General features: G+C 41.2%; 1 protein-coding gene across 1 annotated transcript; it reads left to right on the top strand.

Annotated features, from left to right (window-relative positions):
- Nucleotides 1-19,201: 19,201 nt before the first annotated feature.
- LOC149284758 (ADAMTS-like protein 4) lies at nt 19,202-55,032 on the top strand. The gene is made up of 14 exons (XM_089496365.1): nt 19,202-19,429; nt 20,754-20,856; nt 42,330-42,466; nt 48,586-48,790; nt 48,987-49,159; nt 50,239-50,347; nt 50,485-50,736; nt 51,044-51,173; nt 51,681-51,885; nt 52,018-52,191; nt 52,477-52,650; nt 52,919-53,098; nt 53,935-54,079; nt 54,899-55,032. Exons 1-14 carry the CDS (start codon nt 19,202-19,204, stop codon nt 55,030-55,032), a joined length of 2,349 nt encoding a protein of 782 aa, XP_089352491.1.
- Nucleotides 55,033-72,089: the final 17,057 nt, after the last annotated feature.

Genomic DNA, 72,089 nt, shown 5'->3' with positions numbered 1-72,089 from the left:
ATTACCACCTAAAAATGACACACGTGTGTAAAAAAAAAAGTTTACATAGGCCGTGTGGACGGCTTTTTTTACTACCACGGCAGGCGCTTCCTCTCTGATGGAACGAGAGACGTGCAAATGTTTACTAACAAGTCGTGTCAGTGTAAACTCTGAACTTGGAACCGGTCCATGGAGGAACCTGTGCCAAATAATATCTGGCCTCCTGGAATAGCCGTGAAGGTCAAGGGAAGTCCCCGTACGATATTAGGAGTGAGCAAACTGCACAGATATGGGGCTGGGGTGCATATTTCAGAAGGGGTGAGGCACATTAACAGCTGGTTTTAGTATCTGCCAAAGGGAGTTCACTTCAAAAGCCAGCGAGACCCTTTGAAATAACTTTGGCTTCTCTGATAGGACCCAAGGTTACTTATATTTGCTGGTGGAATCTCCAGAAGAAGAGAATCTCCAGAAGTTGAGATTCACCGCATTCTCTGTAGCTGTCCAACAGCCGATAGACTACAGGTGCGTGTTGATGATGTCAGCAGCTTTCCCAGCCAATCAACAGAGGCTGGATGCTAATGGAGCGACCTTCTCTACTGTGTTGAGGAACTCTCGTTTCAGCTTGACTATGTTGAGCCAGACTGTAAATAAAAAATCACAGATGTGTTCTCATTGAAAAAAGAAATGGTAATATATATTATTCACTTTTCAATGACAAGAAGTAGAGTAGGAAGCATTAATGTCTAAGGCTGTTGGGTGGACTAGTAAATCTTCCTCCTGGCTTCTTACTTCTTCTCCTAATATGCAAACCTTTTAATGTTCCATGTTTGTGTACATATGTATTTAGAAGTGTGGTGGTTACAATCTTTATCCTGCCCGGAAGCTGGGAGATTTTAAATATATAGACAGGGTTACTATTTATCTGTTTCTTCCGGGGAGGAAATTATGGGGTAGGTGGCAGGTGAAGAGTTATATTAATTGATGGCAGGCGGTCTATTGAGTTTTGGCTGTTTTAATCTGAAGGTATGTATAGTGGGTATCATTGTGAATATGTGTTTGCAGGGAGTCATGAAACTGTCCTAATCCGCCCGCATGGCTCATCCATTCTCAATTCCTCGATTGTTTTAACATCATCTGGGGTTATGGCCAGGTTATGATCTCATCTGCTTACTGCTATCCAATCTGCAAGGATACTGATCTCATATTGAAGGTGAAATACCACAAAAAAAAAAAATCTGTCATTGTTTTGGATAATATGATCATAAGGTGGCTAAAGGTAATCAGCCATGTGTGGAATCTCATAGGAACCAACCTGTTGTACTAGAGGTAGGGTGTCTAGATTTTATATGTGTAATAGACAGAAGACGAAATGGAGATTAGACAGATTTATTGGGCTCTTGCATGGTCGTCCGTTCCTGAAACCTTCTACCATGGCCAATTGAAGCTTTGTCGCATGTCTGTGTTCTGGATGTCCTTGTGTTGGGTGCCTATCCACCAAGTGCTTCGACGGTTGAGGAACGCTAAGCACACCACACTATGCTAGCTTAGAATGTCATACTGCAGAAACATTCCATTAAAACATGTGCTTCTTGTTCTTAGCACCCTACATACAGTGCCCACTAGCCATGGAATATTTCCGTAAGCTGTATTGGACGTCCCTGCCTAACTTGGCTCTCTTGATTTCCTTGTTCCTTTTCTCTTGGTCGATTTTGAAAGTTATTATTTGGCAGGAAAGTTGGCACCATAAGATCTTTGACCTCATTTTCTCCATGCCCGCCAATTAAATCTTCGCCCCGTTTAATCTTTTAAAACTCTTGATCACCGTATTCTGATGTTATTGTTGAGTGTGAAAGCCTCCATAGTGGTCACCGGCCAAAATCACTGTGCTCATGGTTAGTAATTTATGTCCATTGGCATATGGTAGCAAGTGTTCTCCAGCCAGGGAATTCCAGAATATGATATCACGCATTAGTTCCCAGCCATCTTTTCTATGGGTCATCTTTTTTGGCTATTTATTTCAGTATTTTATATTAAAGGGAATTTATCACCTTATTCAGCTGAGTAATAACATGTTACGTGACATATTCGTGGAATGCTGTTAAACGTTACTTTTATTGTAGTAAGAATATTCTTTGTTTATATTTTGCCATTTGTTGCGTAGAGCAAGGCTGGATTTACTTTAGATGTTCCTTGGCACTTCCAACTTCCTAAAATACTGTAAATAAAAATATTGGCAATCATTTTAGAACTTTGAAGTTGTGTACTAGATACGTAGGTAGAGCAAAAACAGAAATAGCTGGTATCTGGTATAGATGGGTGACGAGTGCATGGAGGTGCGATGACACCAAGAACGAAGGTCTCCTAGAAAGTGGTACTCAAAGCTATTGGTCAGTCTCTTTACTGGGTTATTTGAAAGTGTTCTTGTCAAGAACAAAGAACTAACCCATTCTTTTCCACACTTTTGGATCTACCTTAAGAGGTCAGAATAAAGGCACAATTAATAGTCTGTCTAAGTGGGGCAGTGGAGCAGCATATGAGGTCTACAACTCTCTTATTTACTTATGAAGCCATGAAATAAATCTTACATGAGCCATAGCATTATAAATTCTAATTATCTCCAATTTACAGCAATTTACAGCTAGTTTATCTCTTATCTCCTACTTTCCACTTCTCATCCTTTATCTCAAAACACAACCCATCTTGTGCCATCTCATGCCTTCACCTGTCTCCCCAGAACCTTCTGCTTCTGTCTTCAAGACTTCTCTAAAGCTTGTGCCAACAATTAGGGTGATCTTCAGAGCTTCGAGCTCTCCTAGAAACCTCAGCTGTCCAAGATTTACCTTCTAGACCCCTGTGAGATGTTGACATGCTGTGGGCACTGTTCCCCTTTGCTTATGACCTATGTCTCTCTCATGACCTTGTTCTTTTTATAATAACCCCTATGACCTTGTTCATTCTAGAATACTTTTCAAGTGTCCCTTTTTGGAAAGACATTCCCTTTTTGAGTCCATCATTCCTGTCCTTACTCTGTATCAGTGGCTATCCCCTCTAGCGATAATATTATGTCTGTTAAACAACAAGTAATGAGTTTATTAGCATTGTTCCCAAAGCAAACAAATCATATTGAATATTGAAGTTTCTTTTTCTTTATAGAGGAAACATCTTCCCAGTGGCTTATGTCTTCATTAACATGATTAACTCTCATAATTATGTTAAACCTTTTGTATACCTCACCTGTTTTGAGGACCAAAACATGTGAGATGTGAATATATAAGTGATAAGACTGACATCATGGAATGTTTGTAACAGTAGAGACCAGGAGCTATAACGTAACCAGTGTATAGGGTTCATCACCCCACAAGGCTAGCTGGATCTCTTTAGCAACTGCTAGCACATCATTACAAATTGCAATGTTGCCTCCATAGACTCTGCTAATTTCGGCCGAGCTCAAGCTTTTCATTTTTCCCTGGCCTTGATGTCTTTTAAACTCATTATATTAAACTTATTCTTCGACTTTGCATACATTGTTTCTTTGGATGTTTTTAAATGTAAAACCTAATATTTTTAAACATTATGTATCAACATAGTACTTTGTTACAATACAACTTATAATGTAGAACTGAGCCTTTTATAATTCATTGGTGGGGGGGTTAGGTTGTTTTAAAAGGTTTGGATGGAATGTTTTATGATCGATTTTAAATATTTTAGAAAATTATTAGCACAATTAGTTAAATGATGCAAAATGGTTCGCTTTAAAAATCAGGAGCCATATGCCTATCCCACACATGTTTAAATTACTGTATTAAGTGCATTCAGATATTTTAGCGAAACTTGCCAATTTTCTCAATTCGGATAAATGTCCAAAAACGAGGAAGGAGCCCAACGAAACAAAGGAAAAAGAAGCAGAGAGTTTTGAGGCCTCATTTACAGGGAACCAGATGAAGAAAGAAGAGGTAAAAGAAGAAAGGGAACTGCAGGAAAGGAGACAAGGACTTGGAAACGTTCAGCAGAGAGAAAGTGAATGAGAGTGTATGTGAGAGAATGAGGGGCAGTGTTAGGGAGTGATGAATGTGAGTGACAAAGAATTTTGTTTCTGAATGCAATAGCCCTTCAAGATTCATGCGGCCTGAAAGGGCAGAAAACATAATTTGTTGCACGAAAACGAATGTGCCAAAATCGAAACAAAAAATGTGTCCATTTTTCTTGCATTTTCTACAAGTTAAGTATTGACCTCTTCCACTTCTTCTGGAAGGCTTTTTCACTTATGAACCACCCTCTCAGTTGCCAATTTCTGAAGCCAGAGGTTTGACTTTGTACATTATAAATAATACATTTTAGGGTAAAAACTGCAATAGGTTGGGCAAAACAAACACAGTGATTCCTAGTGCCAGAAAAACATCCACAATTCACGGGCACGCTGCCTAGAACCATATTGTTGACACCCAGATATTAAAGCCATTAAATCAGTTACATCCTGCAAATAAAAGCCCCTGTCCTTGCTTGACTTCACTAGAATAATCTGGTGACCTTACCTGCACCCGCAAATATTCCTTAAAACAGTCGTGTGTTTTCTTTATAGTAAGCAGAATGAATCACTATGTTGGATCAAGTCCCTATAACTCAAGGAGAACTGACGTGTCTTGAGATTTTACTACCGAGGACAGATCAAGGTGCCAGAAACGTGCTTTAATTGTGTTCTTGACACATGGACTATCCTTCTGACCTCAGACTCATTGTGTTAGTATGTCAAATGTATTGATATTGTGTTGCTGGTTTTAATTAAAGCATTACGCTGTATATGCTTTCTGCTCTCAGGATTTGTGTGATCCTCCCCATTAAATGATCTCTATCATACAGGTCCAGTGATAAAAGTTTAATAACTCCTTTTATGCCCACTCCCTTTTTAGTTACTCCAGTCTCCCTCGGCCTGGAGGGACTGCTGTTAGGGATAGGGTTTCAAGCCACACTTTACTGAGATAAAATCAGTTTTTGGGGTAGGAATGCAATTATACTTCTTCCTGAGCATTCTATCAGAACACAAAAAGAAGCATGCAGTTTAATAAGATCCTATAGTTCTACAGAGCTTGCAATCTGTTATACTGTGTGTGTGTGTGGGGGGGCAGTTTATCCAAGGTGCCGTTTCACATTAAATGGGGGGCTTGTATGCTCACAGGGTTAATGTGGCTTTCTATGCCTGGGGGCATTCATCGCAGAGGTACGGAGGGAATACCCGGATTAGGTATCTTTGTCAGCGATTGTGTATGAATGCATTCCATGTGTGTGAGCTGTTACAGTGCGTCGCTGGGGGACTGGGATGGGTTAGAAACAGGACATATGGGGGCAATTATGTTCAGCCCCTTCTGTAGTGTTACTTTGGTTTATGTCCCCCCAAAAAAGACATATGTAATAGATTAACTGTATATGAACACGGCATCAAAAGCAAGGATCCTAAAAGGTAACTTTTTGCCTACTTTTTTTGATACAGAAACAATGAGTCCTTCAGCCATGTATTAAAAGCCTCTCTCATTTTTAAAGTGCACCTGTCATTAACTTTGTAGCAGGGACAACTTTTGACCTATACATTGTGTTACCCAATGGGCTAGGAACTGTATGGGTAAAAGTTAAATTCCTCCATTCGCCATTAAGCATCACCAAACATTAACGGGTAAAAGATAAATCTGCAGAGTTGGCTCGAGATTATAACCAGGTTGGGCTGCTCAATGCGACCGATCACCATGCAGGGAAGCCTCCCATTAAAATCAATGGGGGGCGCATGTAAATCTTTGATCTTTTTTTTGTGAAGTTCCATCCTGATACCCAGAAGTTATTGCAGATTTCACGCGCTGCTCATACCGGTCTTTTTATACAGAAATGGTTTATTTTCACTCTGGTAAGGTCAACAACTCCTTGAAGACCCCGTGGAAGGAGGTACGTATGAAGTCAGTTGGGGTGGAGTATAAGAGAGTTTATTTCTGATGACATGGAACCCAATAAACCTTCTCTACTGGCAGAGGGAGCTACATACCAATGCCTGCCAAGTCCATAATAACTGGATGCTGTAACCGAGGACGGCCATTAACACGTCTCACGATCCAGTGGTTAAGGGGAACCGCTACGGCCTCAAGCAGCCAACTCGGTCTTTGCTCTCGCAGCTGTAAGCCGTCCGGCTTGCCAGATGCGTTTGGAATTTATAGCCACGTTATGGAACGCGTACTCCATGCCAACAGGGCAGTAATAATGGAGTCTAAAGTCTCCTCCGTTCCAAAATATACAGACCTTGGTATCGGCCGACACCAATTTTATCACCCCTTTTTTTTTTAAAGGGGAGGTGGGCATCGTTATTATTTGTCACCCGGTCCTCCCCGACTTGCTGTGAGCTTCCATTTATGGCCCAGTAACACGTCTGTAAATGGGAAGAATATTAAAATAAAGAGAATAATATTAAATTATTTACATTTCTAAGGACATGAAATCAGGAAAAATGTATCGTCCTATTAATATCAACGTTTGTTTTATTGGCTGCGGGTGTGATTTATTTATTTAAGTTGACGATAAATCATCCATGAAATGAGGTCATCGTGGAGAACGGTCACTTCAAGAGCTTCTCTAACCCGGGGATAATATGGTTGGTCTCTACATGCTTTAGGATACTTGACACATCACGACAGCCCTTAAAACGTATTTTTATGTCTTAGCTTGAGTTTGGTCAATCCCGTCTACTAATCACCATCCGACCTATTAGCACCATCTCTCTAAACATTAACCCATCAAGAGACAATTCCAAGCTTTTCTCTGTTGATAACTTTGGCATGTTCCAAATTTGCTGCCTTTGTTTTGAGGAACGTGACATTTACAGACCGGCAAACCCAGGTTCATCGCAGAAATTAAGAATGTTTTTTTGGACTTGCTGCTTCTCCAGTTTGGAGTTGAGGAGAACAACATTTGGTTCGAAAGTGTCCTGCAAGAAAATTATTTCTTGTCTGTTTCATCTTCAATCTTTTGGACGAGATTTAGAAGGTTATTTTTAAGCAAAAGGTTATTTTGACCTCAAGTCCGTTTGGCTCGTTGATTTACACCAGATTCATTTACTCTTCAGTTTCAATTTGTGGTCCAGTTCAAGGGCCTCCACAAACAGACCTGTGAAGTAGTAATTAAGTTTGTCTGTTTTTTATATTAATAAACCAATCTTTCTTTTCTCACTTTCACACCAGCATTCGATAGCCCGGTTTCCTGAGGGCCCGCGTTGCGATGACAGCTTATGTCATTTTGCATTGTTGCTAAAATGTTACCCACCCTTCTTTGCAGAGAGAGCGCAGCCCTAGATCTGCTCGGTCTCTGCACGGCATTGCAGCTCTTACAATTATCCGCAAGGTGGTTTGAGCGATAAAAAACCAAACCGCCTTCAGATATATGACTGCCAGTTCCTATTTTTATAGCGTGTCACTTGAACAATGCACGAAGAATTAATTTCTTCCTTATTTTTCATTGTGAACACAAATTGTTCTCATCAAGGTCACTAAAAGGACATGTTGGGGCCTAAACTAAGGTCTCCTCCTAAAGCTCTTTATCATAACCCTTCCCACCAGACTTCTACACTTCTTGGGTTCTCCATGTATCGTAGACTGAAAGTCCCATCACTCTCCCAAGGCTGCTGGTTACAGTGAACAGGACTTGGGAGTTTTAGTGGTACCCACAACTCCATCCCTTCCAGGTATCCCTGTTTAGAAGCCACTTTAAGATACCTCCGGCCACAGCTCAGCCTGAGTAACTTCCAAGTTTGCATATGCAGGTTGCCTCCTTATTTTCTTTTCTGGTTATCTTTAACATTGATGTTCTAAATTCCATAAGGATCAAGACCTCAATGCTTTCCCCTTGGTGATGAGTTAATGGAGAATTGACGGGAGAAGATTCCGCTCCTTCAGAAGAGCGTTAAGAACATTGCAGACCTCTTCTTTTTATTACTAACCCATGCTAGGATTATTTCTGTAACCTATCACTTCATTCATATTTTTCTCTGGCCCTGATTAATACTACACATAAGTCATGTGATACAAAGTAAAGGTTCTAAAAGTCCTTAAAAAAAAAAATATATATATGTCTAAGCAGAACAACCTCTAAGACCCCTATGAGGCACACCTTTATTTAAAAGTCTGATGCCGTAAGAAAATTGATGAGCTTGGATCAAACAGAGGCCGTGGGCTAATTATCCCATGCCTATACTGCGCCAGTTCTGAATAGAGAGCTCATTGTAGGACGTTTAAATCCCAGGCAGGGAGTGGATTTCTGTTTAATATTTACAGGTTATTAGTGAGCGTTCAGAGCTCTGGGCACTGACCGTGTTAACAAAGGCTTTTTTTATTTCAGAAATGGCCAAATCCCTTTCCTTTCCCAGTATTTGCTTAGTTACAGAGAGTTTACTTAGCCCGCGTAGGGCTATTTGCTAGGGAACCAATACATTGTCCCACTTCCAAAATACACCCTTCCATAGCCTTCAGATGTTTAAATGACCCTAGATTTTGATCCAAGTTAGTCCTGGCATCTCCAACGACAAACCTTGGCTCCCCAACATTAATTATTTCTTACTCATAAATGCAGTATTTATCGTAAATCAAAGCTCTGCTTATTTCATCCAGAGATTTTACCCATCAAAGTGAGTAAAATGTGGATTCGCAATCCAATTTCTGTGATTAAAGGGCAATTTTCACCTTCTCTGTTTATTTATTTTTTAGAACCCCTATGTGGCTATGAGTTTTATTTTTGTGTGGCATGTTCTACAGTTGTAGGGAATATTATCCATCCCACGCTTTATGACTCGAAGGACTGTTCGCTCCATAGACGGTAAACAGATATTGCTTATAGATAAGAAAGGTTTCGAGACAAAATAGAATCTAATCTAATTATTAATCTGGTGCTGTCAAGCTGAAGACCCATACTTTGGCTTTGGGTCAAAACTTGGATTGCCAACTAGTCACAATTTTACCAATAGGCTGGTAAAACCAAATGTTGTTAAAAACAAAGCTATTTCAGTGGAATTTATGGAATACGTTTTCTAGGAAAAATGGCAGCTGTATCTGTACTGGCTCTCCTTTGGCGCCAAGTGACACCAGATTCTCACAACCAGGGTTGATCCACCCAGAAGTCCACCTGAACCTGATGGCTTCCTTGAGAGCATAGTTGGTCTGGACGTTTTTTTGAACTAAGCCACGCCAGATAGTTATTTTAATGGAGAAGTTCCACCAAAATCCTGTTTTACCAAGGAGGATACCAAGAGTTGAAGGGTTGTCCCTTAATTAGTAAAATATTTAAATGTTCCCAAGTCATTATACATCTCTATTGTATTCTCAGTTAAGGAAATAAGATATAGACAGCACAGTAGTATCCGTGCCGTACATTGTGCGTACATAGCAAGAAGCCCCACATCTCCAACACCCTACTCACCAAGAATGTTTGCTTAGAACTAAATACTGTTATGATCTACCTACTTAAATGTATTTGAAAACCAAGAAGTCCATAGAACACCGGGTCCCTGGACTGAGGAGGCATAACAGTGCACTTTCAGATCTTGTTGATACAATACACACGCATTCTTCATTGCCACCAAATGTCTTTTGATATAAGATAACCCTCTCCTTTATTTAAGTAAACCTTGCAATTAATCATCATATTGAAAAGTAGGTGGAAAGGTGTCCTCCAAGATCAGAAGACTTGTTCATACCACGTGTGTGTTTAGTAAACAGAGAAATGTTTCTTGGAAGGTGAACTTTGAACTTCCCTTTTTTATGTCTGTTTCTTACAGAGCTGCAAACCAAGAATACTACGTGTCTACCAGCAAGTCGCACAAGAAATAACTAACTTGCAACAAAAAGGATTTTCTCTTACACAAACCATAAGTCCTACGTTGGAGAAGGTGAGATATATATCCGGCTTGTACAATTATATTACGTTAAATTCCGTAGCGCTATTACAATCAGGAGTTGTAAACAATTATTAAAACAAGACCAACCGTATTAAATACTTTATTATTGGTTTAGAGTTAGAATACATTAATATATGACACACCGTTAGAAGACATTATGAAGGCAGGTATCCCACCTGAAGAAGTTCAAGATGATGCAGCGTTTGCTTGATTCTGGTCAGGAAGTAGCTGTCCTTGGGTACCAACCAAAAAATTATAGTCTTGGTTGGTCCAATGCCCTGACTTCTAGTTTGTGCTGTGGTGAGCCTAGGGTTAGTGCCACTTGAGTTGAGTTTTTCTTCAATGCTACCTCTGTAACTGAAACACACGCGCACACTAACAAACTCTCATGCACTCACTCTAACACCATACATTTAAACATACAGTCACAGGTTATCTCCCTTTCTTGCACCGCTAACCCTAGACTGACAAACACATAACACCATGCAATAACACGCAAACACACTCTACTATCATACACTTGCATTCACTCACTCTAACACCATACAGTTACACATACATATACATACTCTCTCTCAACAGCTCTCCCTACCACTCCCTCTTACCTTACACGGAGCCCTATCTTCATTGCAGCTCACTACCATCCTACTACCGCAAGGTCACGTAAGGCTCATTACAAGACCCCGCAGGGCGCCTTGGTTACTGGTGCAGCTGGGTGCCGTGTAAATCCCTGAGTTTTTGCATGTTTTCAGGCAGCTGAATATTAGACATTTCTATGTGTTCTAGCTCTATTAGCTAAGCACAACCTAGAAAACACATCGTGTTGTGGTAAACATTAGAATGGCTCAGTCCACATCACCCAGCTGGACTCTGACTAAAGAAAGTCTATGGAGGGACAGACTTCATTTAAATTGCCATAGAGAATCTATCTATAGAGAAAAACTATTTATTATAACAGAATAATGAGGAGAAATAAATGCAGATCCCAAGAACTATAAGATCGATGAAGGCACGCAGTAGTTTGAGTTGAGTTAATGCTTTTGAGATTCTTAATTGAATAATTTGTTTCAATTTCTTGTTAGTGGTTTTTTTCCCCCCAAACGGTAAAGTGTTTTTACACAACGCCAGCTGTGTTTATCTGCTGTCATGAGTGCGTATGTGTGTGTATTTGTGCTTCGGAAATAATAGCGGATGTGCAGTGAAAATATTCATCTGTGGACTCCCTAAATCCTCAGTGACCAGTATAAACATGTAAAGGGACAGGGGTTTTATTTAGATTTGTACAGAGGGGTCCCCTGGTCGCTGACCTTTAACCTCTGTCAGACTTATGGGCATTAACAGAATACCAGCTTCTGGAAATCTCATTCAAGACCATTGCCGGTGACATATTTTACACCACCCATGTAATCCGAGCTGCCCGTAAAGTGAATAATGACTTCAAGCCACAAGGCTTACACAAGAGCTGTCACTTAGTATAGCCGCATGTTTATTCATCTTAACCTTTTAAACACCGTGGTTAAACGGCGTTGTGTAATACAAAGTTTTAAAATACCATCAGTTCCCCCTTACAGATTGTTAAAATTGTCTACTAAACCTCCTGACGAGAAGGAACTATGGATCCTTTGGCTTGTAGTTGTGTTGCCCTTATTCCATTTTTCTTCCAAGTTATACATATTTTGGTCGTTTTTCTATTTTACGTGATAAGTTTAACCTGGATCAGTATAGAAACGCAGGTGTTAATTTTTGTTTCCTAATTGTCCTTCTGGTCTCAAGAAAATGTATATTGGTCAATGGCCCTCGTTTGGTCAGGATTTGTCCATGGACAAATACCAATGGCCCTCCACCCATTGGACCTTCGTTTTCTTTAAAGTATAGGAGGGTTAGCACTCATAGACTGGGGTTGAAATGATTAATTTGCTTGCTGTGGCCCTCGAGAGCACCACTGCTATTGCCATGGGTTGCAAGCAGCAACGTACAGGGCCGTGTGGATGATCCTGGCTGTCCAAAGACTTTCAGAAATGCGTTAAACAGTCAATGTGCAAGAATGTGTGGTCAGGGCAGGGCGAAGGCGTCTCGGAAGGTGTCCATGCCAATTTCTTTTTCTATTGTTTAATACCCTAAGCACATTTTAGCTTTGTGGACCTTGATGACTGAAATCCCACATCCCCAAATTAGCCCATTTTTAATGATATCAAGCTAGTGGAAGTAATGCTGTGTGGCAGAATCAAGCAGATAGAGATATTGATTCTAAAATTACTATATATATATATATATATATATTTTTTTTTTATTTTTTTTATTTTTTATTTTTATTTTTTTTTTCCTATTTCCTTGTCGTTTTGCATCAGAACATGAATTTTGTGTAGCAATAATCTGTGATTCAGCCTCTGACTAACGCCCTTGTTTTTGTTATTTCCAAGAAGCCCTTATTTAGTATCCTTTATGTGTTGAAATTTCCTTTGCTACTTCTACTTTCTGGATCCTTAGACACGCAAGCTGGTCACGACTGTGGTGGGTCTCCGTGAGATGTTAAACTTAGTCTTTCATATGCCGTACATTAAAATAAAAAAAGAGGATTGTGGGGGGACGTGTAGCCCACCCGGATGCCACATTTCTAGCTTTTATCTCTATGCTTGCTTTGAATAATCTTTTACCTATACATTTCATAGCACAATGTATAGGTAAAAACTTACCTACAAAGTGACACCTTGCCGTATTTCAATGATAGGTGCACTTTAAATCTCACCAAATACAAAGTATCCTTCCTGCTTCATTGCCTGGAATTCAATGGGATCCTATGAGGGCCACGGGGCCAATGAAGGAGTTCCTATCAGGCCAGGGTGGTCGTGCCCCCTTGTTTGCCTGGGTCCAATTCACGGGTCCTGGTTGTACCACCCTGATGGTAGCCCTGATAATAATACCACCTTCTACAAACCTCGTACACAAATTCTCTTGCCCTTTTGATCTTTAGATGCCCTGGAATTCGTGACTCAATACATTTTATGCCAGAGCAGAGTTTGTGATCGTTATGCCCTTGGAATCTGCTATTATTTTATCTATATTAGGAATATGGAACGTTCAGAAGGATCTTGCCAAACGCTGGGCTATGCTATTAACACGATATTAAAGGCAGGAGCAGCCTTACAAGGTTATGGGCACATCCTTCTTACAATATTTTTGTGTAATTTATGGTTAAATCACTCACTTTTTAATCCTCTAGTTTTATGGAAGTTCTATTTTCAGTTTTTTAACGTTCGCTTTGCAAAATAGTGCAAGTATATTATATCAATGTAAATAATGTGTGTCTTTAGATGAAATGGCCTTAAAGGCACCGTGCAATCTGTAATATAAGTTACAATTAAACATTACATCAAATCACAGCAGCTTTACAAAAGTGTGTGTTTGTATGTATGTGTGTGTGTATGTGTGTGATTGTATGTATGCGTGTATGTAGAGTCTTAGTCTGTACAGTGGGTGAGCTTTCAGGAAATCTCTTCTTCTTGGATGATGGGGATTGTAGTGAAGCACGAGTGCTATGGTGACCCCTGACTTGGTGTGTGATCAGACAGTAACCGATTTTTTATGAAAACATCAATGTTCTAATGATTTTTTTAAATTTTGTTTTAACAGGATGTCCAGTTTCTGGTCCGTCCTCCTCAGTCTTGTGGCTGCTCAACTCTGCAGTGGCATTGAAAAGGTGAGTAGGTTACATTGTAATGTGAAGCACCTTAACTCTGTCGTTACCTTCTGCAGAATCCCCCATGCAATTGGGACACCACATACAGTTAAAGGGGCCACTCAGCTATTGTATGCATTAACGTGCTGACGTTGGCTGATGGCTTTGAGTGTCCCTTTAATTGTATTATTAAACCTCTGGTAACTGTGTCATCCCGAGAAAATACATCCTTCCAATGATCTAATTTACATCCACATAGGGGAAGTGTCATTGTATCAAATTCCCTGCTGTTCAGGAAAGAAGAGCTTATTGAATTCATTATGTGCTTTTACACAATGGAGGGAATTTGATTCTATTGCCACAGTGAACGAAGCGGTAGGATAATGACAGTTTTTATCTCTTGCGCCTTCCTGCTGAGCTAGGAGGTGGGCTCTGACTATGTCCATTTAATCCGCTTTCTCTACAATATATGGTCCGTTGACCCCATTAGGTCATTATTCTCTTGACTTCATTGATGACCTTCCCTTTTAGTATTCTGGTACAATAACATTACCAAAACCAGCCAAGCGGGACCTGATTCTACAATAACCATGGCCAAAAAACAGAGATTTAACCCCTTCACAAAAAAACTTTTTTCTAACGCACTAATATATTCTGCTCTTCTCAATGACTTGGGTCTTGTTATGCTTGAAGCAGCCATTCATTGTCAGGAAAGCGCCACCATTGAAATCAATGCGAGAACATTGTGTCCGTGTGCACGGGGGTCTCCTTAGACCCCTCCGAACGGTCGCCCAGCCAGCACTGGTGCGGACCGGTGGAGAGTCTGTCACGTGAGTGCAGGTCGCAGGAGACGTGTTCATCCAAATGTTGAGTGTGTTAAGCTCAGTACTCGTATCCTTTCTGCTGGTTCCAGAACATCTCTCTCTATTCACATCTATTCCATTCCACTATATAACCTTATCCTTTTCTGTAAGCATTTCTTCCTCGTTATCCGTCTTTCTAACGAGCTCTCCTCTTTGTCTTCCGTCCACTGTGCGGTTACTGTCTGAGCGCATCGTCCGACCTTTCCTTGGTACGATGGAATTGAATGACTGTGACCGATCAGTGGTCACGCTGGTGGAGATGTGGAATGTCGCAGCTAAAAAAAATAAGATTTTATGTGCGTGTTTGTATGTATATCTTATAAAGATCAATCAATAAAGACTAAACATACAATAAAGAATTTTCAAGGAATTATTACAGGCTCTGCGAACCCAAACTGGTCCCAGTATAAAGCACGGCCCAAATGCAGGCAGTGTATATACTATTAGTATGCTACTATCGAAGGCTATACCATTAAATTATAGTATTAGACGTGCCTAGTTTGTCTACAAAGCAAGGAAAAAATAACGGTGTACAATCAGATACGAGGGATTCCCGTTGTGCCCTTGTTAGAAGCCTGATGACAGCACATGCCATTGTTTTTGGGGTGGGGGTATGGAGCTATTTCTGTCTTGGCAGCTCTCCCTCAGCCTTCCGCTAGCTTTTGTCAAACACAACCCCTTTTTAAGAGGAGACTGATCCCAATCCAGATAGAACACGGAACATTAAAGTGTTTCTCGTGTGCGGTCGTACTTATCTTTCTGTTGTTTAAAATGATCCTTTGATAAACAAAACTAAGCCGTGATGAATGTTGCCGATATGCTGAGACAGCTTTGTAGATGTATCCCAGTTTTTACTCCTATCTCGGGGTGGATGGGAAATGGGTAATTATAATTACCCTCTATCTTGCTCTCTTGTTTGTTACTCGTTCAGAGCATGACTTGGGATGGATATACATGATTCCTTTTAGACATTTATCGGAAATGATTAGACTCCTCAAAATTGTCACGCTTTGGCAATTTGAAAGCAAATGCATTATCCGATATAGAATATTCACAATCCTCTTGTATTAACTGTATTTTGTTACATTCTGAAATGCGCTGAACATTTATGAAACCCATTTCGTATTTCACCTAATTTTATCCGCTGTTTGTGTTTTCTAGTTACCTCAAAGGACTCCTCGGCAGGCCTTGGATGAGGGAGCAGCTGGGAATAAAATCCCTGGAACATGGAGTACTTGGGGACCTTGGTCCTCCTGCTCTCAGACCTGTGGTTCAGGTGTTATAGAAAGGAGTCGTAGCTGTTTATCTCCGTATCAGCAAGTTCCTTGGGTGGCAGGGGCGCAACCAGCTCCTCCAATAGTTCAAACCTATCCGCAGCCTCCGTATCCAGATGAAAGAGCCAATTCTTACTCCTTTGTGGGAGCAAGGCCATCATACCCTCTTCATTCCGATGGGGAAGTTGCAGCACCTTTTACTGATCCTTACATTCCAAGAAACCCATCCTCATCTCGATATAATCCATTTAACCGTCATACCCGGCAAGAGACTGTACCTAGTGAATCACAACCAATATTTCAAAGGCGAGACCAGCTGCCCTATCAAAGATCAACTTCAAACCGCGGGCGATCAGCTGGACGCCAACCACAGTCACAATGGCAGCCAGCACCAATTGATGCCCCCCACAGGCAGGAGGAAATACAAGTTTCCGATCCTGTCTCTTCCCAGAGGAACCTCCACCAAGATGTCCGTTCATCATCAAGAAGTAACATCTCCAGACATGACGATTCTTCTCGTTCATGGCCATTCTTCCCAGATTCCATTCCACTCCTGAAACCGGATAGTTGGGAAGATCGGAACCCTGATCCAATTTCACCAGTACTGTCTCCAACTAAAGAATCTCGCTTCTCAAGAAGGTACAAATCTTTGTATCATTGATGCCAACACTTTGGCAGAATTTGTGCAAAGATTTTTAAAAGATGAATAAAGGGGGGTGTTCATAGGTCTTCTTGATAAGTAGTGTTATCAGACAGTTTACAAAAACAGGTTTAGACTGGTAGACAACGTACAATGTTTTTCTCGCACCTGTTAGTCCTAGATTTTAACCCACTTGTGTTGCGACAGGGGCACCTATAACATCTGGACTCATCAAAGGTCCTCAAGGACTAGTTTGAGAATCAGTGTGGTAGGGATTTAAAACTCCAATTAGATTCTTTTGACAAACAGAATTGAGAAAGTGCTCAAAAATACAAATTTACAATTTGATTATTACTTTGATGCTCAACAAAGTTATTCATCTGTTATTCAGTATAAACAGCTTTCTAGTGATCTATTCACCAAGTGGTCTCTACCAATGACATAGGGTCCTCAATTGAGACTTGAGGAAAGGAGATTTCAGCATCGGCATAGGAAAGGGTTCTTCACAGTAAGAACAATAAGAATATGGAATTCTCTGTGTAAGGATGTTATATTATCTAACTCTGTGGATATCTTTAAGAAAAGTCTGGATGCTTTCCTGGTTAAGCATAACATAAAGGACAGTAGTAATAGAAAGTTGATCCAGGGAGTAATCTGAAGTGGTTATGTATAAAAGGTTGAACTTGATGGCCTGAAGTATTTTTTCAACCTACTAAACTGTACTATTTTATAAAAAACATACTTTCCTCCAAAGATCTTTCACTACAATGTACACATCATAGGGGGCTGGGGGGCTGATGGATTTTAATTTCTCTTTCCATCCTTTATAAAATCATAGAAATAGAAAGCCGAGGCGTGACGCAACCCTTGATACCTCAACCTACCAAGTACCAAATGCCCTCAAGCTCCCTGTGGTCTAGGAGTAGAAGCACTGAAATGTTTTTAGCGCTAAAACTGCTACAGTCCAGATCCACCAAAAAAGTGCCTGGAAAATGTTTTCAGGCAAAAGCTAAATTTTATATCTTGATTTTTTTTTTTTACACTAGCCATGGCCCCCATATTGTAAATCTGCCTTAAAATGAATAAGCCATTATATCATTTTTTGGAATAAACCCTTTTTGTCCAATTCTAATATCGCCTGGCATAATTTACAAGAAAATGTTAGTTTTTGTGGCTTTTTTTCTAATACAGCAGATGTGATTTTTTTTTGGACTGTGTAGCCAAGACAATCAAGTATTTGGATACTAAAATTGTTTATTTAAACAAAAAAAAAAAAGAAAAGTGCTGGAAATGTATACTCCAACAGACTTTTTATATTCTGTACAGAGGGAAGTCAGTTTAAACCAATTAAGTGTTTTAATGGGCTTGCTGCTTTCTCAATGCCATGTATGGACAGCTTTTTTTAGGGAATCTGTTCAATCTTCTGTTGTGTAACTTGTGCCAAGAGTTACAGTGGAAGAGGAAGGGGATTTTGTTCTTTTTAACTCTGATGATAATGCATTTGGTTTGTACTGCAGTGTTATGAAACCATTTAAGTTAGAGATTACTTTTAGAAAAATAAGCATTCTGTATAAAACTTGTTGAATTATTGTTTATTTCAAGAAATGTTTAACTTGTTCATGAGCTTAGACATCCTTTCGGGTCTTTAAATTACTTTTTTTTGTTGCTCCCTGTAGATCTCATGTTCGAAACTCAATAAAACCAGGCAAGTACGGTTACGGCAGAGTGCCTTTTGCTCTGCCCCTCCATAGAGACAAAGAAGAATCACAGCGTTTTAAGAGACATCACGGTTCCTTGGCTGATAAGACCACTCGAGCACCTTCAAAAGCAAAAAGAAGGGATGTACAGCCAACAATGGCTTCACCAACTGAAGGCATGCAATCTCTTAGTGTAGAGCTTCAAGATCCAGATTTGGAATGGCTGGCAAGTCTCTCAAAACATAGAAAGTTATCTGAAGTAAAGCCAAAAGACTTTGTCCAAGCTGAACATCCTCTTAGGCCTGACAATATACGTAATGCTTCTAGAATAAGAAGGCTTGCTGAGTTCCAAGAAAGAGAACTTCAAGGTGATTCTTCCGAACATGAGTCTTACATGGATGAGTATATGGATTTTATGGCAGGAGATCACGAGCAAAGACTTGGTAGCAAAAAGACAGACTTAAACCTTAGTCCCAGTCTTTTTTCTTTGATCCATCCCAGAGAACCTTTGCAAAATGGTCACGCCAGTGACCTTAACCCAACATCGGAAGAGGAAGATGATGAAGCCCAGCCATACAATGATTTTCGGAAGAAAGCAAAGGGTCATACATCTAACACTAGGCTCTTGGGTCCAACTGAGGAGTCCTCCTTTGGCCAACAATACATGCAAGATGAGAAGATACCTTCCACGTGGACATCAGCTATGAATCATTCTGAAAAGACTAGATCCGTTAGGGCAACGCCAGAAAGCTACATGATGTCTAGCAGTCGGCTCTACACAGGAAAAAAACCAGAAGCCAGAATGATAAACAAAGGGAAGGGATTCGGCACGGCAAAGCCTACTCAAAAGAGACTTGGAAGCCACAGAGGAGATACATCTGGGAAAACATCAGCCAGTAATTACCAAACTGACACTGAGATGAAAAATCAGAATAGACATTACCCAGACAAAACAATTCCTAAAGAACACGTGGCACGATCCCATACCAGGAGAACCAGACCGTTAGTAGATCCTGAAGTAATCAGTAGTCATATCCCAGAAGATGAAAAGGATCAGCATGGTAAACAACATCTCTCCCAGGCGGACTCATCTAAACTACCTAGGTCCCGTAGCCAAAGACAGAGCTTATACAGGCAACAAACAGATAGCAACAGAATGTTCCAAAATCTTTTCAAAGACAATCCGTCCATCCATACACAACAGAATGCGGATCCTTGGTCGCCTCTTGGAAGTAATCCGGCTGCGCCTTATGAAAGGGAACGGGAGACAAGACCAGGCTTACATCACAGCTCTGATCTTCCTCAGTTCAATTTATATCATCCAGGGAGTGAGGAATTCCACTGTGAAGGAGAGCAAAAGCAGTACAAAGCATGTGGGCAAGAGGTATGTCAACAATGTACACCCCATGGAAACGGTTGATTGCTGTAGGGTTAAAAAAGCTTCACACCTAGTTATCCTGCCCCAGTGGTGGTTTTAAGTGCAACAACTCATCAGCATACACAATCACTTTCTTAATGAAATGTTAAAACGTATGGAATTCCCATTTTAAAAAGAAACGTAGACGTGACATGTTTCGGCTTTTTGATTTACGGGATGAAAAAACAATGAGGTGGAAATGCCATATGGTGCACCTTGGTTTTCAATGGCTTATATGTTAAACCCTTGGGTTTACAGAGGCACCGCTACTAATTATACGTTATTGTTCAGAAAAAAATGTTTGTTTTTGAATATAGCCACATATCCACCAATGGGTTTGACTGACGGATAAAGAAGAAAACATTAAACAAGAATAGTCCTTGTTTTGGCAGCTCAGGCTTACAGCATTGTTTAAACAAGTTTAATTATATTTCACTTTTGGCATGTTTGTCTTTCTTTTATACTGTGCCACGATTTAACGGGGAGAGAGTCTACCTCCTGTCACTTTTAAGCAGTTTACATAAGTCTTGGCTGTTTTTAGATTCACGCGGAGGCTCAAGTAGGCTCAAGGCATCCGCTGAGATGAAATAAGATCGCTGCATTAGTTCATCCACCACGCCATAGCCTTTTATTGCCTATTTTACCTTTTTTTTTAATGTTAAAATATTTTCACAGTCTGGAGAACATCGAGAGATCAACGGGGCAGGTAAATTAAAGGAGACCCATCAGTGTCTATATTTTACATCAATGCTTTTAAGAGCAGACATTTTAATAAAATGTTTGAACTTCAGCTTTCTCTTTTGTTTAGAGCATATCTCCCATCACGTATCAGTTCTTTTCATTCAGATTGGCTGTCTGTTATTACCCCCCCAATTCTTAATTATCCATTCTCCATTCTCCATCGGAAAGTAAGGTGGATGATATCAGTTGCTGTTTACAGCACCTTATACCTTTTCTATTAAATCACTGCTTGTTGTTGATTGGTTCGAGCAGCCTTCAGACTGGAAGTTCCAGACAGGAAGTTGATTAGGTAATGCTGGCTCTGCCACAGGCTGCCGCTCATCTCATCCTCCCTGAGGTTAATGTTTAAACATCTATAAAACATTTACTTTTTAGCAAATGGAAAACAAAAGCTTTAAGTAGCTGCGACATTGACAGTTCCTCTTTAAGCCGCTCTATAGTATAGCTGCGTTAATTAGATTAATAAATGTGTTTATGGTCATCAATAGACAGATCTGTTTATAGTATACCACATATTCATCTGCCTCGTCTGCTGTCCTTGTGTCCCCAGCCATGCCCAGCCAGCCAGCCTGATGCCAGATCCGTGCAATGCGCAACCTTCAACAACCAGGAGTTTATGGGTCGGCTCTACCAATGGGAGGCATTCACCGAAGGTAAGGAGGCAGAGTCTCTTATAACACGGGTCTACGCTTTGATGGAAATGGGAAATGTGTGTATTTGTGTCCTAACTGATGGAAAAAGGTGGTAAATTAGTGATCAGTTTGGAATTCGGAGCGATTCTTATCTCTATGTCCCAAGCCTTAGATTCTTAGATTGACCCCCAAAGAAAACAGTCAAAAAACACAAGGGTTTGAGGTGGTTTCTAAACGGCCACCTATCAGTGCTTTGAATATTTAATAATAATTCGGTGGCAGATATGTTCTTGAAGGACTAGGGGAGGACACCTGTTAAAATGACTTTCCTTCAAAGAAGACTATTGGCATGTTCAGCATACATGCCAGAAACCCAGCTGTGAAATATATCTAATCACCTCCTTGTGTCTCCAAATACACGTTCTCCTCTTTCCTCCCCTGATGCCCCTTTTTCCCAGGAGCTCAGAATGTTTGCTTGGTATGAGGGTATCACAGGGTTCTACAGCCCTAAAAGCCCCAATAATGCATAGAAACAGCAGGAGATCATACATTAAAAAGGTGTAAATAAAATATAATCTTCCTTTTAATGACTTACTTACAAAAGAAAGGTATCAAAAGGTCTTTTGAGGTAAAGCCCTGGCCCCTAGCTGCCCCCCTAAAACAAGTGTCCCTTTTTGGCCATATAAAACTCGTGCACTAATCGTAAAAATGCTTGGTGCCTTATCTGTGTGATGCACATGGATTGCGTTTAAAGTAACACCAGAGGAAGGATGCCGGATAGATCCCCCGGACAAGTCAAGCTATTCTAGGTGAATGTGTCCAGGATCTGGATACAGTTACCCAGCTGGTGGCAGTTTCCATATTCTGCCGTGGCAGTTTCCATATTCTGCCGTGCCCAAAGCCTTTTACTAATTTCCTTTATTGCTCCCTGTGGTACGGCTCCTGAATCTAAGACGAGACCAACAACTGATTAAAGTTTGAGTCTTTACAGCAGGAGAAATGGGCCGACTAGACGGGCCAGATGAGTCTGATCTGCAGGCACAGTCTATGTCTCCATGTAACAGAAAACTGGAATGGCACATGTGGCCGGCATGGTGTGCAGTGATACATACAGAGCAGAATTTAATAGTCATCAGGACGGAGCGAGTTCACAGCTTAGGGCTTCTCCCGAGGGGTCACTGGAAGCCCCTTCGTCCGCCTCTTGGTCTGTTTGTTTTGCCGGGTTAGGCAGATGTCACCTTTTGTTGCGATGCTCGTTCTCATGGCCGGTGGTCTGAGTAATAATGGGCAAATGATATCATTGTCACGGTCCATGCGTTAATTGTGTAAATGTTATTGCAGCAATTGTTACTGTCTCAGTTTTCAGGCTCGTGCAAAGCATTGTGGGAAACACAGAGACTCCACTTACACATGGATGTTATCAGTGTCCCTTTGTCCTTGTGGACTCTTCAAACCCTGAGGAATTAACCCTTCCATGGAAGTAAAACACAGAAACATAAAACTTGAGGGCCCATCTAGTCTGCCAGTAAAAACCAGAGGGCTGCCATCACTGTCAGTCATGTGATATTCTGGGTGACCTTCCCTGCACAAACACCACACTGAGCTGATGCCTTATGGCAATGTTAATGAAGTCCGTTCCTCCATAGACTTTCTTAAGTCAGAGTGTCCTGCTGGATGATTAAGACTGAGCCGTTCTATTCTTTCCCACAGGCAGTATAATAAGGAGTCGAGGTGTTTGTCTAGTAGATTGGGGCTCAGATAACAAGAAGTCATAGAAATGGCTGATATGCAGCTGCCTGAAAACATTATATTAGGGGCAAAAACTACACCTTGTACATTTTCTACCAACATTTTTAATCCTATACTAGTGATAAAACATGGCGAGAGTTCCCCTTTAAATAGACACTTGGAGCGCTCGGATTTCTTGTTACTTTTAATTCTTGGTTTGAAACCTAATATCTCTCCTACTTTATTTTTGTAACATTGAATTATTTACAGAGAACAGGAATATTTTAGTCTGCAAACGTTCCTGCAGCTTGGCTTCGATGTGGCGGGCCGTTGCCAGCGTACATATCAGCCTGGCGCTTTGATGTAGCTTTGTGTGACCTTTATCTGCTGTTACCGCCGAGTGATCTGTCTCTATTGGCCACAACAGATATCTATGTTCCCGGGATTAGTCTGGGCTTCAGGTGATGTTGCCGAATTTGTGTTTTTAACCAGTATATTCATGAATTCCACGTATCCACGCTCTGATTACATGTCTTTTATTAGAGTATTATTATTTAAGATGTCGGAGTTGCCTTCTTCATATGTAAACGAGGGAAGAAGAGACCTCGGAGGTCTCCAAAGCGTATGTGACTCAATCTGTTAACGTCAAAGGCTTTATAAATGAAACCGTGCAATAAACAATATTCTGCTAAAAGTGTTACTCGGTTACATAAACAGCTATAAGTAGGTCATATTGTCATGTAAGAAAGTCCAGGTAAAGCCATCACACCTGGCCAAGCAGAGCTGGGTGCGAGGAGATGCGAGTTGAAGTCCATACATATTTGAGCAGAAGTACCGTTGCAATTGTGGGTTGGAGGGCAAGTCTCTGACCACAACATTATATTGCCGTGTTGGACTTTGTACCAAGGACAATGAATGCTTTGTATTGTCTCTGTAGAACTTCTGACATCATGATCAAACACATCATCGTTACAAGGTTTTAATAGATCACTAATGTGTACAACACGGATCCATCAGCCCTCTGTTCATGGGAACAATATTCTCTTGTTGGCCAGTTTTAACCTAAATAAGATACTAAAAAAGATTTTGTAAATGTATCGGATAGGATAGTACTTTGTAGCAGTCTGATATGAGACATTGGACCAGTGTCTGATTCCTCTCTGCTGAATATCTCACATTATGGCTTTGTTTCTGCCGAGGGCTTACCATAAGTGAGTGGGGTTTAAATAAATAAAGGACCATGTTGAGCAGTTAATAGGAAAAGTATTTTGGTTTCTATGGTGGTTGCCCTACATTTAAAAAAACGACTATAAGTTATGGAAGACTGTCTTTTCTTCTGGCCATTCAGGTCCATGATTAAGAAATTAAACATGGGGTCACGTTTATGGGTAATGTTCTGTAAAACATAGTATTTTGGCCTACAAAAATTACAAAAATAACCAAACATTAATAATGTATGATTTAGAAAAAGAAAAAGAAAATATTCCCCAAAACTGTGAACTAGACTAGACCATCACAGCTGGTGCAGAAGAGCCAACTGGACCCTTTGTCGCATAGAAAGTAAAGAGTATTAAACAGAATAGTAGCGGTGCCCTAAAGGCTCAGACCCGTGTTTCGAGACTCATCCCCGCCTCTCGGCACTTAAAAAGCCTGTGTCACATTCCACGCCAGAACACAAGTGTGATAAAACGGATCCCTGCTGCTCCTAATATTTACAAAATAATTTGAGTTTGATTGAACATTCTCAAGGGAAAGTGCACAGCCCCATTAAGGTCCCGGAGTGATCCGACATTAATAAGGGGGGGCTATAAATTGCGAATGAAAAGACTTTTCAACATGAACAGCGAGACACTGGGATAAGGTTATATAACGAGTTGGTAGAACAGCAAGAATATCGGCACAAACCTTGTTTGTTTAACTCCTCTTGACTTATGGAGCTATCAGCTTATATTGTTTTTAAGTTGGTAATAAAGTACGGGTCACTGAAGGACATAATAACCTGGACCTGGAACCAGAACTTTTTGAATTATTTAGGGCTGTACAACTTCAGTACTTGTCGGGCGCGAACAGGCCACAATTTAAAAAAAATAAAAATTAAACAACTTGTTTTCAAGCAGGGATACACAGAGTTCTTGGTCTGTCTTTGGCCCTTGAGGACCAGAGTTGTTCAGCCCTGGTTTAAAGCTTTTTCCAGGCATGTACTTGGCCTCTTTTCCAGACTGGTTGCTTGTTTTGTATCTTTCTTTTGCATCTTTTGGGGTTAATTCAATAACTGGCAGGGGGAGCTGTGTTTTGCTGCACAGCCTGCCTTCCCCTTGAAACGCGAGGCTAGCCCTGCCCCTGCGGAGCACTTTTCCCTCCCCTGCTTATAGACACCTTTGAGTACTTATAATAATAATAATTGGAACCTTTGAGTACTTATAATAATGCCTGGGTTTGACCACATGGTCACTTGAAAATCAAATTCAAGGCAATAAACATACTCCACTAATTTATTGTCTTATAGGCTACAGCCTACCAATCAAATATGGCCTCCAGCCTGCCCAAGAGCTATAAAGGTTTTCCTGTAAAAGGTAACGTTGCCTGCATAAGAATGCATAGACTCCAGTTTCCATGAGATTTGTGGAGTCTTAACCCCTACAAACCCTTCATCATTGTGTGATGACAAAACATGGAGCATGTCCTGAGCCTCAGCCTGTTGGGTAATAACATGAGAAATGCTCTTCTTGTCCCATCAAGGGGAGGGTTAGCTCGGAGATTGTATGGAGCAAGTTCAATGTATAGTCAGCTCCCATTTTGAAGGAACAGGTGCTATACCAGATAGAGTTACAATCCACAAAGAACCCTTCTGTCCCACTATTGAACTTGGAACATGAAACACAGGACGTGAGGTCAATGTTCCAGCAGGTACCCTGCAAAGAAAAAGCACTTCCATGTATCACCGATTTAACTAGCAGGCAAACAGAAAAGCAGGCTATTCATACAGGACTTGTTAAGGGGAAATTACAATGAAGCATTTTTTTAAAATGTGACCTATTGATGGCTTTTTATGTAACTGTGTAAAACATTTAGAAGAAAATGTATTTAGTTTACGAACCCACTGCCTGCTGCTTCTATACACATTATGGAACCCTGAGATACCCTCATACCCAACAAACATTCTGAGCTCCCAGAGAAAAGGGGCTCCAGGGTTTGACAGAGGGTTTTGGGACCCAGAGAGGGTCTGGCTAAACAAAAACAGGGACACTTAGGAGATAAGATGTTGATTCCCATACTGTTAGAGAATGGTCCCCTCTTCCAATGTACAAAGCTTCATTTTTCTTGGAGAAAGATCTGTTTTAAGTCTTATAAACAGACAGGATCTGCTGTGTTCCATCGCCCAAAGCCTCTGTGTTTTTGCAGCGCTGAGTACTCTGATACAGAGTCAAACTAAACGTCCTTGAAGGTGCGATCTTACTGTGAATGTAAACATCCATCTTTTCCTGGCACACGAACTGCGGTAAAAATTCTCTCCTTTTATGTTAACCTCACCCAGTTTGCCCCCCTCCCATTTCTAAACTAACTGGCACAGGCTGCGTCGATTCTGGACACCTGCTGAAGGGCACCTCTTAATCCACCAAGTGGAAGGAAATAAAGCAAGAGAGACCTAAAAGGAGGGAGATATTTGTAGAGTTCCTTGAAAATGTCAAATATCTTCATTCAGCACAGAGCAGCCGTGTTTTATCATTCATGTTGGGGTCTTTGGTGACTTCATACAAATCCTCTATTTAATTGCCTCTTGGGATCTGTTTATTTCTTTTGCATCTGTCGCTGTCATGCTATGGAATTAATTAGCCTCTTGTGTGTTCTTTCTGTTTTTGAAATGTCCTAAAAAAATGTTTAAATGTCCCCTTCGATACATAGCGGTCTTCCGAGTTCTAATGACGCCAGATCTCATCTCAATATAACAAAAAAGACATGTGAGTTCACCTAGACATGTAATAAACCTGCTGGCTTTCATTAAGCAAGAAATGCCATTCAGCCAAACCTTTCATGACTGGTTCCTATTGGGGTCAGATGCTAAACTAGACTGGTATTAGTGGACATCCCAGTGTTTATAGATTTACCCTGTGAAGTTAATGGCTCAATGGGTGGGAAGTAAGTACTTGTATAATATTTATGAGAAGATACATTGGTGCCATTGCCATATCAACCTGCTATAGACTAAGAACTCAGCTGAGAGAAAGGAGACATTAAGCCTACCCAACAAGTCTATTTGGTTAGTGACCATAGAGATTGTGACTCTTTTTGGCATTGAGCGCAAATCTTTTTGGCTACGAACCTTAGGGAATGTGAATCATTTTGGTTGGGGACGGTAAATCTTTTTGGTTAGGGGTCTACCACCTCTCTTAGATACCTACTAAGGGCGTTAAAATTCTAACTGCTTCTTTGAACATAAAACTCAATGTATATGCCGCTGGAAAACATGTACCTCGTGAGACAGTTTAATTTTTAACTCCTGACTTCTGTGTGGCTTGTAGTTTACAATCCACATGACATGTCATGCTCCACAAGGAGCCTAGAGGAGAAGTTGCAAAGCAATACATGCCAAACACTTAGAACATACATCTTGAATGGTTAGAAGTACTGTATAGTGTGAGATTTGATGGACAATGTGTCGGAAAAAGAAGGAGAAATAGAAGCATATCTCGTGATTAGAAGAGATCCTGGATTTCTCATCTGCAATTGTGTAGTCAAAGAGACCAAAGGTTTCCTCCAAGCTGCAATCACCCACTATGGACAACTTTCCCAGTAGCGAGACACAGTCAACTTAGGCCATAAAATGTAGCTAAGCACAAAACTAGAAGTTCTCTTAATAACTGTTAAAAGTCTCAAAAGTGATCATTCCCCTTTTATATTTACATAACTGCAGAATTTGTAATGGATTCTTCCATTTCCTCGGAATAGAATTGTATTTTCCGGAGGTCAGTGTAACATTCTAACCTTCGATTTTATGTTATGGGAATTTGTTTTTTGGATATAAGCCTCGAGTGCATAATTTTGCTTTTAAATCCGATTTTATTATTATTTTAAACAGGAATTTTTTGCAAAACATTACACATAAAATATTTATTTTGCATTAAAACAGCTATTAAAACAACATCATCTTAGCTAATAGACAATCTGGCTGGTGTTCTATCGCCATTATTTCATTGAGACTTTTGCAAACCCAAAGAAGGAAGCACAAAGTTTTTTTTCACAAAACCTTTTTGTGGTTATTTGAAGCTAAAATTTATCTTCAAAATGTGGGATTTGACATTTTTTTAAGGGGGGGGGGGAGAACAATATCATGATTAACTTTTTGGCACATGAGGTGACCAATGCGTTGCATTGAAGTTAAGGTATGGAGGTTCTCCAAGCCAAAAAAATGAGGATCACACTGAAATATCCTATATTGTGAAAAAGATGGGTAAATTCAAAGCAGGATATGGCTGAAAATTGGGAAGTTTTACAGTTTACTTTAACGGAGAGAGTTTTGCAGATAAAAGGTTTCAGCACCAATTCATGGCCAGCTGATGTTTATAGATATAAACCCTCAGGATTAATGTTGTTCATTTTTCAAGGGAGTGTTATTCGCTCGTCCATGCTCTTAGGGCGTGTGGGAGAATGGCTTCAAACTGTAAATTTATAATCAAACTAGCAATGCTTTAAGATAAATCACTCTTAACTATACATACGGTATCTTTATAGCGTGATTGTGGCAACTCCGTGTGTTGCATTGGTTAATAGTAGAACAGAGGCTGATCCATCACTGTAGATAATAGTGAGGGTTCTATGATGTGATATTTCTGTCTTTAATAATATTAATCTTTTTGTTGTACATCTTAGAAATTGATCATGGAGATGAATGGATCATAGATTGTAAGATCAAATCCATGGTGTAGGGATATGAAACTTCTCTCCATAAAGACCAATCTTTGGAGCCCAAAGATCTGTTCTCCTCGGAAGTGGTGGTTGTGACCTGGAGCAGAAATCTTTTTAAACCCATCCTTTCTTTCATAATTTTTGCCTTATGTTGTGTGTAAGTTTGCGTCTGTCCAGGCCGTGCCACAGGCCAGCTCATCAATCTCTAGATATACCCAACGTGTCCATCACTTAATGTGTTAGGTGTCGCCAAGGTCCCATTCATGGGGCGCTTACACATGGGGAGAAGATGGCCAGAAGGGTGGAGGAGTGTTTAAACTAGGTAAAGGGGGGGAGGGAAACTACAATATAGAAGGGGAAGATGGTGTAGATAGAAAGCTGGGGCTTATAAATGTACCTGGGGGTGGAGCGGAGGGAGGGGTTAGAATAGTCAATAAGGATAGGCTTCATAGGGAAAAAAACCATACACCTCTAAATTGTATGCTTACTAATGCCAGAAGTCTGACCAATAAAACTGACGAACTGGAGTTAATAATGTCTGAAGAAAACTATGACATAGTGGGTATAACAGAGACATGGTTGGATGATAGCTATGACTGGGCGGTTAACATACAGGGTTATAGTCTATTCAGGAAGGATCGAAAAAAACGAAAAGGGGGAGGAGTTTGACTTTATGTAAAGTCCAGCCTAAAGGCCACACTGCGGGAGAATATATGTGAGGGAAATGATAATGTGGAGTCATTATGGGTAGAAATATATGGAAAGAAAAATAATAAAATACTGATCGGGGTTTGCTATAAGCCACCAAATATAATGGAAGCAGCAGAAGATCAATTATTAAAGCAAATAAACAAGGCAGCAAATCACAATGAGGTGGTTATTATGGGGGACTTTAACTATCCCGACATAAACTGGGAAACAGAGACCTGTGAATCTCATAAAGGAAACCGGTTTCTGACTATAAGTAAGGATAATTATCTGTCCCAAATGGTAGAGGACCCGACCAGAGGGGGCGCCCTACTGGACTTAATATTGACCAACAGACCTGACAGAGTAACTAATGTGCAGGTCAGGGGGCATCTAGGAAATAGTGATCACAATATGATACATTATAACGTGTCCTTCAATATGGGAACTCTTAGAGGAGCCACAAGAACCATGAACTTTAGGAAGGCAAAGTTTGATCAACTAAGAGAAGCCCTTAACACTGTAAATTGGGAAAATGTCCTCAAAAACAAGAGTACAGACACTCAATGGGAGATTTTTAAGGATATCTTAAATTCTCAATGTGAAAGGTACATACCGTATGGGAATAAAAGAGTCAGGAACAAGAGAAAACCAATGTGGATAAATAAAAATGTAAAGGGGGTAATAAATGGCAAAAAAAAGGCATTTAAGCTACTAAAACAGGAAGGCAGTGAGGAAGCACTAAAAAGCTATCGGGGAAAAAATAAAATATGTAAAAATCAGATAAAAGCAGCAAAAGTGGAGACAGAAAGACTCATTGCCAAAGAGAGTAAGACAAACCCCAAAATGTTCTTTAACTATATAAATAGTAAAAAGGTTAAAAATGAAAGCGTTGGCCCCTTAAAACGGGGATCAGGAAAAAGCTAATCTATTAAATATATTCTTCTCTGCTGTATTCACAGAGGAAAATGAAATGCCATGTAATATACAGCAGGATGAGATAACTGCCCCAGTACATGTCGCCTGTCTAACCCAGGAAGAAGTGCAGTGCCGCCTAAAAAAAATCTAAATAGACAAATCACCAGGTCCAGATGGCATTCACCCCCGCGTTCTAAGGGAGTTAAGTAATGTAATAGACAGACCCCTATTTCTAATATTCAAGGACTCTATAGTGACAGGGTCTGTTCCCCAGGACTGGCGCATAGCAAATGTTGTGCCAATATTCAAAAAGGGGACAAAAAGTGACCCGGGGAATTATAGGCCTGTTAGTTTAACTTCTGTTGTGTGTAAACTGTTTGAGGGTTTCCTAAGAGATGCTATTTTGGAGTATCTCAATGAAAATAAGTGTATGACTCCATATCAGCATGGGTTTACAAGGGATCGGTCCTGTCAAACTAACCTGATCAGCTTTTATGAGGAGGTGAGCTCAAGACTGGATCGGGGTGAATCGCTGGATGTCGTATATCTTGATTTTTCCAAAGCATTTGATACGGTGCCACATAAAATGCTGGTACATAAAATGAGAATGCTTGGGCTGGGGGAGAATGTGTGTATGTGGGTAAGTAACTGGCTCAGTGATAGGAAACAGAGGGTGGTTATTAATGGTACATACTCTGAGTGGGTGACTGTTGCTAGTGGGGTACCACAGGGGTCAGTTTTGGGTCCTATTCTTTTTAATATATTTATTAATGACCTTGTAGAGGGATTGTATAGTAAAGTATCAATCTTTGCAGACGATACTAAGCTCTGTAACGTGGTTAACACAATAGAGGACAGCGCACGATTACAAATGGATCTGCATAGATTGGAGGCTTGGGCTGGGATGTGGCAGATGAGGTTCAACACAGATAAGGTTATGCACATGGGGAAGAAAAATCCAGGCTGGGAATATGTATTAAATGGGAAAACACTGGGGACGACTGACATGGAAAAGGACTTAGGAGTTTTAGTTAACAGTAAATTTACCTGTAGCGACCAGTGTCAGGCAGCTGCTGCTAAGGCAAATAAAATCATGGGGTGCATCAAAAGGGGCATAGATGCCCACGACAAGGAAATAATTCTACCACTGTACAAGTCACTAGTCAGACCACACATGGAATACTGTGTACAGTACTGGGCACCAGTGTACAAGAAAGATATAGTGGAGCTGGAGAGGGTTCAAAGACGGGCAACCAGAGTAATAAGGGGAATGGGAGGACTACAGTACCCAGAAAGATTATCAGAATTAGGGTTATTTAGTTTGGAAAAAAGACGGCTTAGGGGGGACTTAATAACTATGTATAAATATATAAGGGGGCAGTACAGAGATCACTCCCAGGACCTATTTATACCCAGGACTGTATCTATAACAAGGGGACATCCTCTACGGTTGGAGGAAAGAAGGTTTCTACACCAGCACAGACGGGGGTTCTTTACAGTAAGAGCGGTGAGATTATGGAACTCTCTGCCAGAGGAAGTGGTGATGGCAAACTCAATAAAAGAGTTCAAAAGGAGCCTGGACGTGTTTCTTGAAAGCAATAATATTACAAGTTATGGATATTAGATTAATAGGGACAGAACGTTGATCCAGGGATTTATTCTGATTGCCATATTTGGAGTCGGGAAGGAATTTTCCCCCTGGTATGGGGCAATTGGCATCTGCTTCATAAGGGTTTTTTTGCCTTCCTCTGGATCAACACAGTAGGGACACAATATGTATATAGGTTGAACTTGATGGACTTTGGTCTTTTTTCAACCTTATGAACTATGTTACTATGTTACTATGTTACTATGGTGTTCATGGAAGGTCAATGGTTTTCATCATCAGTTCTACTGTAAAAAAAAATAAAATGAAATAGAAAAATGACCTGACCCTGTTCTAGAACTTTGTCATATTAGCGTTTTCAAACTGAGTTGGATATACCTAACTTTGGTTTGAAACATCTGGCTACATTTTTGAGAGGTGGAACAAAAAACCTGACTAGCTTTACACCTTCAGAGACTGAAAGTATTTCTTATCCCACTTGGCTTTCCGAATGCTTCTTCTTTCAGTCACAGCCACCTTATATTAAACATTTTTGTTTTGTTTTTGTCTTAAGAAAAAGTAGTATATATTCAACATAATGTTTTGATCTATACCTATCAGATACCAATAACTTGAGGGGTACTACCCATGCCACAAATATCCTAGCATTTGGACATTCTAGTCGAAGATGCTTGTCAAGTATATGGTCTGAGTCAGGTGGTACCGGGTTCCGCGTGACTTGCACCGCTTTCTACCACAGGCTCCTGACCTCTGCTGGAGGTGTCTGGCGGGACCTGGTACTTTCCTACACATCTGGTGGGAGTGCACTCTCGTCAAGCCTTACTGGGCCATAATTGAGCGGGTTGTGCGGGAGATTGGGGACCCGGATTATATTTTAACGCCAGAGGCTGCTATACTACACCACACTGATCTCTCCCTAGCCCAATATAAGAACTCCGTAACGTTTCACATTTTGAGTGCTGCAAAGGCGGTCATCCCTCGCTTCTGGAGGCAACAATGCGTTCCTCCCATTCAGGCATGGCTTAATAGGATGCAATACATCTCCTATATGGAGGAATTGGTTTGGGCTTCTAGGGGCAGGTCTCCTCAGTTTGAGCGCAGATGGTTTTGGTGGAAACGATTGGTCACTTCTCCCGAGTTTTCTCGTATCTTGGGCCTCTCTACATGAGTGAAGGGGCCTCTCGTGCCAGGTGTGGATTGGGACTCCTTGTCTCGCCTTGATTGTTAGCCCCACTCACACCATTCATTGATCTTCCATCACGCATCAATATATTTGGAGCATTGTAATTGGCGGTTTGTTGGTATGCGTCTTATTTTATTTTATTTTGTTTCTTTTATTATATTTGTTTGTTTCGTTTGTTATCTTTTGTTTGGAGTATTATGCTCACTGGTCTTCTACTCCTAGATTGTATAATTTGTCATCCTGCCATATGATATGATATATTCCACTGCTGAGCTTCCATTACGGACGGATTGCATACACTAATCCTTTTACTGGGATTGGTGTTCTTTATGCTGTTTCGCCTTTACACTATGTGATTTGTGTACATTGTGTCTTATGTTCCTGTGGGCCTTGCCTTCTATGCTTGCGGCATACTGTCACCTGGATGCTCTGCTTGTCCTACTATTCATTTGACTGTTTTTGTGCATTTATTACTTGTGCTTACCTGTATGTGGAATTTGTTATCATCTGTACCATCAATAAACGGAGTTAGTTCAAAAGTATATGGTCTGAGTTGAATGAGTGGATTTATTTTTTACCGTGTCTCTATTTGTACTTGGCGTAGTATGTGTTCCATTCATTTTGGAATTAGCACTTTGACCCTGCCCGCTGCAGATATTTCTAAAGATATATGTTCTGGCTAATGTTAGCCCTTCTGATGATTCACAATGACATTTGTAGCTCACTTAAGCAAAGAGGCGTTGGCTTCTGATATTTGCATTTTTGGAAGGGCCCTGCCCGGCCAAGTGGATGACTACAGAGATGAGATCTTATTTGGGGAAGAGCTAAGCCTCTTATGAGGTTCTCTGATAACAAACATGGCACCAGCTCAGTATTTATTGAGACATACCACTTACCAATGTGATGTTGGTAAAACTATTATACGCAGCATTCTATTTATACTCAGACATTCCATGGAGTTTTAATCTGATTTTAAAATAATTTATCCACAAGAAAATGTGTCTTGATTTCCTATTAAGATGAATAATATATTTAATTGTATAAGTGTGTATGCGTGTGTATTTATGTACATAGAACTCAAAGTCTGTTTTATTTCTATATTTCTGGTAATATTTAGAATCCAACTCAGTAATATGTGAGTGGCAGACTGTGAAAGCTGCATTTTGGGAAACTGAAGTATTATAATTAAGAAATGTAAACTTTTTTAAAATTTTATCTTTATATTTTTGTTTCAAATATTGTACTCTGTATTTTAAAGCCTTTAAAAAAATAAAAAGTGCCAAAAGGACTCTTTGAACATAGATAGGTTTCGGAGAGAAAGAATGAAGTTAAAGTATTTTACTAATGAATGCGAACTGACATGTGAACCTTCCAAAAGTCAGATGGATTCCAGTTCTGGAACCAATAACCGTAACATTACCCCCCTTGTCGTGGAGGGTTACCATGCTTGTCCCATCTCCCAGCTGTTCTTAGCTGGTGAAGAAGGCTTCTGTTCTGAGATCTACAATATTTGATGCATGTCAGCGGGCTGAGGGACTGGGGGCTTGGCCAAAGTCAATGATTTGTGTGATCTCTACATATACTGTAAGTCAAGTCGGCAAATAGCGAGTTAAAGGTGCTGTTCCACTTAGACAAAACATAAATTGCATTGGATCTTTCACCGTATTCTTTCCTCTGCAGGTTTAATCGCATAAGAACCTGTTGGTACCTGACAATTAAATGTTCCCAGCAAAAAAAACCAAACACTTGGAATATTTTTTTTTCCGGGAAAGGGTTTGGTTATTCAACAGTACTAGGTGTCTAGTTACTAATTTCTAATGCTGCAATTTAGTTACAAAAAGTTGGTAGGGAAGCACTTTTTTTTATCTTTTTGGATTACTTTTTACGGTTTTAAAAAGCTACCCGTTATTAATCTGGATTACCCTTCCATTGATCTCCGACATGTGCCCTGTTTATGGGGCCCGCAGCCCATGGGGGGTATGGTTTTACCTTTTTGATTAATGTGGTTATACTATCTGTAGCCACATGACATCATAATATTCAATTTGTGGACAAATTGTTACGTCTGTTAATTTTAACCAATTTAAAACAAGTCTTTTCCTTACTCCAACATTCCTGAATCCGTCTTGCTGTTGAGGTTGTGGGTTGGGTGGTATAAGAGTTCTCCGAGCAGATTGTGAATAGTTTCCTGTACAGCCTCAATTAAGCCGTTAAATCAAGAGGCCCAGTGCCAGCGAGTGGTTAACATGCTTCCATGACACACTCGGCCCTTTGTTTTGAGCGAGTATAAGACATATTACAGCAGCGAACACTGCACGGGAATGAAGACCAGAATCAGCGAGGGGGGGGGAGACTTCTCACTGTTTATTTATTAAAAAATAATTTTTAAATAAAAGTTGTGTTTTTTTAAGTTATCAGACATTAAACGCTGGTGACGTAGGATTTCATGGCGCCCGTGCCAGGGCTGTGTCATCACCCTCTCATTTGCAGAAGCTCGTTGTCTGTCAGCAAAGCTTGTGTGGGGTAAACAATAGAAACCCCTGGGGCTGTTCCTGTTACCCCTCTGACTTTTTTTTATTATTATTTTATTATTATACCGACTTGAATCAACCAGTTCAACTTTCTTCTTATTTGGTGAAAACACAGGATCTCGGGGATTAACATTATCATTAAATGTTGGCAACTACTTATTTAGGGCAGGAAATAAAATGTCAAATAATGGGCATTTTTATTCATATTGTATTTGAACTTGACACATAGACGATTGGAGGAGCTTTACACCAATAAAAAAAGTGTTTAGCCAATAGCAAATGAAGCTCTGCTCTGTTTAAACCTTATAGGCTGTCTTGTGTTCTAAATTAGAATTTGCAGACTTCAAATCACAGCTTGGCAAAAAAAAATAACTGCCAACGGGGGAAGCACACAAAGGGTTAATGCCTTACTACAAATGAAAGCCCATAATAAACTCTTTGGTTGCCAAACGTAAGCAAGAGTGCCGCCCTGGCTTAGTCGGCGACACACGGGTTTAACTAGGCAAACTCAGATCTTAAAATGCGTCTCGGATTAATAGCCAGTTTTATTTGTTTCTTTCCCAGAAATGTATAATAAAACCAAAGTATGCACTTCTGCCCGAATCCTGCAGTCCCGTCGAGCTCTACCTCTGTCTCGAAAAGTAGGACAAAGCTAGGGTAGATTGGTAAAATTGGAACAGTTGGGAGGCATGCTCCATTAATGGATCGGTAGCACCTCATTAATGAGGCCTGGTGGAAGCTGAAACTTTAGTTTTTTTGTTCATTCGGAGGCTAGAGCTCTGTTAATGACTACATTTTGGGAGTTTTCTTTTTTTCTTGACCCGCTAGCCTCCGCCATATCCTGCTCCCATATGCCGTGTGTGTGTACAGGTGCGGTGGGTTAGAGGTCTACTCAGGGGAGCCGTGCCTTCACCGGCTTACAGCTACCACGGCCGTGGGTGAACAAGGATTCGGTGGAAAAACAAAATAGAATTGAGCTTTTGTTACCAATGCTTTGCTCCTTGGATTATACGAGACTCTAGTGCTCCAGCTCTGCAGGATAAACAAACAGACCTCAACAAAATCGCATAAGTGGTTAAGCAAACTGGGGGAAAGAACTCTTTGTGTACATATGTTGGGCCCAAGTCTGTCTGGTCTCCCTGGGACAAGGTCCGTCTGTCCTACTCAAAGTAAATCATACAATGCAATTCATTTGGGTCCTTGGATCCGTCCAGGCCACCAGAACTAGCAATCCGCATGAAAAAAAAATAAAGATTTTTCAAGCACAGTGGTAACCGGCTCTTTTTCCAAGATTTCTAGACTATGTATATTAAGTGAGTCTTGTATGTCTTCCATGTGAGGAGTCGTCTTGACTTCCTGTTCTGAGGATCTGCAAGATTATTCTCCACCATTATCTCCCTTACTGCTAAGTTGCTGAGTGTTTCTGGTTGGTTAAGGCAGGCTTTGTACATTTGGGTTAGAAAAAGGAAAGAATTTCTGGACAGGAAATTAATTCGGTAATGCTAGGTTTGACACCTTTTGCCCCCTTAGGTAAAATAACTTATTTTGACCAGGGATTTAAAAAAAATGTATTAATTGAAAAATAAAATAACAAATTGCAGGTATTAAAAAATATATATATATTCAGTTATACTATACGCTGTTACGGCAGCAGCTCTTCAATCCACGCAGAATGGAATTTGCAGCATCTTGCGGGGAATTCGGACTTGAATTTTAATTATTAGGATTATTTTGAAGATTCATTCTTTAAAACACAAATGTTTTGCTCCCCCGTCCCCACAACATCAGAGGGAAACACAGGAAGTTAAAATATTGTTTTGCCCATAGGGAATTCTTATGAGCATTCCTACAATTTATTGTGCTACCCAAAGACGTCATTCTTTAAGCTTTATACGCAAATGTTAAGACTTTGGTAATGAAGGAATATCTTTGTCTATTCTGTCTACCTCCATTGTTAACCCATTGTACAGTTTCCACTCTTTTAGGAAGATTTATGTGGGAATTTTTGGCCATTCATCCAGTATTTGTAAGGTCAGACAGTGATGTTGGACATGTCAACTGGAAAAACTTGAAATCTGAAAAAATAAATGAACTTATAAACAAATTAAATGTGTTTAAATAAAAAACATTTGCTGAACAGATATGGTACAGTATGACTCTTTTCACTATCTACTGAGCCAGACATTGACAGTGGTACAGCATAACTCATATCACTATATGAGCCAGACATTGACAGTGGTACAGCATAACTCTTATCACTATATAATGAGCCAGACATTGACAGTGATACAGCATAACTCATATCACTATATAATGAGCCAGACACTGACAGTGGTACAGTATAACTCATATAACTATATAATGAGCCAGACATTGACAGTGGGACAGCATAACTCATATCACTATATAATGAGCCAGACATTGACAGTGGGACAGCTTAACTCATATTACTATATACTGAGACCGAGATTGATGGTGGTACAGCATCACACTTTATAATGCACAGTGATATCAGAGTTGAGATACTCAGCTCTTCTACAAACTCCCTCTTTAGTGAATAGATATGTGATAGAAGGGTACCTCCTGGTTAGACCCTCTTAAAATTAGATTTGAATAACTTTGATGACATACTCATGCTGACTCAGAATACGTCAAGCCATCTTATGGTTACCAACATTATTTACCCCACAATTCTTTGCTGGTATTTAGTTGACCATATTACAAGAACTGATTGGCTGTTGCCATAGAAACAAAAAGGTTGCATGAAACATTCTGTTCTTCTGTGAAACGGTCATAGGAAGGAAAAAAGGACAGCGAGTGACTCCCCATGGTATAGAATTCATGTCCAGTATGTGTGGTTTTATTTAATGTCATATAAGATATCCGCATCAAACACATCTTATACATTAAGCAAAGAGGGCTTTCCCGGGAGCACTGAAAACCACTGCTGAGGGTCATCTTTTATGTAGCCCACATTTTCTTTACTGGTCCCTACTGGTTACATGATCAGACCTAGCTGTATTCACTTACTTTCAGCCGGAAACAATGAAACCAAAAAGTAGGTCCATATGAGCATCAAAGCTGACCCTTATCATACATTATCACCAGAGACGAGGAGAAGCTCAGAGTAACAGATACAACCATTTATCTCTGGGTACAAAGCAACTCGCCGTAATATACTCAGCGCCACAGTGATGTGCACACCCGTACTGACATGTCCTAACCACGTACAGATGCCGATACTCATATACAACATTATTAACTAGAAAACACAAGCTAAAGGCTGAATTTTAGACTCCGACACAGATCCAAGCACTCTTTGTTTAGAGAATTCTGCAATTCTTTGGGCTTTCAAACAAAGCGTTGATGGATTGTGCACTGATCTTGGGTGAGTCCTGAGAGCTGGAGGGTTCCTTCCAAATTCACCTTCCAAGCTTGTAACGAGTACCAGATATAACGTTCATGTTTTTTTGTCCACTCTGGACAAATCTGGGGCTTGTTGTGCTTCATAACATTTTACATTGCTGGACACTTGCTGTGTAAAAAAGGCACGTTATACTAAGGAATTATGTTTTTTACCTTTTTTTTCTCTAATTTCGCAAGTACATACAAATATTAACATTTTAGAAATGTATATAAAGGTTGAAGACTTTGAAGAGAACCTGCTCACCCATGACGCAACTTAAACTCTGTCTCAACTGAATGCCTCCTGGGACAAGTTGGTTAGAGTCCTGTTTTTGGGTCTGTCTTTCTTGACATTTAAAATCCAGCCCTCTCCTGTTTCCCATAAAGACTTTTCATTTCTTCAAGAGCTGTGTTTGCCCAAGATGATTAAGACGACCGACTCCTTAAAAGAAAACACATTTAAAAAAAAAAAGACTCTAAAGTTAATGAGCTTTTCCATAAAAGCACTATTGTCTCCCATAATGACCTCTTTTTGACATGGGCACCGGTGTTGCTCATTTATGTATTAATAATCTGAAAAAAGTGGTCAGGGGTTATTAATGAACGATCTGGCATGTGCAACAATTCCATGGATTCCGTTGAACCTTTTTATAATAGAATGCTTATATAATTAGTTTGAAAAATTATGTTTTGCTAAAAGAATGTGTTGGTTAAAAAGAAGAAAAAATATAACTTTATGGAAAATAGTTTTGTGTACAGTTTAATAAGCAAATAAGCACTTCTATGCACATATTTCACTAAGTAATCCTACTTAATTTGCATACAGGGTTGCATAGTGATATCAGAAAGGGACATTGTTTTCATGATAGGTTTAATTGCAATTTTGATTACACCATTAATCTTTCTATATTCAAGCATCTGCCCTAAATCCTTAAGTGTATCCCATGGGAGCAGCCATATTAACTTCATGTTCTCGGGGTCTGAATGTTTATTCCTCCCTATTAAGTTATTTCTCCCCAGTCGTTGATTGGTTCAGGCAGCCTTTCTATGGATGAGTTGATGATAGGAAATGGATTAGAAAATTCGAATTACTAAAATTAAAATAGCCCATTTTTAAACCAAATACATACTTTTCCAGACCCCTTTGATGAGGTTTTAAAGCGTTTTCCTTATACTCAACCCAGTCGACCTGCATTTTCTTAAATGTATCTCAAAGCCTCTTTGGCTCGTGTGTTCAAACCATATTAAACGCGTGGTCTGCAATACCACTTATTTAATAAATGTATGGTATTGTTTCCAGCACTTGCCAATCCACAGTAATTTCCTGTGACCCAAAGGGTCTGATATATTTACCATTCCAACCCCTTCTCAGAGCATGGTAAAATCATTTTGGTATTGCCTAAATGTATTGAACAAAGATATCTAAACATTAAAGCTAGAATAATGTATGCGACTAATGTAGGCTTTTAGGGTTCTAACAAAACTAATAAATGATTATAAATTGTATCAGGGATCAAGGGAGGGGGTTTCAGACTTTTTTGCCCTGCTGAGGGTGGACCTCGTTGTCCTTCCATTTGGAGAATGGTTGAGGAACGTGGCTTTGAATTTGAACCTCAACGTGGTACTCCATGCCACGTTAGACTTTTATGATACAGGAGGCTGATATTGATATGATTCTTAAAGAATAGACACCAGAAACTGAAAAACTTTTGGAATGTAAGATGATTAGGAACAAAGATAGTGTTGATGCTGGTAGGGTTTCCCACCCATGTGAGTGGCGTGAAATTAGCACATAAGTAAGTTTTTCTCTTTTTCCCTCTCTGGATCAGCTGTTTCTTCTCTTCACACTGAAGTCAGCCAGTTGTCAGGCCAGATATCAATACTGTAAAACATAGTATGACCTTGTTGGGATTTAAATCTGGCCCGAGTTATCAACTCCAACAGCCAGATGTCTTCCAGCTGCATTCATTCCTCAGCTCTCTGGGCAGAGATCGGAGACATTTCTGCTTTCTATCTGCTCTCTGAAGATTGCCCTGCTGGAAATTATCTACAGAAGCCAGGGAGGTCTCACGTTGCAAAGGGAACAGCTCTCATCTTAACAAATCCTCAAATATTTATTAACCTCGATATTCCATAAAACAAAAAATTGCAGCACACTAGAACCTCTGTGAGTTACCAGTCTAAAAAAAAATACCCTTATAAGCACTAATAGACCCCAAAAATAATTTTGCTAATAATAAGGAATACGTTTATTTGAGAAAGAACTTCATACCCATATTATGAAATGAATATATAAATAAATGTAACAAATGTGTAGGTTATTCTAGCGCTTATGTCTGGGGAACTGGGGAAAACTGGTGTTGCATCGGTCCCAGAAGATATCATCTCCTTAATAATGAGATAACTTATTCACAGATGGTGATGATCAGGTAACATCTTAAGGACTCAGAGGACCTTTCTACAGAAATAAAGACAAATCTTGATGCTTTTTTTGACTCTGTCTTCGGTTAATATTTTGGCCCTTCAATGCTACTAAAAGCATTCTATTTTTGATGTAACAAACTGATGTAAAAATATGATATTAAATGTCAGTAAAAAAGAGGAAAATATGTGCTGATATTCTAAGTTTTAAGCATAAGTGGAACTATATCATCGCAGTTATTGTCCAAATGTATGTGGACTAATTCTACGTAACCTAAAAGTTGTAAAGCGAAATTCCGATGATATAATGTACATATAGATGGAAACGATGGAACGACATTGATTATTTGTTCATGTATAAAGTTCTATTGTTCTGTACTGCTGAACTACGGGTGGATTGTAAAATGGAGCACAGCATATGGTCGTTTTGAAAAGCACTCTCGCTTTTCGGAGAGAGGGGTCACGAGCTATAATCCAAGCTGAGCAGATGTTAACCAAAGTTTAAGAGAAGTTTTTGTTTTTTACTTCCATCATGAGGAAATCCTGCTTCGAGTATCTTGTGAAACAAAACACATGCTTATTAAAACTGTAACCGTACACAGGCTGTCAATGGCCACTCATAAATTCAACAGTAACCATTATCTTCCAAGTATTAGGTCATCGGTCGACCTACTGATGCGATAAAAGGGGAATGGGAATGCGAAATCTGTTGGATAATCATATAAAACTTCCCTTTTTTATTTAATCCCATGAGATAGACCGTGTCCCTCATGGTCGTGGAATGTCAGAAATCACTACAAATTGTTCAATTTATAAACTTAGGATTTGTAGGATTGAGTTTACTCTCCTGGTTGATGCACATTAGGCAGCTGCTTTGGCAGGTACCGGGCTCCAAGTGTCCCCGGCATCTGTCAGCTGTGTTTTGAAAGGATAAGAAAAATATATATATCAAAACAAAAAGTTGTTGGTTGTCACTGTGGCAACCTGGAGTGGTTGAGGAAGGAACAGTTTGTCAAACGTGGTTCTGTGTTTATTTAAACAATTCTCGTAAAACTCCATTGCTTAGCGATTGTCATTTTTTTTTATTGTATTTGTTTCTTTTTGTGTGCAGTTAGCGGTGACCAGAGATGTGCATTGAACTGCCGGCCCATCGGCTATCGGTTTTACGTACGTCATACTGAGAAGGTCCAAGACGGAACCCCATGTGAACTTGGATCTAGTGACATCTGCGTTGGCGGCCAGTGCTTGGTGAGTGAGAATAAATTCTTGATCTTATGTGATACACCTGCTTTCATGCAAGTAATCATTTAAAACTACAAGAAAGCATGAAAATAAACCAATTTCCATGCATTTGATGGTGTGCTCAAGCATTGCCATCTGCCCAGTAGGCCAGTGTATGCCTACTATCTGTCCTTGGGAGCATTGGTTCCACCTTCTGTTATCCTTAGAGATTTCAGGTTATATTTTGTGACAATAAAATATGTCTAGCTGGTAGGGCCTGGGTTACATTTGATATTTTTCTCCCCATATAGAGAATTGTAGCAGTGTTTCCATGTGCATTTATTGGGTAGTGGGAAATCTAAATAACTTTGAGGGCATGGGACAGAAAAGAGGGAGAATGAGGCAATGGGTAAAGGAGTAAGAGAGGACAGAGGGACAGATGCTAGAGAAAGGAATGGACAAGACAATCGGTAGAGATAACAGAGAAGGAAACAGAGGGCAAGTTGGGGAGTTGACAGACCACCAGAGTCATAGTGAGTAAGGGAAATGGGGCAGGAGAAGGTAGAGACAGTAAGGCAAGTTCAAGACTTATTTTGGGTGCAAACTCATCATTCTGTTCAGTCTTGAAAATAAGGCTCAACTATGAAGTAGTAAATCGTCCATCTTGTTGATGTAACGCCCTATGTGTATAGCTAACTGCCCTTTTATATTGTACCCAAAGATACTTACTCCCCGTCTTTAATGTTGCATACACACTATGATGTGATCCCTCCCTCCTAAAAAACTAACAAAATAGAAAAACACATTAAGTCATGAGATTATAAAGTGGTTCAATGTACACAAATCTTCCTATTCTTGGTCAGCTGGGTGACTTGGTGCTACTGAGTTTCTTACAAGGACAGATAACCCATCGGAGACAAAATTTCCTTTATTTTGGTTGTTGCATTACTGGCTCCCTCGTGTTTCACCAGATTGTTTTAGGCAACCCAGCAATGGGTTAAGCGCGTTGGCCCTGGTGAAGAACTTCCACTTTCACAAACTGTGTTGTTACAAATGGAGGATACAAATGGACTGGCCATGTCATTTCTCAAGTACACAATCCATTCGGCGTTCAGTGCAGCTGCACGGTACAGAAGTTAAAGGAACTTTCTTTTGCAGCCCTTGGAAGGAGTGTTCAAATGGCGGCTGTCCATGTCATAGTCACAAGTTGTGAATTTCATTACTTTGGAGTCTGGCCTGGGGTCACAGTATGGGAAGGCGCTGGAAATCAAAGAAATCTTCGTTGCCATTATTTCGGCACCCATTACCTGAGAAATTAGGCTTCAGTCCAAACAGCTGATTAATATTGTGCTTTACCCTTTTAAAATAATTGCTTATTTTATTTCTGTTTTCATCCATTTCACATGCCAAATGGAATCACACAATAGACTTTCATTCCTGAGGATTTATAACCATAATCTTATTCCCTTGATCCCACTCAGAACACAGTGAGCTAAACTAGATTAAACTCCTATATGTAATGGTTTCAAGGCACACTGTCCACCCACAGAGAATTGTTTGCTGACTGTAATAATGTACTCTTTCTCTTAATATTTAACCTCAGCAAAAAAAAAAGAGGTTCAGGCTGCATTACCTGGTTGCCAATGTGGGAATTTAGCCATAGTACATAGGCATTGAGTGGTTTTGGCCATCTCTTTGATCATCACTGGCCTTGAGTGGTTTTGGTCATCTCTTTGGTCATCACTGGCCTTGAATGGTTTTGGTCATCTCTTTGGTCGTCACTGGCCTTGAGTGGTTTGTGTCATCTCTTTGGTCATCACTGGCCTTGAGTGGTTTTGGCCATCCCATTGGTCATCACTGGCCTTGAGTGGTTTGTGTCATCTCTTTGGTCATCACTGGCCTTGAGTGGTTTGTGTCATCTCTTTGGTCATCACTGGCATTGAGTGGTTTTGGCCATCTCTTTGATCATCACTGGCCTTGAGTGGTTTTGGTCCTCACTGGCCTTGAGTGGTTTTGGTCACCACTGGCCTTGAGTGGTTTTGGTCATCACTGGCCTTGAGCACTTTAAGGTAGAATCAGCATTGTGCTGGCAGGCCACCCTTCTCCATCCATAGACCCTAACGATGGGACGTCGGAGGTTAATTACCTATACCTCAGTGCATTAAAACTCAATTTTAAATATATAGATATTGAGTTAATTCCTGCATTATGTATAATGTTTGATATAACAGATGTCGTAGGAACTTTGAAGCGTTAAAGACGGATGTGGGAAACCGGCCGTTCTACAATAATAAAAAATGTAAATTAATACAGCCGAAGAAGGGGCACATGCTAAAACCTGCAGAGTTTCAGCAATTGAGGCTATTTTTAGAGATGCAACGTGGATATTCGCTGATTACTCTACCTGCTGGGTGTAAGGGATCTTTTTTTTGAAGCGGAGTGAATAAAATCCTAAATCCTTGGAAACAGCCATAACAAATACACATCGAAGATTTCTTGTATGCTAAAGATTTCATATAGGACTAGATTCGTCTGGAAGGAGAATGCAATAGGAAAATGGGCTTAACCCTTCCACTCTCAGGAACCCTGCCAGATATTTAAAGGAACAGTAAGCCTGAGCTTTAATGAATACGAAACCATAATTTCCAGGGTTGATGCGCTCTATAATTTCTGATTTCTTCTCTTTTCCATATGGATGTTTTCTGGCCAGATCATATGTTTTTAAATCCAGCTCTGCGATTGGCTCATGAAATCAGCTGTGACCCTTCTGCATCCTTAAACCATATGTGATACATCTGTAGTCAATTACACCTTGACATGCCGCGTACAGCTTCTGCCTGGGTTTTATTGGCAGGGAGCTCTTTCTTTAACTATAAAATTACAGGGCAAAGCACATTAGGGGCTGATTTCTACCTATCCTTGTCCTTATTATACCCCAAGGAATAACCCTTTATGACCCACTGTTTTTTCCGGAATCAATTAGTTGGAAGACCACGACTGTACATTAGTTGTGAAGAACAGGAATGTATTACTCATAAGAGCCTGCAATCTAAAATAGAGGACTACCAATTTGAGAGCCTTATAAAATGTGTTATGTTTTTTTATGAAAATACATTTGATCAACCTAACTGGTTTTCCCATGTCTGAAACCACAGAAGCTAAATTAACTTATTAAATTTAAATTCAGTAAAAATGTGTTTGTTTAAAAGGTAAAGTAATTGGTTAGAATAATTAACCAGTGTCGTCTTTTAAAATATTAGGCACCATCAATTTGCTGGAAAGCTCTTCCCTACATGTATAAGACCCACTTATTCTATGCGGTATCTTTCAGAGAAAGTCTCTTCTGTTGTTGACTTTCTAACAAATCTGATAAGAGTTGTACAGAGTTGTATGTTTTGATTTTTCCAAAGCCACAGTAGGAACTTTGAAGCATTCTACGGGAGTAAAGTAAGGGAAACACTCAAAGTTCCTACAAAGAATTCTGTATTTGTTACATTCAAAGGGACCCAGCCTCTTAATCGTCGGACTTGGACCACAACACGAATTTAGCAGCCTCCGGAGACGTAGGGTTTGGAGCCTTGTTTTGCATGTTCCTTGCTTACATTTTAAAGAAGCTTATAAAAGACGTCCCTCAGGGCTGCAAGTCCTGACTTCCAACCACCACAACAATCTCGCTCAACTCATAGCCAGAAGGCAGGGAGGTGTTACCGAGACTCCGCATGTAACTGTCAGCGTCTGTCAAAACAAAAACTGCTTGAATAAATCACACTTAACTCTCCCAGCTCTGTGTCTCAGGCCTTGCACATGTCTTGATAATATTATAGTAAAAGAACCGCAATGTTCAATCATCTGAAGGACTATCGAAAATCTCTGAGGAGGCTGCAGGTCTTTGTAAGTTGTGCTGACAAGTCTTAAAACAGTGATACTTTGTAACAGGCTACGGAACATTAAGAAAAGCGTGTTATTCTAGAAGGCCACTAAGAGCCACATCTGGTCACATCATCTCCAGCTACAGACTGTCCACACAGCGATGGTCCTAGTGTAATAGTAACATCTAAATCTTTGTGGTGGGCTTTCTAGTCCTGGCTTAGATATTTCTCTCATACTGTTACCTTTCCGCTAATGTTTTATACACAGTTGTGTAGAAGATTCTTTCTTAGTAAAAACCCCTTGTTGACCGATCATTCCATGGGCTAGTAGCCTCTGAGGAGAACCTCATTAAGACCATTTCGGAAATTTGCCCATGAGGGGTGACATAGGATTGGCAAAATATCTAGTTTGTTCATATAATATGGTCAATGGAATAACACAGAAGGAATTGTGGAGCAAATAATATTAGTGACCATAAGATTGCTTGGCAACTCCCTAATATCACTATACATTATAAAGTGTGAACCCTGGTGAATATCTCTTACAGGAAAAGCCAAGCCGGCTCTGTATAATGCATAGATAATGGGAGATAGTTCCTACTATCCTTGCCAATTTAACTTTTAGTTTATACAAAGCCTTCTGAGCCCTTCATCTTGGAGGTGATGCTCTCTGGGGTTGGGTGTAATCAAAGAGTTGAAATGCTCAACACCCAGTTTAGTGAATACATCCCAGTATCTTGCGGGGGGCCCCTTCTCGTCTGTATATATGAATTTGCAAACAAAAGCAGTAGAAATTGACAAGTTGGCCCGTTGAATCATTGTTTCTTCTCAAATACTGATAACAACTAAAATCCTTCAGGAGTCGTCTGGTTGGGCCCCGGAGCTAGATGTGAACTCTCGATAAACCCTTTGTGCGAATCCCACAAAATATATATAAAAAATGTATTAAAAATGAAGATTTATTAAAGCTTATTGGCTTTAAACTAAATTATTTATTAACCTTAAAACAGTAGCTTTTCAAAGAATTCGCTAATAAAATACGGGGGCCTCTGGAAACAGACTTGTGAGAGGGAATTGGGCAATTAAGTCTTGAGCTGGAGGCTGGAATGAAACTTGTCGGTGACACGGTGCCAGCCCGATGTATGAGACAACAAAATCATATTCAGACGTGCAAAGCAAGACGGTACAAATTGTCTGCGGCAACTATCGAGACCACATGCGTTTTCTCTTGGTTTTTATTTCTCAAACTAGACCTCTGGTCTTATGATCTGCAGCCAGGGGACTGGTAACTTTCCAGCAAAAACTTTACTGTACTGAAAGACAATGGGATACTTCGCAGCAGCCAAAAGACTATCCAAGATAATATCCAAAATGGGTACGTTTGGCTCATTAACCTGTTATTATATATGGAATAAGCTAAGAGTTCTGAGAATACTTATACAGTACACAACATTAATTTTTCTAGATTTTTCTGCAATTGCCCCAATAATACCCCACGGCAATCACCCATACACCCCTTCTGCCAGGACAAATTCTACAACAGGGGCAGAATAATTCCACAAGGGTTGGAGAATCATTTGCAGATTTGGCCATGATGGCTTTCAGCGACATGTTTAGAAAGCAATGGATCCATCACATACATCTATTCATGATAAAACTAGGAAAGAACCTCCATACCACAGATTTGTGGCTCATTTACACAGGGAAATATGATGGCAGTAGGACCGATATTGTTGAATACAGATGTTTGGAAACCAATTATAATAATAATTTTCTCTACTTGGAGGCGTTTAGATGTTTCCATGAGTCTAATATTTTTTACTGCACCTTTTATAGTAATTGTTTTTTTTTAATTGAAGTGTTTCTTATGACCACCATGGCTGTCTTCAGTCTTTACTATTGAGTTGGACAGAGCTAGGGGTGTAATAAGGGCCTAAGTCTGGTACCCAGACCCCTTGGCTTATACCCCTGTGCTCAAGTGTCTAATCCGTGCCAGGAGACAGCAAGTCTGCTTCGCTCGTACTGACGGCATTTCATTTCCAATGATTTTGTCTGGCATTGAAATCTTTTAGAGTTCGTATTATGTATATATCCAGGCCTGGCTTAATTCACAGAAACATCTCTCGGTGAGAAGGCTTGGGCTTCACATCTAAAAAACGAAAAGAAAAAAAAAAATCAACCATGTGGTGGACTTTTTAGAGTCTTCTCTAAGTTGGTATCAGCTGTAGAAATATCAGCTCTGTTTTAAGCTTTCCTCTGCTCTCGTTCCCTCTGCAGAGCCCGGGTTGCGATGGGATCCTGGGGTCTAACAGCACCCTGGACACTTGCGGGGTTTGTGGTGGTGATAGCTCAACCTGCAAGTTCATCACAGGGACCTTCAAAGAGACCAACGTCCCTATTGGCTACCATAAAATCCTAGAGATTCCCAAAGGAGCGACACAGATCAGTATCCGGGAGCTAACGTGGAGCCCCAATTACCTGGGTGAGTGGACCTTTAATTATCTCAGCAGGCGTTGTAAGAACCAACCGTAGCCATCTGCTTCAGACAATTATGACCAAGTTTATTTCTATAATATATATATTAAAAAAAAACATTCCTACACAAAACTTTCTAAAACATTCTTAATTTGCACAGAAAGAACAAAAGCATGAGTGTGATCTCTACATTTTGTTTTAAGCTTTGAGGAGCAGAACAGGGAAATCTATCATCAACGGTAACTGGGCCATAGATCCACCAGGAAGATACGAGGCTGGGGGCACGGCTTTTACCTACACCCAGCCGGGACGGGAAGAACAGGAAGGGGAAAGCTTCCTCGCTGCAGGACCTACCACAGAAGCATTGGATGTATATGTAAGTACAGCTCCCATAAACACATGTACCTTATAGTCAGTAATCCAAAAGGACAAAAACCTAATCCCAGATAAACATTTTATCCAACAAATTACTATGTTTGTGAACATAGAAGGCATTTTTCACTATAACAGGTAAAAATTTGTCCCTGTTTTTCCTCCACCTTGTGGTTAATGAATGGGCAACTATGGCTTTCCATTTAAACGTCGGAATGAAATAGTTATGGGTTGGCTACAAGTCAGGTCTGACCCCTTAATGGATACTCTACTTGTGTCATACGGTGTTCCATCAGACAAGAACACGTGAATTCAATTTCTGTCCCTCTGGCTAATGATGTCAATTCACTTTAACGTCTGTAATTTTGCTAGAGATTTGTCAGATTTTGTGAAGCGCACAAGCATCTAATAAACCTAACTCGCAATATTTCATACATTGTATACATTTAGATTTACCAAGTATTATGAGCTCTGAGAAAAGAAGGCCGCTTGGGAAAGCCACAGTTTGAAAGTGGGGTTTTAGAGACAGTAGTCTTAGTCTTTATATGGAGGCAGCACTTACTCATGAGTTTTTGACCTATGTTCTAGTTGGTACGAATTCAGCGTCGCATCTCCCACATTCATGACCTCATTGATTCATATCCTCTGACTCATGAACTAACCCAGCTTACGGAAAGTGTGACTTGTCCTACAAATAACCTCTCCCTATAAAGCCCTTTGTTCCCTGTTGGAAAAAAACAGTGTGTGCACGCAAGCCCTGACACCAGGTGTGTACACAGATCTTTAAAGCCTATCACCATTCCATCTTTACCATCATCCATGATAGAAGGAGAAACACAATTGTAGAAAGGAATCTGATTATGCTCTTGGCTATTGTAACGATCATTCATTCCAATAATATTGTGTACTTTCCTTTTTTGTCTTCCATTATGTTGTCTATTATGTAAAGCCCCTGTAATAACACTGGGTTGTGTCCAATTATTAGACCGTAATAATATTAATTCTGTTAGCGTGATGGAGATCCGCAGCTGAATTACATGCCAATGGTGGCATTGTTTTTAATGGATTTTGTATCCTCCATAGATGATATTTCAACAGGACAACCCTGGAGTCTCCTTTCAATTTTTCATTTCCAACCCACCCAGCCTGGATAATGCTGCCGCTGCCCCCAACCCACCAAAGCAGGAATATGGTGAGAACCTACCCAAGACGAATGTTGGAGAAACCAAAATGTGTTCTCCGAATATTCTGATTATTACTGTGTTGCATTTGGGTTATTGCGTACTTTCAAATGCAACACTAATGTTTTGTAACAAAATATTTTCTCAGGGTCTTTACGGTCAGTCCCTGCCAGCGATGCTCTTCCGGTCCCAAGCTCCAGAATTCATCCGGTAGAAGACAGACTTCCAGTATCTCCACCTCAAGCAAGGCCACCACCGCCACCAAGACCGGCCGGTACCCTACAACGTAACATTCGGATCCCCCCGTTACCTCCACCCCCAGTTCATTACTGGCCAGAACAGCCACAGTTCTTCTGGAAAAGAGTGGGGAACACACCATGCTCTGTTACCTGTGGGAAAGGTGAGGGGTCCTCTACATGGAACAATTATCAATGAACAACTAGAATAAAGCCTTAGGTGGTATGTTGCTCCATCAAACATAGAACAACTGTCTACCTACGGGTTGGCATGAGTTGAGTCCAAACGTTATCCGGATGATTACAAGAGGGTCCTCTTGTTTTTTCCTAACCTATACTAAGAGTTGTTATAGTCTTTGATCCAAGGAAACATATGTCTGATAATCTAATGTATGTCCTACAAACAGATTTTGTGTCCTTTTGCATAACACCCTTATATATTGTCTGTACTTTGTCTGTTCCGTACTCCAGGCTCTTGGTACCCCATCTTCCAGTGCGTCTCCAGGAGCACCCTAGAAGAGGTCGGGGAGGAAGAGTGTGATACTTCCAGCAAGCCGTTCCCGCAAGAGGAGGCTTGCAATACCCAGCCGTGCCCTGCCTTGTAAGCACAGACATTTTGTCATATTGGACAAATCCACCCTAATGTGTTGTAGTAATATGTACCCTATGTAGTTACTTGCTTAGCACAGAAACGGTTGTCGGGACAGTAAAACCAATTAGCTATTTTCTAAAGGAGAGGTGATCTAATCTTTCTAAAGAATCTAAACACGTTTGGTACTCATAGTCTGGCCTCTAATTGTGATGAATACTTATGGCACCCAGACAGTTAAAATGTGGGCCTTCTTAGGAACATTAGGCGTTCCCGCATTCTAGACCACGAACCGTGTTTCAACAACTCCCTCTAGTGTTCTATTTAATACTTGGTTACTGTACACAAGATACCCAAACACTGCTGGTATTAATTATGATGCTAGCTAAGGTTAAGGAAGTTCATGATGGTCCAGTAAGTATCGTATGGGATTTCTGATCACCTGCTTGCGTATGAAAGCTCAGACTGGGCACCTTTGGTAAGAAGAACGGTTTTAATGTTTCCTCTTCCTACCCCCAGCTGGGATGTGGGTAACTGGTCAGTCTGCAGCCGGACGTGCGGCAGCGGTATACAGCATCGACAGGTCCTTTGCCGGCAGATGTACGCCAACAGAACCACCATGGTTCACCCCCAGAGATGCAGCCATCTGGTGAAACCCAACGTCACCCAGACTTGCCAGCTACGCATCTGCAGCCACTGGGAGGTTCAGAGCAACTGGACTGCGGTAAGCAATGAGCAAATGTTTTCATGGGATTAAACCTTCAGATGAAGCAGATCGGCCAGCATGCCCTTGCTTAACATACTTTGGGTTTCCTTTCCCATGACCAGTGCTTTGTTTGTACTTTTGGATATACAGTGTTCGGTCATGTGCGGCATCGGTCAGAAAACCCGGCACGTGAGATGCATCAGTAACCAAGGTGATATCGTGAGCGAGGGAGAATGCAGTAACCGCTTGCGTCCTAGAACCAACGAGGTCTGTGACATGGGTCCATGTGTCCGCAGCTGGTTCCACAATGATTGGAGCTCCTCGGTACGTACCCAAAACATTAAGGGGCCTTCCTGTCCCTTGATTTTCACACTTGCTTTAAATTCTGATAAAATGGTGAATTGGTTGTTTTTACACATTGTTTCGGCAGTTCTTTCAGGGGACTCTCCTCTCCCACTTTGACCTTACCCATAGTCATCTCCTTAGACATTGTTGGCCTGTCAGTCGACACCTTTCGAGTAAAGAAAGAAACATGTACACAACCGATGGAGTGTAGTTTGTTGGTATTTGTCCTTTTTGCGTACCCTTGACACATGCTGTGATTGTTAGTGTTCTGCGGAGTGCGGGCCGGGAATTCAGCGCCGCAGTGTCCTCTGCCTCTCCAGTTCCGCCACCGATGAGTCACGAGAGATCTGTACGGGAACCAAACCTTCCGACATGCGCGTATGTAACAGCGGACCCTGCAAGCGAATCGTGCATTGGTATACAGGACCCTGGTCACAGGTAGGTACCAAGTAGTATTTCTTTAGAACATTTAAGATGACGTGTATTTACGGGTAAAATGATCTCCAACATAATTTATGCTCAGCCCCCTAATGCTGTTAAGTATATATATTTTGAAAGCCAATATGGGATTCCATAAGGACACTTTATATAAATTGTCAGGGTCCATCCGACTAACACAGCAGTATAGAATGCAATATATATAGAATGTAATATACATAAAGGGGCAGAATGTTCCCTAATGTTTCAGGGGGCTGTTTTCCTGTAGTGTTCTGCGGATTGCGACGAGGGGTCCCAGAGACGTGATGTGATTTGTGTGAGTAAGCAGGGAGCAGAATTCAACATCACAGACCCGTCCGAGTGTTCCCACCTGGAAAAGCCACCCTCCCTCCAGTCCTGCAATGGCGGACCATGCGGCTCCCGATGGTTCACAACGCCTTGGAGCACGGTGAGTGTCACCCACATGGACAAGATAAACAGCCTGATTGGGATCGCTTAACCTATACTATAACGTGGGGACAATAAGGAATTGGATCATAAAGGGATCCCTAATCACGTTTATTTTGGATTATTACTATTTAAATCCCCTCTGTTATTTCCTGTTGTGTTTATGTGGCGGTTGCCATCTTACCGCTTACCAACTTACCCTCAGCCTGGGCCAGGATATCTATGTGTCTTCACTGACAGATCATGGGAAATGGCTACTCCTTAAGAAGAGCTGGGAAATATTAATCTGAATAATTCAAACGTGGGACATTTATTAAAAATAATAAGAGAAATGACAGGTGGCTTTTAGCGGTGAAACACGTGGTGGTTTGAACTCTGGTGTGGCAGTTCCCATCGCTTAATGCTCCAACGCATTAGACAAGCCGAGAGCCTTCAGCCTTTAATGAACTGCAACTCCCATTAACATTCAGCAACCTGAGGTTTTACAGCTGTTCCCGAACTGTAAATCCTTAGAGGACCATGAAAATTCCATCACGACGTTCACCAAGAATCGGGCTGCTCGGGAGGAAGAGGCAGAAACTCCTTTTTTCTGTTCTGTGGGAATTTTTGCATCTGTGCTGCCAATGTTCTGCTTTTTTCACATATTTTGCCAACGCGTGCTAGACAAGATGACACGCAAAGAATTATCTGCAAAAAAATATAATTTTTACTTGTTTTTTTTGCAGTGACACCTATCACCTTCCTCCATCTATACCAGTGATAGGTTAGAGGGATGATCGATGCCCTGTTACTCTATAACGCTGACATTAACTCTTTTTCTGCTTGTCTCACTTTCAGTGTTCCCAGTCATGTCTCGGAGGCTTTCAGACAAGAGAGGTTCGGTGTCTGGCAGCCGACAACAGCTACAGTCACCTCTGTGACCTGGATACCAAGCCAGACGAGAAGAGAGTGTGTAACACGCATCCCTGCTCCGCCGTACTAGGTGAGGAGAGCGCCGATACCAGCCGGGACTCAACCTCTATTGTAGTGCAGTCCTCTCCAGCAACAAAGAGGTTAATAACCATAGACAAATATTGTGTGCAGTGAAAAATAAGCCGTTTATGGCCAAATATTAACTACTAATAAACAAAAGTACTAACGGTTTTTGTATTATCCTTTGGAAGCTGGGTGGCTGAAAAGTAAAGCCCCTTTTAATGATACCCAGAGCGTCCATCTCAGGCTATCTGGCTAGGGCTTGTCTGTCACATATTGGTCCTTTAATAATAACCCCTAGCCAGATGCCCATGGTGCCCATCTCAGACACCTAATGGTCCTTTAACAAAAGCCTTTTACTTAGACATTCCCTACCAGCCGATTATAACTACCAATTGTGCTCAAAGACTATCCTGAGCCTCCCAAACTAACTTATTAAATAGTATAATGTTACTATTATATCCTCCTCCTATAAATTAGTGTCAAGTTTCGGCCCTGGGCCGAGCCAAGCACATCTGAAAAACCACAAGGTCGTTCGCTTTATGAAGTCTTATCCAACAAACGGAAAGGGACTTTATAGAAAGAAGTGAGCATGGAAAGGATACGGATTTAGTGCATTACCACCTAAAGCCCCCGGTGGCCTTATCTGGAACTGCATGTACAATGCACCAAAACAAAACTTTGGTGGCACAGTTTCTCCTTGCCATCTTCATGAACTTTGTTAAAACTCCTGATGTGTTTTTAAGTCTGCCTGTGTGTGTTTAAGATGCTGTCATAACATTTTGGTCACTCAAGAATTTTGTTTATTATTTGTATCTTTCTTTACCAGATGAGAACTGCCGGGATCGGTATCACAACTGCGCGGTGGTGGTACAGGCTCGGCTCTGCGTCTACGCCTATTACAAGCAGGCCTGCTGCTCCTCGTGCTCCCACTCCCTGCAGCGGACGGCAGACAGCCGATAGGAATCCAACAGCCCCCTCACCAGATTTGTATATTTTATATACTCGGATAACACAGTATTTATTTCACCTCTCTGGTGCCATCACGGCACGCTGTCTCTTTTATTTGCAAACACAATATCCTTGTGAGCCCTGCCGGCCGCGGAGAGGCGTTAGAAAGACTCAAATGTATATTTGCTTTTAAAGTGGACCTGGCAGGTCTCAGCTCGGGGTAAAAACAGGTGAATTTTGCCCCGAATCTTCTACGGTGCTAAATAACAGAACATATTTAACCCTTCATGTTTCACTGTGATGTATGCAACAGATCCTGACATATATAGTCAAGTAAGCCTTGCGTGAAATAAGGTATTATGTTATAGGAAACGCATATTAAATACATTGCCAGAAATATTCTGCTAGGGGTGAAAAGATATCGGATTACAGCCAAACCTTGTTTCAACCAGGACTGGCTTTTGAGCCATGGGGCACCCTTGGGCTGGAATGGCACTTCGGCTACTGGGGTATATAGTCCCTATAATGCATCACAGAATCAAAGTACCTGTGAATACAAGTTAAGGGCAATTAAGAAACATCTACCTCGCCCCAAGCACATTGGGTCTACAGCAACTATTTGGACTAGGGCTTCCCTTCTACCGGAAAAAAATCCTTTAGGCCAGCAATGGCTAACCTCCGGCACTCCAGCTGGCATTATGTACACTGCAGTGTCCAACGACCAAAGTCTTGGCCCACGAGGCCATTTTTTGTTCTTGATGTGGATGTTGGATAATTCAGATTCGTAGCAATATGTTTCTGGCAAAGTATTCTGTGCGCTACTGAATTTTATCAGAAACTCGCAGCCCGCAAAGTTACTTTAACTCCACTGCAGGTCAACAAAACTTTGAAACCTACGATGGTTTAAACTTTCCACTTTCTGCGTTTGTCGTGTTCGTACGTAACCTCAGGCTCTTATAAGAACCTATACACCATTGTGTGTAAAGGTATTTACCCCATCTGATTTTCATTCCAAAACTTTAAGTTAATTGTTCTTTAGCCGTTATGGTGTTGTAGACTTGCTTGGGTGTTTCCTATTATTGTTTCCCTGTATGACCCGGTTGTGCTTCAGGTGATGGATGGATTGCCTGGCATTCTACTGTAGAATTCTTTAAATGATGGAAGGTTGTCCAGATCCTACAACCTACCAAACCAAGACGCTGCCAGCAGCAGGTGATTTAATGTGGAATTCCATTTTTCCTTTTTCCCCAGACATAATTGGGCCCCAAATAACTCATGTTCTTCTTAGACAGTAGTGGCTTTCTGCTACCATGTTTGCCCAGTGTCCTTATGATGGTGGGGTCATGAACACTGACATTCGCTCAGGCAAGAAAGGCCCAAAGATCCTTTGAAGTGGTTCTAGGGTCTTTGTGACTTCCCAGATGATCTTAGGTGATGCTTTCTGACTTAGGTAGGATGGTCACTCCTGTCCCCAACCTTATTCATTAGGTCTATGTGGACACCGAGCTGTAGAAGTGGCCTCAAGTCTTCAGTAATATCTTTGAAACGTTGTGTGTGGATAGCTTCTATGGGATGGCAAGGGCTAAAGCTAGATTTATATTGTTTATAATGTTTAGGAAGGTCTTGAAACGCCTTTAATAATCCCTTTCATTGGGAAAACAATAGCTTTAATTCACAAATGTATTTACCTAGCACATCAAATATACACCAGACTTTCTTCTGACTTCATTGTTATATTACTACAACCCACAAGATTATCAGACCAAAATCAAGGAGAGAAATACCCAACAAAGCAGAACATCAGATGGGGCGAGTACTTTTTCACGTAACTCTATCTCATTTATATGTGTATCATTCCCTTATAGTGTGGCTAAGACGCCTTGCTCTAAATAAACTGCCTAGATGGAACACCAGCCGGCCCCCAATTCTCAGATATTCACCATATGCTGTCAGTGTTTTCTCTGCTTTGACCAATTCCTCGAGCCCGGCACGGCTTGTACATGGTGCACTGGAAAACTGACCGTAACTCGAGCCACCCATCTTTTAATACAAATAATTGACTTAAAAACATTTTTATCCAGAAAATACCTGTTTTTTTATTTTTACATGGTGCTAGACGCCTATTGGTAGTGTCTCTGCAGTATGGAGGAAGCGTAAGCTTCATTAAGGAATTCCTTTACTTTTGCGGAGAGTTCCCATGTAGGGTTATTGTATCAAGATGGTGCTTTCTATGGTAAGATGGGATTTTGTGAGTTTAGGATATGACCCTTATGCTTAGGAGCAAAGAATCTTGCATTGTGATTTAGTCAAAACAGACGAAATTGGTGCAGAAACCAATGACACCACTTTCTACAGCTATACACATCGTTGGATCTTTTTTTGCTTTCTATCTGACACCCTGGCGGTGGCAGATGCTTTCTGGAGCACATTGCTTCATTTACAGTTGCAAGCTATTAGAGCTTGTCATGAATTAACAAACCTAACAACATATTTAACTTTCTCTGTTAGCTCATATGCATGGGATGGGGGGGGGGGGCTAATGGCGCAGTTGTTCTAAAGAATGCTTTTGAGCCCCAAACAATATTTGGTAACATAGGAAATCATTAAGTTTAACAAAAAGGAAATAAAAATGTATTTGTAAGCTTTGTCCAGAGACCTAAAAAAGGATATATTTCAACTGTTCTATATCTTGTTGGTTTAATTGTAAATCTTAATTTATTTTTTAAGAATGAAGATTTTATCATGTTTTCTTTTTTTCGTAAAGAGATTGTTAAAAAAAAAATATATATTATTAAACTTCTTTTTTGGAATATTCCCGGTTTGAGTTTCTTTATGTCGCAGGGAGATGGGTACAAATATGGTTGCACATAATCGACTATGCTGGTGTTCAGGGCCGGGCTGGAGATGATGAGTATACCTGGGAGCTATTTGGGTTTTCGCCTGTTGCGTTGGGCATGTCCCACTCCCCACTTGAGGAGTATGTCCCGCGACACAGTGACTTACCCACTTTACCTAATGCATAATTTGTCTTAATCCATCAGTTCTAGTCTTGCCAGACCATTTAAATGTAGGGACTGCAAATCTGAAATTGATGGCTCTTTAAAAATAAAATATAATGATAATAATTTCACAAAGTTGTAGTACTGTAATATGACCACTAGGGGACACACCGAATCAACACATTTACAATATAAAAGCACCAGCAGTTTTATTACAGTAAATTACAATATTTATGACAAAGAACAAAACAAGGTTATGAATTTTACAAAAACAAAATCAGCACAAAGCTATTTAGAAATATTTTCAGCAGTGGAATCAGTTATATTTTCCTGCAAACAGTACATGCTGTTCTAGAACGCACATTTTAAATCCATCCATCCATATATCACTATAACTCATATAAAACCAATGAACATTGCAGGAACAAAATGAACATGACGGATTTATGACATATCTCCAAAAGTAAGTAAAAAATAAGTAAAATGACATTTTATTGTAGCATGTTTGTGAAGTAAACCAAGAGGGCCCAATGCATTTGCTCAAGAGGACAGGTGGAGGTCAGAGGTTACTGTAAATCCAATCAATTCCTGCAAATGACTCGAGTAACATCTGCTTAACAAAACAAGAAAGAGCAGACTTATCACAACTTGCCTTCGCCCAGACATCCAACGTAAAGGGTTAATATATTACAGGTGACTAGATATATATATATAATTTTTTTTTATTTTTTTTTTACTCTGGGTATGTTACTGTGTGTGTTTTGGTACGTTATTGTAAGTATTTGAGTGTGTAAGTATGTTATTGTGTATAGGTGTGTGTTTGGGTATGTTAGTGTGAGTATTTGAGTATGATAGTGTGTATGTTTGGGTATGTTATTGCACGTGTTTGATTGTGTATGTTATACTCTGTATGCGTGTTTGTTTATGTTAGTGTGTGTGTTTGGGCATGTGACTGTGTGTTTGTGTGGGTAGATTAGTGTGTGTGTTTGGGTATGTCATTGAAAGTGTGTTAGTGTGTATCGGTGTGTTTGGGTATGTTGGTGTGTGTGTTTGGGTATATTAGTATTAGTATTTGGGTATGTTATTGCAAGTGTTTAAGTGTGTAGGTATATTGCTGTGTATGGATGTGTGTTTGGGAAAGTTAGTGTGAGTATTTGTCTGTGTATGTTACTGTGTGTTTGGATATGTTATTACAAGTGTTTGAATGTAAAAGGTATGTTAGTGTGTATTTGGGTATGCTAATGTGTGTTTGTCTGGGTATGTCACTGTGTATGTTTGGGTATGTTTTTGCAAGTATGTTAGTGTGTAGGTATGTTTGTGTGTATGGGTGGGTGTTTGGGTATGTTAGTGTGTGTGTGTGTTTGTCTGGATATGTGACTGTGTGTGTTTGTCAGGGTATGTTTCTAGGTGTGTTTGGGTATGTTAGTGTGTATGGGTGTATAGCTTGGCGTGTCAGTTGTCTTAGATGGTGCCTTCAATACCTTGTAGTAGTAAATGTGTTTGGGTGTTTAATGGCAGCTCCTGTGGGTGTTCAGTGACAGGTCCCGCTGGCGTGCAATGACCTTCGTAGCGGCAGAAGATTGTGATCTACAATGTTCATTATGCAGTTTCCAGTTCATTGAAGAAATGTAGACATGCAACAAATGAGAACTCCGATAGAAAATTGGTTGGCTTATGGGCTAATGAGATGATTCTTAAAATACAGCACATTTATATGCCTTGTTGATTGAATAAGTGGTGGTTTCTTTTATGTGATGGGTCCACTAGTGTTCCAAGTGGCTTATCTCAGCATATCCAAGCAGCATGTACCAATCTGTGCACGTTTCTAACATATCGTATGGCTCGCAAAGATGATTTTAAAAATCATCTCTCGTTGTAGAATGGTTAGCTGATCTGCCCTTGGTATGTCTTACTAAAACCTTCATTCCAGGTTCCTCTTGGAATTCAACCAAGACTCTTCACTGTTTAATTGTAGACTTGTTTAAAGTTCAATATAGGTAAGTATTTCTATTTTAATATTTAAAGTATGTAAGCAATCCCCCTGCCATCAAATGCATCAAAGATGTTTGCATTGTCCTTATAGACATACTCAAGGAACAGATACGGTCAACTAGAACGCAAGGTCAATAGTTACCCTAGAGATTATTAAATCACAATAGAAACCACTAAATGTTGCTAAGAGACCTACAAACATATATGAGAACATGTCAAATAAGACACAGAAGCTATTTTTTTGCTGATGGTAAAACATCAATTCTGGTTGTTTCAGAAAGTCCCCCAACATTCTCTGACATTTGTCATGAAAGTCCCTTGAATTACAACATATAGACTCAATCTGGAACATGTTCAAAACCAGAATTAAAGCAGATTTAAACATATTAATCATGACCACCAACAGGGGATTTCTCCTAATGAAAAATTTACTTGTTTAACCAAAATGTTAATTTTTTTTTTTATTTTGATTTTTCATTTTTGTTTGATATTTATCATACTGTATTCTCTTCTTTGACAATCAAGACTGGAAGTGATTTTGTGTTTTATTTTATATTTATCTTTATTGAATTTATTTGGAATTGTGGTGGCCACCTGTCATGACCCAGGTAAGCAGGTCGGGTAGGAGCCCAGTAGCAGGGGATACAAAGGGTTCCGTTTGTACCCCACGATGCATGACAGTAAGTGGGGTGGTACGGACAGGCGCAATAAAACACAGTACAAAGACGTGGAAAGGTCCTGTATTAATATAGGTGATATGACCAGCAAGTAAAGGCAGAAAGTCTCTAGGCAGGATGCCCACTGGCAGGGCTGACGGGTACGGAGGCCCACTGGCAGGGCTGACGGCAGGTACAGGCAGGTAGCTCACGGTACAGGCAGGATGCAGGTACAAGGCCAAAGCAGAGCGGTCATCACACTACAATGCAAAGGCCCTGACTGCAGGCTGGGCAGGCTTATAAAGGCTGAGCTAATTAGATTGCAAGGTGCACCTGGACATGATAATCAGCCAGAGAGGTCCTGAGTGGCAAGGGCGGCCACTAGTGGTTGACAACGGGAATGAGCCACACAAAGTAAGAACAAGTACAGCCAGCGAAGGGTGAAAACGTGACACCACCATGCCTACAAGGGTTATGGTGATTTCAAACCATACGCAGTCGGTTGTTTAAAAAATGGCTTCTGTCGGGGGAAACAATTGTTCTGCTGTGGTATTCAAAAGGTACTTTTCTTAGAACTTTATTATTATTTGTTGATTTTTATAGCTCCTTCATATTCCGCAGCACTGTGCAATGTTAACATTGTTTGAGGAATCGAGGAACATCTTGGAACTTTTTGGCAAACTAAAGATGAGCTGTTCCGATCTTCTTAAGAGCAGATGTTTGCCAAGTGTCTTCCTGATGATGGAATAAGCAATAATGTCTTTAGATGATATGAGAGAGGTCCACAGATTCCTGAATGACGTTCTAGGGTCCTTTGTAACTTCCTCAATGAGGTTCTAGGGTCTTTGTGAATAGGTTGCCACCAGGCACAGCCGGTAGTCAGCTTTTTAAAGCTGGTGCCAGTATAGGTGAAGTACCCACAATGTCAGTATTTTATGCGCCCGACAAGCAGCTGTAGCCTGCAGGACCGGTTAGGGAGCGCAAGGTTTTTTAGACCTCAATTTCTGTGTTCCTTATGTGACAGAACCCTCCATCACTGGGGCCCCTGGAGAGGCCTGAGAGCCAGCCTCCTCCCTATCGACTATGGGCCCAGGCCTTGTAGAGACTTCTGTGTGTGGATACAGGGGTTCAGTCTGCTGATGTACCCCATGTTTTAGCACTCAGAGTATCAGAACTGTAACGTCAGCTGGACATCCTGTGGTAGGAAGAAGGCTGATTGTCTGTGTATTGTTAATTGTATAAGTGTGAAGTGTTTCCCCTGGTATTGTGAGTTAGCCCTTGTCTTAAGACCCCCTGTAGGTATGACTAGGTGTCACTGCTGCATACCTAATTATCAATTACACAACAGGTAGCTGTTAATCCTGTGAGCTCCTGTTATCCCTGTGTCCTGGCCATTGTCTGTCTTAAGCCAATTATATGTCTATCGTCATTCCACGTCTACGTCCCCAATTAATGTAATTATTTACGTCTCATGTCATTCTGTCCTTCCCCCGGATATTGTGTTGCAGGATTTGATCTAATTACTTCCTTCCTGCCATGGTAATTAGATCATGTGATATTTGTCTTGCCCCTTTTCTTACTTGTGTATATATAGCTCTGTCTTTGGTTTTAATAAATGAGTCCTGCTTTCACCTCAACATGAGTGTTGCCTGATGTTTGGGGTGGGCTGTAGCCACACTGTGTAGCTAAGCTTCGGATAGCCACAGTGCCAATGCGGCTTCGGTGCAGCGACGTCCCTCCTTCTATCTACAACGCTGGTTCTGCCCGGTGCTGAAGGGGTTACTTGTTGGTGTCCCGTCAGGAGGAAGCAACGTTTGGCGGGAGTACCCAGTCGGGGTACAGGTCGGTCCCGTCACATTGGTGGCAGCGGTGGGGTGGGGGAGTGCTGCTCTTGGAGGGGCAGATTATTTGGGGCACCAGTTTCGGGAGGGCATTGATGGGCTAAGTGAACTAACTGACTACGGAGTCAACCCGTTTGGGGTTTCCTCCTGTGTCAGTCCTATTTGGAAGGGGGAGAAGTGTGACAGAACCCTCCATCACTGGGGCCCCTGGAGAGGCCTGAGAGCCAGCCTCCTCCCTATCGACTATGGGCCCAGGCCTTGTAGAGACTTCTGTGTGTGGATACAGGGGTTCAGTCTGCTGATGTACCCCATGTTTTAGCACTCAGAGTATCAGAACTGTAACGTCAGCTGGACATCCTGTGGTAGGAAGAAGGCTGATTGTCTGTGTATTGTTAATTGTATAAGTGTGAAGTGTTTCCCCTGGTATTGTGAGTTAGCCCTTGTCTTAAGACCCCCTGTAGGTATGACTAGGTGTCACTGCTGCATACCTAATTATCAATTACACAACAGGTAGCTGTTAATCCTGTGAGCTCCTGTTATCCCTGTGTCCTGGCCATTGTCTGTCTTAAGCCAATTATATGTCTATCGTCATTCCACGTCTACGTCCCCAATTAATGTAATTATTTACGTCTCATGTCATTCTGTCCTTCCCCCGGATATTGTGTTGCAGGATTTGATCTAATTACTTCCTTCCTGCCATGGTAATTAGATCATGTGATATTTGTCTTGCCCCTTTTCTTACTTGTGTATATATAGCTCTGTCTTTGGTTTTAATAAATGAGTCCTGCTTTCACCTCAACATGAGTGTTGCCTGATGTTTGGGGTGGGCTGTAGCCACACTGTGTAGCTAAGCTTCGGATAGCCACAGTGCCAATGCGGCTTCGGTGCAGCGACGTCCCTCCTTCTATCTACAACGCTGGTTCTGCCCGGTGCTGAAGGGGTTACTTGTTGGTGTCCCGTCAGGAGGAAGCAACGTTTGGCGGGAGTACCCAGTCGGGGTACAGGTCGGTCCCGTCACACCTTATAACTGCATGCCAGCATTTGATGCAGGGCGCCAGGATATGACGTCATATCCCAGTGCTTAGTCTCAATTGCTGTGAGCACTGCCAGGGAACAGCAAATGGCAGACCTTGGGCTCCCATGACTCATGACAAGAGTAAAGAAGGAAGAAGGAGAGGAAGAGAAGGTGAAGAAAGTAGAAAGGAAGAGGAGAAAGGTAAGAGATGGGAAGAAAAGGGTTTATCTGATGGGACGAAAGGGGATAGATGATGAGAAAGAGTGGGTAGGTGAGGAGAAAAGGGGGTGGATTAGGAGGAAAAAGGGGAGTAGATGATAAGGAGAAAGTGGTGTATCTGATGGGGAGAAAGGAGGGTAGATGAGGGGAAAGGAGTGCTTTAAGAGCATATGTAACACAGTATGTGTGTATGGGCAGCAATACTAGAGAAATAATACAAAAGAAGAGAAGGCAAGAGATGAAGTGGAGATTGGGTAAAGGAGACAGGAACTTGAACCAGTCAACGGAGAAGGTAGGGAGACACTGAGTGAGAGGGAGTGAGTGAGAGTGCGAGAAAGTAAGAGAGAGCATGGGTAAGAGTAAGTGAGAGTGAAAAATCAGTAAAAAAGAATGATGTGCTGTACCACTCTCAGTGCTTGGCTCAGTATATAGTGATGGGAGTTATGCTGTACCACCTTCAATGTCTGGCTCAGTTCTTAGTGGTGGCAGTTATACTATACCACCATTGGCGTTTGCCTTGCTATTTAATGATAGGAGTTGTGCTGTACCACTACTACGACTGCAGGAGGACAACGCATATTAAAGGTGCGTGTTAGGAGAATTCAACCCCAGAGGAAGAAATTGGGACATCATGGCAAGGGTGCAGTTCATGTAGATCAATATTTCACCGTATTCCATTTATAGATCCGAGTTAGCTTCTCGGCATAACTTAGAGTGCATGAAACATTGACAAGGTCTGCATAACACTGATTGATGGCCCAAGCTGTCCCTGGCCGGCACCTAACATAACAGCTCTGCAAGAAAATGAGAATGAGTCAGGGCATAGATGATAGTTGTTACTGTACTTTACCCTGCAGTTTGCTTTATTACGGCCACGTCTTCCATCAGCTGATTGTGGCCTTTGAACTGATGTATCAGGGGCTCAGGACACTGACACAGGGCAAACTCCCCATACAAAATGCCTAGTATTGGTGTTACTGCCTGTTCCTTATCTGTATATACTTGATCGTGAATGCCGGGCTAGCCTCACTTGACTTCTAGGCAGCAGTTTGCGTGAGCCTCATCAAGTCCAAGTGGAAGATAACCAGAATACAATTTCATCAAATGCACCAAGAGCCCTCGATTACGACACAGCATTGAGACTTCACCATGAAGCAAGGCAAAAAAATAAGTGATAAGTTCAGTCCACTTAGAATAACCTCCACAGACTTCCAGGTACAGCAAGACTGGCCCAGGAACCAATCTCTTGTCAGTGAATAACATCGCAGACTCAAAAAAAAGCAGAAGAGAGAGAATTCTTGTTCAAGTCGTTTCAGATATTCTCTGTTTAGCTTTGGGGGAATCTGAATAACATTTCTGTTTTGTTTCTCTGAAGCCACAGAAGAAGTTTCCGTCTTTATCACAAACATTTGTGGAATGTTCAGCCACAAAAGCCTCTTAACAATGTATCGCAGACACAATAGGGCAGTCATGGAGAACAAGGGATTGATTTAGTGACTGCATAACATAATCAAACCAAAAACAAAAAGCCTGGCGTTCTAAACAATACCATTTTACGGTACAGCCAGGATTATACAACTTGTTTGCCTTCTTAATGTCGCTCTGACCACAGAAAACCCCAAGATACACAACTGTGACATTCTCTCTGGATGTGTAGGCTTATACCTGGGAACTGGGTTTTTGCCCCAATCTCAGGGAGAAGGGGCACCCAGTCTCGAGCCGACTCCTTCCTATTCTCCCCCTCTGTGACCATATCTAAGCCTCCCAGCTTTTGCTCCCAGTATGTTTATTGAGTCTCCTCCATATCAAACATAAGTCTTTAAATAACAACAAGTCAAGGTTTCCATGAGCATTGGTATTAAAGCCATTTGGTTAGCGGAGTCACTACATAGAATCTTCATGATGAGCTATTATTAGGGTTATCATCATGAGTATTGCAGAAAGCTCAGTAAGAAAGTTCCATGGTATGGATATGCACAGGGCCGGCGCTGCCTATAGGTAAGGTAGGTGCCAGCCTAGAGAGCAGATCTACATGGGTGCGCCTCTTCTGCCATGGACGAGGCAGTCAGGTCCTTTGCAGAGGAGGCGCCCCACGTAGATCCACTGGAGCAGCAGGGCCGCTGGGGGAGATCATTGATCTCCCTCAAACCATCCCCCATTGAAAGGAGCGTGGGGTCTGTTCAGACCTCCGTCTGACTGCTCCCTTGTGATCCTGCCAGCACCAGCATTCATTGGCTGATATTGGAGAATCAACCTCCCCACGACCCTGCAGCAGAAACAAGCTGGAGTAAGTCAGCTGCATGCATGTGCGTAGGTATGCATGTGTGTGTCTGCCTGGGTATGTATGTTAGTGCATCTGGATATGCATGTGTGTCTGGGTATGTATGTTAGTCTCCGGGTATGCATGTGTGTCTGTCTGGATATGTTAGAGTGTCTGGATATGTATGTGTATCTGGGTATGTATGTTAGTGTCCGGGTATGCATGTGTGTCGGTCTGGGTATAGTATTGTGTGTGTCGGTCTGGGTATGTTAGTGTGTGTCTACCTGGGTATAGTATTGTGTGTGTCGGTCTGGGTATGTTAGTGTGTGTCTACCTGGGTATAGTATTGTGTGTGTGTCGGTCTGGGTATGTTAGTGTGTGTCTGCCTGGGCATAGTATTGTGTGTGTCGGTCTGGGTATGTTAGTGTGTGTCTGCCTGGGTATAGTATTGTGTGTGTCGGTCTGGGTATGTTAGTGTGGCTGTCTAGGTATGTAGGCATAAGAGGCTGTAATGCTCGTCTGAGTATAAAAGCGCAGTAACAGTAACTGACCAGGAGGTGGTGGTAATGGAGTGGACCATGGTAATGGAATGTTGCTGTATAATGTAATAATAAAGAAACTGTATCATATTTGGAATTCTCCAACTTACTGTGCTGTAAAACCTCTCACACATTTACTTACTGAACATGATCTTTTAAAAAGATGTTGCTCCGAGCATGGAATCGAAATATATATCTATCTCACAGATACGGATTAAGAACATGCTGCAGACCCTTCTCTGTTCTAAATTCTTTGTGGGGTACAAGTGAACTCCTTAACACAATAAGCAACTCACATTGCATAGGATGCCACAAAGTACACTGACTGTCGGGGATCAACAACTGCCCCTCGTCAAATTAGGACATTTGGAAACGATTTAGAAGAGGGTATTATGCAACTCAACAACAGGTATCTAAATCAATATCAGATATAATATCCGAAAGTGGGGGGCGTCTGCGTTGCCCCAGGGCCTCACATGCTGTTAATTTGCCCCCTGTATGGAATGGGTTGGGGGGTGCCGTTTCGCACACATTCTTGAGACCTTGCCATGGAAGGGTCACTCCTGTATCATGACGGGAAACGTGTTCTTCTACCTCTCAGCAGGAGGGCGACGAGAGCTGGATCACATAATCATTTACATTCTTACGCCCCAGGGGATGGCGGGAGGCAGACAATACAGTCACTGGCGCTGTGATACTGAAACCAAAACATAAGGAGGGACCCCTACTGGGTTATTATCGCTGCCGAAATCAGGAGCGGATGCTTAAACTGCTGTAACGAGTGGCGGATCCTGGGAATTGTAGTTGATGAAGACCCCTCATCTTACATGTAAAAAATAAATGTCCAGGGTGAGAGATCATTAAATCACCGGATCGCTTCCCATACACCGTACACCTTTTATCAAGGAGACCTAGAGGTGATTATCGTGGTGAATTTAATGCTGCCCTGCGCTATACGTCTGCTTGTCTGTTTATCCCCTCTGGTGCTTTCTCGCGGCTCCTCTGTATTAGTGTCTGCGAGCTTATGATGTCATCACTATGTGTCACTGTTCTCAGGGGTGCACAGCGCCTTCTTTCCTTGAGATCTGGGGGCCGGTATCCGCTCCATCCATTGACAATTTGGTAAAACCACTGCTGCTCCTTTTGAGCTATACTCCCGTCAACCAATCCCAGGAATTCCGAGACAGGTGTATAGACCAAAGGGCCACATAAGTGGGGAGCTGCCTTTATCGTAGCTTCAAGACTGCTAGCTCTGCAGCCAAGGGTCCCCAAGGATCCTCTTCTACAGGATACGGCTCTAAACTAATAAGCGCTACTATGAATATGTCAAATACTTTCAGCCCCTGTCCTGAACTCAGACAGAGAAGCGGCTGCAGCCAGCAACTCCTATGATGCACGGCCAGCCATCGTCCATAGCTGCTGACTCTTAATAGTGGGGCACAGACACACTGTTCTAATACCAGAAACTGGAATATCTGTAAATAAAGTAGCCATAGAAACAAACAATCACAAAATGCCGCATTGTTGTTGTGCCGGTTTCCGCATTTTAAAGGGAAGCCGCGCCTTTATTAATCATTCCCCAATTTACTAAAATGCCAAATCCTCCTCTTCCTCTGTACTTTCACCCCAGTCTATCTAACCGGCTTTCACGTCGAACTGGGTAGCACTGGGTTCTCTGTGGGGTCCAACAGCAATGGAGAGCAGTCCTTGGTCTCTTCTTACATTCAGAAGCCTATCCATGCATATTTAAACTTCCACCCTGTATTACCCTCTACCACTACTGCTGAGAGGCAGTTCCACTTATCTACAACTCTCTCAGTGAAGTAAAACTTCCTTACGTTCCATCTATCCCTCCACCCTTTAGTTTTAGACTATAGTCTCTTGTCTTAACCGTCTTCCATAATAATAATAATAATGGCTGGAATGTTTCACTGGAAGGTACTGAGACTAAAGGCAAAGAGTTACACCGTAATCTCACACCACATCTGTACAGAGGTAACTTAGCTCTACATGCCCACGGCATTCCTCGGCACATCATGTGACGGTGTGCATGCGCTGCACGCTGCCCACATCCCGAGAGTTCATGTACAAGCTGCCTATGAGTCACATATAGCACACGCTATATAGTCAAACTGTGGCAAAGGGCTTTTTCTTCCCCATAAGTCCTTCCGAATGGCGCCTGGTAAGAATGACTCACACAGACTATGGCTCAAAGAGCTTTAATCCAAATGAAATGTGACATCCGAGACATGGCTGAGGTCACGCCGTGATTCATCTGTCTGATTTCTTACCACATTCCATGTCACGATGTCAGAAATAAAATGTATTTATATGAAATGATACTTTTATACAAATTATTTTGGATTATTTCATTTATTATGATACATTGTTATGATAATAATAACAATATGATACTATTATTATTATTTTTAGAATTTACAAAACAAAACATTTTATAACGGTGCAAAAAATGTACCCCGCCGCTTCATTTGGGCGTTTGGCGATCCTCTCCCAACCGAAACATTCCCAGCATCCGTGTTTATTCCTTACTGAGGATGTGCAAGACCTATATGTGTTTAAACTTTCTCACTGTTTTAGCCTCTACCACTTCTGCTGGGCGGCTGATCAACTCACCTACTACCCTCTCAGTAAAGTAAAACTTCTTTCCATTCCATCTAAGACTCCTCTTAAATGTTACCACCGCAGTGTATCTAGTGCTCACTAGTCTTTGTTGACACAGAATTATCAATTTTTATCAAATATCATCTGTTTTTTTAATTAATTTATTTCTTTTTTCTTGGGGCCTCATCTGAGGGCCCCCCCTGTTTCCAGGCGGACGTTGACTCCATTGTATGTAACTCTTTGTGAACTTCTCCTTTCCCAGATCCGTCCGTCCGGGCAAAGCTCCAGAAACTGCCGGAAAACAATGAGAGGAATGCGGCTCTCCCATCGAGGAGATAACGGGTAAATATTAATGGAGGGGGAGTTACCGGAACGGGGGGGGGGGGCACTTTCTGTCCTCGCTTGGGGTTCTAATTAAACCAATTGAGGGGCAAAGGCTTGGGAGTCGAAGGTTCACTTTGTGTTCACCCCTCTATGCAAATAAACAGCCTGTGCTAAGGGTTACAGCCCATGTCTAATAGCTTCTAGGTAAATACCTTTATAAATCATGAATGTGTCAGAATTCCACTGGTTGGTCGGCTTACCCAGCTAGCCAGCGGAATTCTGACACATTGCTGATTTATTACAGCCTTTATTACACACTTTGATGGGCTGGAAGCGTGCTAACGTCACGTAATCCCATTATCCCGATGTTTCAGGTGTCCAAATCAGTTAGAAAGCGCAGAAAAAGCGACTAGACGGACCAACTGGTTGCCGCTGTCTATGTGGACTGCAAGTCCCATCATGCTCAGCGATTTGGCTCAGCTGCCTCCCTGTAGCTTGTGTTTTAAGCTTGCGGAAACGCGCTCCGGGTGACATGACGCGGTTACATAATCCTGGACTGAGTCCAAGGTCGCTTTCACACGGGGAGGAAATTCCACGGCCGGTACAGTTTGTTCAGCCAAAAACCACATTCCTCGCCCCCGCTGATCAGCTGAGCTATTTTCTATTTTACAGAAAATGCCTGCTTTTCAGCACGTCTGGGCCGGGAAGCTCGCGGGGACACGCCGGAACATGATTTTAAGGCTGTTTGCTACTTTTTCGGTATTCCAAACACAGGACAAGTTTCTCAAAGCCACCAAGAAGATCAATATATATCTCAGCTGGAGGTGGCTTTGTGTGTTTTTTATCAGATGACCTTCTATGAGTTCATCGAATATCTAGAACGGTTCTCTTTCTAGAAACCTAGAACCTCGTTGGTCTCGTCTTAGATTCAGGAGCCATATGCCTATCCCATGCATGTTTAAATCCCCTCACTGTATTACCCTCTAACACTTCTGCTGGGAGGCTGTTCCATGTATCTACCACCCATTCATTAAAGTCAAACTTCCTTACGTATTTAGAATGTAAATAAAATAACCCCCATTTAAAAAAGAATAAAAACAACAGATGATCTGCAACCAAAGTGGAATCTAATTCCGATTTCAAACCAAAAATGATGTAGAAAACTTTGAATGCCTTGATTTTTAACATGCAACAAACAAATATGTGTATAAAAACAGCAGGAAATGTATGTTTAAAATAAATGTCATAATAAATTAATATAAACAGCTATAGAAAAGTAAACAGAGTCACGTTAAACAAAATCCTGTTAAAGCTCAGCCCCAGCCGTGCCTCTAACCTCACCACGAAAACATGTGTCCTCTTCGAGTTTATGAAATAATAGATATAGGATGAAGAATAACCAGGTATTCTTCATAATTATTGGTTGCCTTGGTGATTGCTCCACAATTTTTACCCAGAAATACGATCTATTGCAGGGCCGGACTTGGATGGCAATGTGGTGCCGGCACTTTAAGGCCAGTGGCCACCTGATGACGTAAATGCGGCCAACATCTAGATACGCGTGGCCGTGTGCATCCCTTTAATGCTCAGGTAGCGTGCGGCCGGGGGCGGCAGATCGGGTGAGTGTGGTGGCTAGTGGTCCACTGGATGGATCCAATGGCTATTAACCTAGAACATCTGTACGGTAAAAAAAGAAAGTATTTTAGGTTTTTTTTAAGAATATGGCAAAGTGGGTTTTAAAAAAGTTGGGTAAGTGTATTTTTGTTATTTTTTAACACATTTTATTTCTTTTATTAGAATGCGTGTTGAAAGTCGTCACAATCAGCGTGAGAACAAGCAGCCGGAAGCTGAATGAAACGTTTTCCCGTTACTTCCTGTGTTACAGACATGTAGCGGACTCTGGCCCCGGCGCCGGGACTCCCGCTATCGCCTCCGAAGGGTAAACTTGGGTTTTTCTGGTTCCGAATTTTTCCCGTTGTCTATACATTGAGCAAAAAAAAAAAAAAAAAAAACAGAACAAAACCCAAGGGAAGACTCTTGAAAATATATTAAAAAGTTGCAGGTAAGGGGCTCTGTTTATGTCTGCCCCGGGCAAGGGGCAGAAGCAAGCTGGGTGTGGCTGGGGCTAAACTTTACATGCCCTCCTCCTCCAAGACACCGATGACCCCTATGGCCAAATTTTAATAGCAACCGTGTTTATTGTTGATACACATAACCTACTTTGGTTTCTCACTATATTGCAATTGGGGGCGCTGCGGATTTTCCATTGTGGCTGCCGTCATGACAACTGACTGTATTTATAGGGAAGTTGTGATCAATCACATGGTCCTGACGCCATAGATTTAGTGAGACACGGAATCTCCTTCAGAATTACCCGACGTTAGACCTGAAATCTCTGCCGCTCAGAAAATCAAGAAGGGGAAGCTTGCAGCAGATTGCAAAAGCAAAGACCATCTGGAGACAGCTTTCAAATATCATGAAGCTGTTACAATGTATATATTTATACAAATAACAGATGGATATTAGGCTTCCTAAGGCTAACCCGGTAGGTGGGGCCAGACGGAGAATAAAAATGAAGTCACTGGGATTACAATAGGCTCTG

This window comes from Sceloporus occidentalis, unplaced genomic scaffold (genome assembly GCF_023333645.1).
Source record: "Sceloporus occidentalis isolate IW3139 unplaced genomic scaffold, rSceOcc1.0.p SCAF_89, whole genome shotgun sequence".
Classification (NCBI taxonomy): Eukaryota; Metazoa; Chordata; class Lepidosauria; order Squamata; family Phrynosomatidae; genus Sceloporus; species Sceloporus occidentalis.
This window is presented reverse-complemented; position numbering and strand designations above follow the sequence as displayed.

Excerpts from the sequence above, each read along its gene's own strand:
- LOC149284758 (XM_089496365.1), top strand. The coding sequence starts at position 19,202 with ATGTTCCAAAATCTTTTCAAAGACAATCCGTCCATCCATACACAACAG. Across the intron at positions 48,791-48,986 it reads GTGGAGCCCCAATTACCTGG|CTTTGAGGAGCAGAACAGGG; the intron begins GTGAGTGGACCT and ends TTTTGTTTTAAG. Across the intron at positions 52,651-52,918 it reads ATACAGGACCCTGGTCACAG|TGTTCTGCGGATTGCGACGA; the intron begins GTAGGTACCAAG and ends GTTTTCCTGTAG.